General features: G+C 33.8%; 2 protein-coding genes, 2 long non-coding RNA genes and 2 other non-coding genes across 6 annotated transcripts; 1 reads left to right on the forward strand and 5 right to left on the reverse strand.

The window, feature by feature from the left end:
- Positions 1–6899: 6899 nt before the first annotated feature.
- LOC108464479 (actin-binding protein) lies at positions 6900–9131 on the reverse strand. The gene is made up of 2 exons (XM_017764800.2): positions 8486–9131; positions 6900–7598 (listed from the first exon to the last, which is right to left on the reverse strand). The coding sequence occupies exons 1-2, from the start codon at positions 8720–8722 to the stop codon at positions 7329–7331; spliced, it is 507 nt and encodes a 168-aa protein (XP_017620289.1). The 5' UTR covers positions 8723–9131; the 3' UTR covers positions 6900–7328.
- A 9936-nt stretch (positions 9132–19067) lies between these two features.
- On the forward strand, positions 19068–21655 carry LOC108464437 (protein BOLA2). The gene is made up of 3 exons (XM_017764742.2): positions 19068–19253; positions 21108–21130; positions 21219–21655. Exons 1-3 carry the CDS (start codon positions 19191–19193, stop codon positions 21412–21414), a joined length of 282 nt encoding a protein of 93 aa, XP_017620231.1. The 5' UTR covers positions 19068–19190; the 3' UTR covers positions 21415–21655.
- A 1624-nt stretch (positions 21656–23279) lies between these two features.
- LOC128289632 (U5 spliceosomal RNA) lies at positions 23280–23396 on the reverse strand. The gene has a single exon (XR_008279276.1). It is a non-coding gene; the product is annotated as a U5 spliceosomal RNA (small nuclear RNA).
- Positions 23397–24621: 1225 nt separating this feature from the next.
- Positions 24622–24738, reverse strand: LOC128289643 (U5 spliceosomal RNA). The gene has a single exon (XR_008279287.1). It is a non-coding gene; the product is annotated as a U5 spliceosomal RNA (small nuclear RNA).
- A 9430-nt stretch (positions 24739–34168) lies between these two features.
- Positions 34169–35102, reverse strand: LOC128283142 (uncharacterized). Its single transcript, XR_008273488.1, has 2 exons — positions 34954–35102; positions 34169–34505 (listed from the first exon to the last, which is right to left on the reverse strand). It is a non-coding gene; the product is annotated as an uncharacterized LOC128283142 (long non-coding RNA).
- A 13733-nt stretch (positions 35103–48835) lies between these two features.
- LOC108466803 (uncharacterized) lies at positions 48836–50171 on the reverse strand. The gene is made up of 4 exons (XR_001868702.2): positions 49947–50171; positions 49765–49845; positions 49498–49680; positions 48836–49281 (listed from the first exon to the last, which is right to left on the reverse strand). It is a non-coding gene; the product is annotated as an uncharacterized LOC108466803 (long non-coding RNA).
- Between the last annotated feature and the right edge of the window lie 21918 nt (positions 50172–72089).

Raw genomic sequence — 72089 nt, forward strand, 5'->3', positions numbered from 1 at the left:
GGATTTATGAGAACCATAACAAAATACTTAATATTTGTATATTTGATTTTTATATGCTGAATGAAAATAATAAATGTGTTAATTTCATTTCTACATCTCTCAATATTTTTAATTTAATTTTATTTAGTCATTTTTTCATAATTCCGTTTCGGGTTAAGCTCCTATACTTTAATCTTGACATAATTTTGCTCTCTTATTTTTACAATGTCATTACTGATTCCAAATAACTATTCTAATTAAAATAATTACATGTAGCTTTTCTTAATTCATCAATTTAAAATAATATAAATTATTAAAAATTAATAAAATAACTTAATATGACATGCGCATATGGCTATATAAACTAGTGTCTAATATGACATTGATGTAAATTTCTTCTATTCTTTTAAACATAAGAATTAAAGTAAAATAATAAAAAGCAAAACCAGATAATTAAAGAAAATAAATCCTTTAAATAATGTTATAAAATAAAAAATTGAAAAAATAATAAAAAGAAAATCATATTTCGAGGATTTTGTCTTCCAAATGTAAGGTTTGTATCTCACGTTTAGCATTTTTTTATTAATCATATGTTGAATTATTTGTTTTAAATTTATTTAATTTTTCACATATTTATATTATACATGTGGATTTGAGGATTTAAAAAATATAAATTATGTGTCAAATTTTTATTAGTTAGTTTAATAATTCACTAATGGTGTTAACACAAGTACCCATAATAAATCACATATTGATATTTTAAGTATCACATTGGATATTTTATGAAAGTAAAATGAGGATGAAAACTATTATTAATGATGTTATATAATAAAATACGATATAAAATGTTATTATATCTATTTATTAATTAACTAATTATTGTATAAATTGTAAAGGCCCAAATTCACTCGGCCCAATAAACAAAACAGAAAAGAATAGTAATACTAATAACAACAAAATCAAGTCCATAATACAAGTCCAACCGAGGCCTAAATATATTACCCAGTCTAACAAAACCCTAAAAGGCTAATCAACCCAAGCCCAAAAAGCTAACAAGAACCCTAGCAGCCTCAGCGCCGCTCCCTTGCCACGTCAGCAACGTGCTGCCCAAGGCATTGTCTCCTCCTTTCACCAAAATGGCAAGGCACAGCTCCCCAGAGTCGTTGACTTTGCCACAAATGCCTGCAAAGAAGAAGACAGAGAGCAGAAAGTAGAAATGGCAGAGAAAAAAATGAAAAAAGCAATAAGAATATAATATTTTGTAATATGTGGCTATAAAAGCCATAACAATATCATGTATTTTTTACAGGAAAGATTGAAACAGAAATCGGATAAAAAAATTAAGCGAAAAAAAAAGCTAATTTATTCTGTTTTATTTTTTAGATTCGAAGTAATAAATAAAAATAAAATCTTTTTACCTGTCGCTTTGTTTCGCACCACCGTTGGGGTCTCCTCTGATCACAAAAGCCACCGAACCTATTAGGGTTTCATTTGGGCTTCAATAAATGGGGATACAAAAAGACGCGCGATTAAAAAGAGGGAAAGCAAAAAAAAAATTCATTCTTTTTTTTAAGGCATTGTCTTTAGATCAGGGTTCTAGGGTTGAAAAGGGCTAAAAAAAGAGCTTGTTTTGGACTTCGGCCACTGAAGGCAATGGTCCCCGTCGTTGATGACCGGTAGTCACGGTGGAGCACAGGCGGCTCGATGGCCGGATCGAGGGAGAGTCGAGAGAGAAAAAAAGGGGCAAACTTTTTTTTTTTAGAAACTGAAACAAATGAATTTTTAAACATTTTTTTACTTATATAGCCCTATAAAACGGCGTTGTTTTGGGCTTAATTTTCAAACTCCAAAACAACGTCGTTTTAACGCAACCCGGAACCAGACCCAAACACTAGCAAGATCCGCGTGTTTTTTTTTAAAGGGTCTAATTGTTGCTTTGACCCTTCCGTTTTTTGCTATTTTTCAATTTCGTCCTATAGCTTGGTATTTTTGTCCTTTTATTTTGTTCTTTTTTTGCAATTTAGTCCCTCGACCACTATAGACCCATTTAGGGAATGACACGTGTCCTAGGGCTTGGAATAATTACTGATTTGGTCCCTGTTTACTTTCGCGTTTTTATTTTAGGCCGTTATTTATTTGTTTGTTTAGTTTTATATAATTTACACTTTCAATTTCATTTTAATTTCAATTCAACCCTTCGTTTATTTTATTCTACCCTTTATGAACTCTTTTTTATTTTTTAAATTTTATTTATTTCCTCCCTTTTTAAATATTTAAAAGCTATGTTATTTATATTCCCTTTTCTATGTATAATTGGTGATAAAGCGGTTTTCGCTATTATTACTAAATTGATGTTGCATTATTATTATTCGCTAGCATGACAATTTTATTTTATCTTTTATTTGTTTTTGCTCTTTATTCATTCATTTATTTATTTATCATTCTAATATAATTTTATTTTACTCATCACTATTTTGTTAATTACCATGCTATCATGTTAAAATATATTTATTCATTTTTACACTATGCCTAAATAAGTCAACTGTATATCATTTTTTTAAAAATTATCTTCGTTTTATCTAATGTATAGAAAATACTTAAAACCAAGGCAATGTTCATTGTTTTGGAATCTGAGGAGTTATGCTCCTAACTTATGGAGTATGGCATCTTCCTAAAACCGAAATAATCGAACATCCTATTTAAAATAACGAAAAGAAAGATTTAGGTAGCGATCAAATAGTGATTATTCTGGTTTTTGTGAATTCGAAGTATCGTGTCCTAACTCACGGGGCATGGTCTTTCTTCTCGATCAATTTGAAATAAGGCATTTTCCATTTAATTTAATTTAGTTAAGTCATATCTTAATAACATCATGCAAAGAGGGATCGTATTTTAAATTTTGTTCGAACTTTCAATTTTCGACATCAAAACATTAAGTAACCGACTAGATACTAATTTTGAGCGTTACGAGAGTGCTAATCCTTCCTCATACGTAACCGACTCCCGAACCCACATTCTTGGATTTTGTAGGCTAAAAATTATCGTTTTAGTAAAATCTAATCTTTTATAAAGATGGTTAAATTTTGAGGTGACCTGATTACACCTAATAAAAAGGATTGGTGGCGACTCCATCTTCGTTTCTTTTAAAAAAATAAAAGTTGATCTCAAAAAAAGTTTCGACATAAATTATTTGTTATATTAATCAAATAATTAAATATAAAACAATGAAAGTAAATTGAGATGATTAATGAAAATAAATAATTTAAATGCTGATATAAATAAATAAATAAATTTTAGAAAAAATGATAGAAAGCAAAATGGTAATTTCAGTTGTCATTTTTTGGTGTATTTAACAAGTGTTGAATGAAAATTGTTTGTCAAAGTGGTGTAGCAAAGAATGCATCGAGTTAACAGTTATTGTCGGATGAAGAGAAGGAGAAGAGGGGTATGAAAATGCCTCATTTTCGACCTCTTCTTGATATTAGTAGGGAACCTCCTACTTCTTCCTTTTGATTTTGTCATTTCTCATGGCTAAATTGGCTAATTTTTTACATGAATTCTTTGTTACATTACCATGATCCTAAAAATTAAAGTTTTTAGGCATCAATAAAATCTTATTACATCATCAAACTTTAAAGACATGAAATTATTATTGTACATACATTCATAGAGAAATTATTTTATGGATCATTCCCACTACAAAATTCATTGTCCCTTTCCAATTCTTTAATAACATTTCAACAAATATTTTCATGTCATTGATAAATAATTTTTAGTAATTTTTACCCTAAATCCAAAACCTAAAATCAAACCCCAAACCCTTAAACACTGAACCCAAACTCATAACTCCGAACCCTTAAACTTTAAACTCAAACCCTTAAACCTTTGAACCCTAAACCCGAATCTTGAACCCCGAACCCTAAACTTTAAATCCCAAACCCAAGCCCTGAACCTTGAGGTTCAGGGTTTAAGGTTTAAGATTTAACGTTCAGGATTTGAGTTCAAAGTTCGGGGGTAAAATAATTACAAAAGTTATGTGTCAATGACATGAAAAAAAATTGCACAAAAATTACTAATTTTTTTTTAAATATTGGTTGCACAAAAATAAAAAATATTAACTTATGCGAAAAAACAAAATGATTAAAATTTGTAAAAGAAGAAAAGATATTTGTTTAAAATTTTAAAAATTAATTATTTTAAGTAATTTAATTAAAGTTAAATTAAGTTGGAAAAGAATTAGATATAGATGAGTGTATAACAATATTTTATTATCTTTAAAATTTAATGACGTGACACTATTTTATTGATACCTAAAACTATACTTTTTAGAATCATCCTAATATAATTTATTTCCTTAATTTAATGGTTACGGTTTGTATTAATTACATGGATAATGTAAATTCACATAATTAATATATTAATATTTTTAAAAATATATAAGTATTACGTTACTATTATTATATGTATTAATATAGGTATAAAAATGTTATAATTTTAATTCTCATTTTACTATTAAAATTGAAGATATTAATGTAATTATGACAAAATCTCATGACGATACTTTTTAAAAAGGTAAACAATTATCATAAAATGTATAAAATCTCAATCAACTTTTAACTTTGATTTTCTAAATATGGGTAATTTACACATAAACAATTTAATCTTTTAATTGTCTAAAAATAGGAAAATTTAAGACTTGAGATCACTATATGGTAAGTAACAAAATCATAATCTTCAATTTATATTCAGAATTATAATCGAGAATTAATTTCTCCACTATAAAATCTTAAAAGAATACCATGAAGTTTCTTTCTAAACAAAATATAATCTCAAGAAACCATTGAAGAGAGGTAAAGTTCTTGTGCTTCTTTTTCTAATTAAGAAATCGTTTGATAGCTACTCATATAACCCATTTGCCTTTATTCTTCTTCTTTTCTTTTGTATATTATAGTGCTTTTAATGGTTAATTTCAATATTTTTCTTTGTTATATGTGGAGAGAAATGAGAGTTGTCTAAATATTTAATACGAGATTGGTGTCAACTAAACTTTTTTTAATTAAAAATGCGCTTTTATTTATTTATTTATTGATTTGATGTTGTATTTCTTTTTGGTTTTCAGAGAATTTTAGAAATGGGTCGTGGAAAATTGATCATTAAGTTCATTATGAAAGACAAAGTGCGTATTTTAACATACGAAAAGCGCAAAAAGGGACTAATAAAAAAGGCCCAAGAATTCTCGATTCTTTGCGGTGTTGAAACGTGTGTAATTCTTTATGCACCCAAATCGGAAGAAACCCCTGCGGAGCTCGAGATTTGGCCCCCGGACCATGCTAAAGTGATGCATGCATGTCATCGACAAATACAAAGGGAAGCCATTGTACGTACGCAAAAGGAAATGCTTTAACGTTCTTGATTTCTGTGCAATACGTCGGAAGAAGCTCGATGACGAGATTTGCAAACTCCGAAAAGCTAATACAGAGGCCAAGTTTTCCGTATGGGATGATAATATCAATAGCTTCTCGGTCAATCAACTTTCGGCCCTTCTCTCTAGGTTGGACTCCCAACTTAGAAACCGCACGGAAGATGATAAAGGGAAAGCATCAATCTTCAATCGCAGATTCAACTGAAAACCAGCTGAACCAACCAAGCCTTGATCTTTATAATCAAGCTCAACTCTCCTTGTTTCAAAGGGCCTTGGACATGGAAATCACAAAGCAGCAACAACCCATGTTTACTTTGAGTTCTTCTTGTCAACCTTTTAGCTCCAATGAGCCTCTTCAATGGCAGTCTGTCAATATGAATCCTATTGATACCTCAACGGCAATGGTGTCCACAAATGGTACTTTAGACTTCACTGAAGCGGATGGAGAGTGTAGTAGCAGGACAATTTATAGGTCACTATCACCACAAACATGTTATGACCCAACAACTTCAATGGTGGACAATGTAGTGTTGAGTAACTCTTGGGGAGTCCCAGTTTGCTTTTATGGTCAGTTAATGCCGCCAATGACACCATTTGCGTCGCCTACGATGTCGAGCTTTCCTTCTCAGGCTGGTGAGTTTTATCGTAACGTCGGTGATCGAGTTAGATCAATCAATAAGAAATAGGAGTTTTAGAAAAGGTTTACTTATAAATGGAATTGGATTATGGTTTAGTTTGTTGCTTGATTTACAGTTTACACTTTAATTTTATTTAGTTATTTTTTAAAATTTTATATTTTTCCATTCTTTGATTCGTTGAGCATATAAATCTTTACGAGGACGCTAAATCAAAAAGATTTTATATGAGGACACAATCAAATATGAATTTATATATGGACACTAAATTGAATATAGATTAAATGTGATATCTTATGATTATGCAGTTTCATTTATTAATAAATAAACAGGAATGTTTGAATGAGAGATTTGGGGATGAAAGATTCCTTTATATAATTTACTTACTTAAATAGAATAATGATAACTGAGATTTCAGCATCTCAATTTTTATTTATATTCTTATTTCAACTTAATCCTAATTAAAAATACTAATATTTTGAAGCTTTACATTTTAAAATGCTTTTTTCCAATTTTATTTTTAGTTTATTATCCACATAAAAATTTATGTACTTTGACCTATTAAACTTGTTTTTCCATCATGTTGAAGCTTTTACAGAAATTAATAATTTAATCTTTTTTCTTTAATTTCATAAAAAATAATTTTCATATTTTGTGAAAATTGAAAAATTAGTTAAATTATTAATAAATATATAAATTTAAATATTCGATTTACACTAAATTATTGCATACAAATTATTAAATTTACTCATAGGGTAAGGTACCAATATTTTTTTCTCAGCTTTGAAATAATTGTAAGAAGAAGAAAAAAGGGACAAAACAGAATCCAACAGCTTGGCCCTTCCTCGGTACCCTCCAAACTCTTTCTTTGTAAAATAACAGCACATAATTTCTTATTTTCTAGTAACCAGAACAAGCAATGGCAAAGAAAAATTCTACAAAGAAATGAACACCCACATTCTCATACAAACAATTACAAGCCAACTTGTGGAAGCCAAACATCAAAACTCTTAAAACAGGGTTCTGCTGCATGAACTGAATCATTGAACATATTTTCAATCTAAGGATCCCATATGAACAAGTAGGATAACGATATCCAAGAACAAATTCTTAGAAAAGATAATAAATGTTTCAAGAACAACAAAATACAAGTTCACCCAAAAGATGTCCATAAACCAAGTGAATTACTTGGTTCTATGACAAACATATACAGCAGCTTTCCCTCCTAGTAGTAGGATTTTTCATTTCTTCCAATTATATCACACACCTAATTCAACATTACTGCTCATACTTCAGTTTGCTAGCATCTCATCTTTCTTTTCGCCAGCTGACGTTTCTTTGCTTTGTGTCTCCGGTACATTCACAACTGCTGCTGCTGCTGCTGTTGTTGCTGCTGCGTCGGGCAATGCTTGAGCTGATTCTATGTTCCCGGGAGGAACAGACACAGGCTCCAACGACTCTTGTTTAGCTGTTTCCGGAGATTCTTGTAGCGCTGGCTCCGGTGTTTCATTTTTCGTTGGCTCTGATGGTGTGGTTTCACTCTCAGTTGTCCCCTTTTCTTTCTGCAAAACAGTTAAGCTAATAAAAAAAAACCTCCCACACTTGCTTAAGTCTATCAAACAAATATCATTGGAGTATATGTATCAAGGAGCCTTTTGTAGTGGATGAACGAACCATTGGGGAAAGTTTGAGTCCACGGTGCAACATTATTGATAAAACAAACAAACATACGAATGCAGATTGATGAAGCTTTACAGATAAGGATGTCTAGAAAAGTGTTCCACATACATTCCAAAATGTTTGAAATCATAAAGCACCTTATAACATCATCAATGAGTTTAAGTTGCAGAAGATTATTAAAATGAACAGAACAAACCGGTACGGAAAGTACTCGAAGGGCCAGTTTGTTCGCCTAAATCCACTAGTTTGATGCATTATATGGTGCCCACCCTCAAATTATATATCTTGGATCAGAACCACAATATATTTATCACCAGTAGTTTATGTACTATTGAGGAAATTTCCTTTTTATACATCTACATATATGTTATAATCTCATGCTTTGTAGCTTGATAGACAATACCAACCATATGAGGAATTATTCAATCTACTTTTTGAATCTTTGCTTTGCTTTCACTTTCTTACCAACCAAACAGTACAAAAACCAGTTATAATTCAAAGAAAAAAAAAGTGAAGACAAAGATGCCGTTCAACAACCAGCATAATGACAAGACAGATATATGACCGTATTCAAATGAATGATTCCATCATCCCTGCTTTAACGGAAATCACATCAACCACTAAAACAAAAGATCTAGAACACCATTCATCAAATTTAGTAATAAACACAGTTCCATTCACATCTAAAACGAATACAATTTAAACCCTTTCTTCAATTTACAGTACACATGCATTATGCAGTACCAGTTATAGGATTAGAAACAGATACCTCTTGGAACAAGTTACTAAGAGATCGTCTCTTGTTTGATTGATCATCAATGGCATCATCATCGATAACATCTTTATCCTTAGCAACCTCATCAGCTTCCACCTTCTTTTCACCATCAGCAGCAACAGCAAGAGCAGCCTCCTTTGGTTCGGGAACCGCCTCTTTCGACGGTGCTGGAGCAGGGATCTCCGGTTCGTCACCCTTCAAAACCTTGGGCTTGGTAGCACAACCACCCATGGTTGCTCAGCTTTCAATATTGTTTAGATCAACTGTTTTAGGTAAGATTGAACAAAAAGAGAAGATATAGGAGATTTATAGGGGAAAAGGAAAAAAACTTGGGTTTTTTTTTTTTTTTTTTTTTAAAAGGCTTAATTGGCTTCGGACAAATGTTCTACTCTGCGTTAAAACAAGAGAAATCCCAAGAGACAAAAAATAAGACAAAACGACAACTAAAAAACATATTGAAACATTTTATTAACGGTCCCCCAAAAAATTAATAAATTGTTTCCATTGTTATTATAATAATTATTATAATTATGCATAATAATCATAATAATAACAGTTGTCTCAAGCTGTACAGCTTTTCATAACCCTAATTTGTTGAAATCTCAAAAGAAAAAAAAAAAAAAAACCATTGAGTTTGGGTGAAGTAATTGATGAACATGAGTTGGCTGTGATTTTATTTTCCTGGATTTGGAAAGCGTATTTTTTAAATTAATCATCTATGAATGGGTGGTAAAAAGAACAGAGCAGGGGACCATGGTATGCATGGAAATGGGTTGTAAAAAGCTTCAGGTGGGGCCTTATATTTTCTGTCAAGTATTTTTACATGTTTATGTTATTGCATGTATTATGTATATATGTTGGAGATAGGTTCCCCTGTTTTACAAACTTATTTAACACATCGCAATATTTTATTCCATCAAGACAAGACCATAATCGTGATTCCATTAATGGGAGGTCACATTACTATTAATATTAAAAGGAAATGAAAGAAGCAGAGAGGGAGGCAGAATCTGAAGAGAGTTTGCAGGGCGGAATATGCTGAAATTAGGTCCCTTAAATTATTCAAAGGATTATTTTTATTATTATTATTATTATTAAAATATTCAAAGGATATTAATTGTAGAGAATTAGGTAATAACTAAAAACGAAGATGTGGTGTGCCTATAATCGCATCGTGTTGCCCATTAGACTTCCACTTCCCCATATAATCTATAATATATTTTTTATCATTATATCTGTTTTCCATCAAAACCCTAAATCACATCTTTCAGAAGGAAGAGTTTGTTGTAATGAAGAGAAAAGGGTTTGACCCATGTTGGAGGTTTGGAGCTATGCCTCAAAGTTGTATAACGTAATTTTTAGACATGGCAAGCACTAAAAGAAAGATTAATTATACTGATTTTGCGTCGGATTTTAAATTAATTTCTGAATTTTAGAAATTTTAATTGAATTGTAAAAGTATAAATATCATATTTATTACATTAATTTATCAGTTTAGATGTTATTATACTATTTAAAATGTTTGAATATCTATTGTGATGATAATCTAAGTTTGATATATTAAAAACTTTTTAAAATTATATACATGTGTTTAAATATATTTCATATAATATCCGAGTTAAAATTTAAACTAATAAATGATACAGATATTTTGAGAATATAAAATCATAATTTATAACTATTTGTGCAATTAACCACTCAATAAGCTCCACTGCGAAATTGCAATGCAATGCAAGCACCGATTTTCATTTCCAATAGCTGATTGTAGCACACATTTTGTTGTTTACGTAAAAGCTCCAGAATTGGACCACTGGATTGTTAAAACAGACAGCTTGCCTTGCAGACAATTGAACTACTCTTTGCCCCCCAATTGGACCAATTAATGCCTACTAAAACACCTTTTTATTTAAAACACTTAAAATGCTACTTTTCTAATATTTTTGAGTGAAGTTAAGAATGTTACTCCTAATGATAAGGGAGAACCTCAAGGTGTTCTTGTCTAAAGAATTATACCATGGGTTGCTATTTGCAAAATGGAAAATAACTAAAAGGAACAATTATAACCTATCTAACTTATTTTGGATCGAAATAAGGATTGTCGAGAGATCGAATTTGATATTAATATAAGTTTTACTTTAAAAATTTAAGTATAAATCTTTTATCATTTTATCAGTTATTCAATCAATTTAATAATTTTTAAAATGGATACAAAGAGGTTAAAATTTCTTCAAAGTTGTTTTATAGGTATGTCTAGGTTTGAAAGAAAATTAAGAAGGAAATAAAATAAAATTAACTATCACTATTTAACCATAATTTTGTTCTAAATGCTTCATTTTTCCTCTTACCAGCCGGCGAAGCATTTGATTTAATTTATTTTTGGCTTAACATTTATATGTTTTATAAAATGGTGTTAATTGTAATTTTAAAATTTTTTAGCCATTAATTCTTTTTTAAATTCTTTTTTAATGATTTGATAAAAGATCTTTATTAAAAAGTTAATTTGAATGATGTAGAATTTTGTATGTGGAATATTTTTAATGAAATGTAATTTATTACTTAAATAACCCAATAAAATAATTATATATGAAAAATAATAAAAAATTAATTAATGAAGCTAAAAAATAACTCTTAATTTTAAAAAATAAACATAATTATCTAAAACAATTGTGAGGTTTAAAAATATAACTAATAAATCAAATCGAAAATACTCAATGTAAGGTCTAAAATACTATGCAAGAAAAACTCAAAGCCCAGTGGTGGAGCCATGTTGAGGCCCAATGGGGAGTTTAAAATTTTCAATTTAGTCATTTGTAAATTTACACTATGGCCCTCCCAAAAATATAAGTAGGCTCCCCAAGGTTTAGGATTTTTACAATTTTTCCCTTTGTATATATATTATAGCTCTCCTAAAAATATAAGTAGGCCCTTTCAATATTTTTATAGGATTAAAAATAATATTAAAAATATATTCTTGATAAAACAAAGAGAAAATCTTCTTGAAGAAACTAAATTACTCATGATGACTAATGATATTTTGTTAAAAATAAATTAATATTTATTTAATAGTTTACTTAACATAATAATATTTTATAAGTAATATAATAATATATATATATATATATAAAGAAAAGAAAAGATGAAGAGACTTTTATCATCTTTCTTCTTCATATTGGTGCTTAACAAGATAAGAAGGAAAAAATTTCTTTATTATTTTTCTCCAAATTTAAAGTATAAGGTATGTTTTTCTTCTAACTTTTCATAAATTTTGAATATTTGAAACTTGTTTTACATGTATGTACCAATAATTTTTTTATCAAGTATATTAAAAGTTGCCATTAAATGATATTGATGGAACTTGGAAGCTTATAAAATTAAGTGAAATGTGTATGTTTTTTGATGGAAAATGATTATGAGACGAATTCTACCTTGTTAGAAGTGTAAAAATGAAACAAAAATAGTTAGATAATGTTATAATAAGTTTCTGCCAAAGTGAAAGGGAGGAAGAAAACTTTGGTTACTTTGTTTATAATTATGTCAAATGATAACTTGTGAAGTAGTGAGCATTCTTGTGAAAACAGAATAAAAAATAGTTAATCAAGTCAAATGATAGCTATTTCGTCTTAATTGTTGGAATACTTCTTCTTTTGAATATATTTTTATATGTTTAAATCGATTATCATGTTGGAATATTGCTTCTTTTGAACTGATTGTTTATATGTTTAAATTGACTGTTACATAGCACTTCTAATTTTAGCTTGGCCCCCCTAAGATTAATATCTTGGTCTGCCACTGCATACATCAAGATTAAACTCAAAAGGTTTGTAATGGCATCCATGCCATACATTAAATTGAGTACTATTGTTCATGCATCATACATCATACATTTTTTTTGCACTATACGTGCCGCACATTAAACTAAGTACTATTGTTTATGCATCAACATGCCATACATAAACACCTCTAATTGATGTACCCAACAAGTTGGGTGTATCTTTAATCAATGATGTGACCATCTTTTTCGTCTATAACTTTGATCAAAGCAAAACCAAGCTGCGAATTTGGTTGGACACGAAACGACCAAATCTGAACCATCGCGTTTGGCTTGAGACTGCTCCTGTTGTTCTTCAACACCTTACTATAATCTTCATTTATGATGTAATGCCCCAAAACCCAGCCTAGAAGTTTAGAATGAATTCTGGAGGTAAAATTGATCATGGAAGTGATTGTAGGTAAATTTTTACAAAACAAGTTATCACGTCGAACCGAAAACATTTAGTCATTTAAAATTCAGTCAGTAAAATTACACTTAAGTTTAATATATAACCAAAATAAAATGTACGACTGAAACTTTAAAACGGACCTTGTACCACAGTTTTATAAAACCCTACAAATTGAAACGGTAAATCAAAACTGGAAAGATAACTGATATTTTCAACCAAGACTATCTGAGACCTCCGCATACCGAGTCCAGCTATCGAAACCGAGCGTACCTACAAGGGAAAACACTGAGGGGGTGAGATACACGAGCTTAGTGTGAGTTTAAAACAAAACTTGAAATAAAATTACAAAACGCACTTCCAAAGTGCAATCGACTTACAAACACTTACAGAGTTAAAAAGCAAACTTGGAACCAATGTCCCAATAGCATTTAACAATTCAAGCACAACAAGTCACACACAGTCAGACAGAATACAGTCAGATAATCTTGCACCCAGAATATTCAAATAGATGCGTATGAAATGTAGTCAAGCAATAAAACTTATCCATCCAGCCAACACACCTTTCCGTCCCCCGATCACACCCCATAGGAGCTAATTAAGCTCATCTAACCAAAACACATCACATAGGACCTCGAAAGGCCCGTCCAACCCTACACACCATGTATATGGATTAAGCCACTTAGATATTAATACACGTGAGGGTCAAGGCGTATATGCAAGATCTGATGCAATGCGGTAGTCTGTTGTCAGACACCATGTTGCAATTTAAACTGCCAGATCAGATAATGGTACGCAGCAAAGCTGATGTATGTGTTGTACTGTACGGTAAACCGCTGTACAAATAAGCTTGCAATTAAACTGCCAGATCAGAATAGAAACAGTCTTTCTTCTCTTCACAATCAAACCCAAAGTACTTAATGCAAGTGCATGTATGCATTCATACCCATCGAAATAATAAACACATCAACAGACAATCAGACAGAAGTAGATATGCACACACACCCAACATATTAGATTCAGAATCAAACATCTCATACCGTAGTCACAGATAACACATGAGCCGAAGCCCAAACTAGAATTCTTAGCCACTCTGACTAAAGATCCGCCAAGGCCGAAACACACAGACACATTCTTAAGTCAATAACTCACACAAAACCCTAATAAGTGACTTAGAGCCACACGCCCGTGTGTTCGAGCCATGTGGACATGCTTAGGCCGTGTGGGGGTCAAAACGCCCATGGTCACTTTGTTTCAAATTATGTCAAATGATAGCTTGTGAAGTAATGAGCATTCCTGTGAAAACAGAATAAAAAATAGTTAACCGAGTCAAATTATAGCTATTTCATCTTAATTGTTGGAATATTGCTTCTTTTGAATACATATTTTTATATGTTTAAATCGATTGTCATGTTGGAATACTGATTCTTTTGAATCGATTGTTTATATGTTTAAATTGACTGTGCACTTTTAATTTTAGCTTGACCCTCCAAGATTAATATCCTAGCTCCGCCACTACCAAAGCCAATCCCAGGAAACAATGAAGCTTCATAGGATCTTTTTGTCCAGGACATTTATTTTGTTTAAGTTAAGAGTTATTATTTTTTAATTTCATGTATGATTTATTTTATTATTCTTCACATGTAATTATCTTATTGGGTTATTTAAGTAATAAATTACATCTCATCAAAAAGATTTCACATCATCCCCGTTAATTTTTTTTAACGGTACTTTCATCAAATTTGTTAACAAAAGCGACTTGAAAATAAAAACAACAAAAATGGATGACTAAAAAGGCTAAAAATATAATTAGAACCATTTTGATAAAATATATAAACGTTAGTAACTAAATTTATCATTAAATATTTATTTTTAATCATATCTATTATCAAATGAAAACATTACTTTTAAACATCCCTTATAATTTAACCTTTGCAATAAATTTTATTTATTTATTTATTTATTACTTCAAGAATTATGTGCACTTTTATACTTCAGCTCGGATGCATTTTTCTATAATTGAAGTGAGAGTATTCTTAAATTTTGTGAGTACACATATTGTTTTTCTCTTGCAATTTTAAGTATATGACATCTGTATAAATTTAAAAAAATCATTTTACTTTTTTAAGAATCAAAATAAAATTTTACCACAAAAAGGAATCAAAATGATTTTTAAATATAAAAATATTAAAATTTGAAGAATATGAAGGATGAAGACAATCTAATAAAGGACGAGGCATTCAAGGTTACAACATACAACACTTCAAAAATGGGTTTAAATAAAATTTAATATTCATTTTTATATGAGTTGGGCTTTGAGTAAAAAAATTACCTGAGATGGTCTGGCCCAAATATTGTGTTATAAAAGAAATTATATTAATTATATATATTAAATAATAATTATATGTATTTATATTTATATTAAATCACTAGTTTAATAATAATCAAATTCATTACTTCAAATCTAAAAAAATAAAAAATTACCTAACTAAATAACTCAACCCAAGATATAAAATTTTAAAATTATATGTAATACAATAAAATATTTATTATATTTATTTGTGTTTTTAATATAATAAAACATTTATTACATTTATAGTAGTGTTTTCTATTATAAATATTTTTAATTATATTTTTAATGTGTTAGAAAACTTTTATTTTAACGTTTTAGTGTATTTGGTGCATTATATTTTTTTAAAATTTATTTTAAATAAAATTAATTTAAAAAATCGAATATGGGCAACCGAATTGGGCTCAAGTTTATCTTTCTTAAATTGAACTAGGCTTGGACAAAAGTAAAATCATTTTTTAGGCTAAACCAAACTTGAACTTAAAAAATTAATCTAAATACTTTGCATGAACTCGATTAAACCCATTCACTAATTACCATTGTAAGAGCCCAATTTTGTCCGGGCCCAATAATAAAACAATAGCAAAAATAACAATCCATTTACAAGGTCTGAGAGCCCAAAAAATTATTACAAGCCCAAATACAAATAGAGGCCCAATGGCCCAAAATCCTAATCTTTCAGCAAAAACCCTAGTTGCCCAAGCCCCTGTCAGCGTAAGCTTCTAAGCATGTCGATGGACGCAATACCAAACCTTCCCCTTGCACCAAAAGCAAGAAGAAGAACCTCGTTGAATTTCACTGCCCCTGCAAGAAACACAAAAAAGGAAAAGAAGCAGAAACAAGCAATCGAAAAAAACATATATTGTAATATTATTTCGGTTATAAAAATCGATCTTTGTAACACGCAAGAGATCAAATAAAAAAAAGAACAAAGTTTTAAAAAGGTAGTTTTTTTTATTTTTTATTTTTTTCTATTTTTGAAGCAAATATATATATAAAAAGAAGGAAACACATTTTTTACATGTTTTGTCGTGCCTTCGTCATGAGGGTCCTCTTCACCGACTTAAGAGGGTCTAAATCCCTTGGGATTTGTCGAAGGCCCTGTAGAAAAAGGGAGAAACCGAAAGGTTTCTCTACTTTGGGTCAGATTTTGGCTGAGATTTTTCAGGTTTTAAACCCTATATTCGCATTTTACGCGTTTAAAGGATAAAAAAACCCTTTTTTTTTCCAACCATCGGAGGCAGTGGTCGCCGTCGCCGATGACCTGTGGCCATGGCAGAGCACCGACGGCCTTATGGCCGGACTTACAGAGAGCCAAGAGAGAAAAAAAAAAAAGGGGAAGAAGAGATTTTTTTTTTGAAAACAAGGCGAAATGATTTTTTTTTTTAATTTTGACTTGTATAAGCATATCAAAACGACGTCATTTTGGTCTGGCTTCAAAAACCCCAAAACGACATCGTTTTGGAACTCAACCTGAAAATCGACCCGTTTCCCTCAGGATTCGCGTGTTTTTTAGGGGAAGGGATATTTGTAGATTTGGTTGTTCCGCATTTTTTCATCTTTTTAATTTAGTCTTGTTCATTTTTATTTGTTTTAATTTTTGCCCCATAATTTAAATTCCTATGCAATTTAGTTCCCTAACCCACTGTGAACCTTGTGGGAAGTGACACGTGTCAATAAGATGGGGATAATTTCCATTTGACCCCCTGAAGTTTTCTATCTTATTTTAATTTAATCATTTATATTATGTTTCCTTGTAATTTAGGCGCTAAATTTTGTTATATTTTAAATTTAGTCATTTACTTCCCTTTTCTTATTTATTTTGCAATTTATGCTTTAAGTTCTATTTAAATTTCAATTTAATCATTCATTTATTTAATTCTACCTTTTTATTTACTATTTTTATTATTTTATCCCTAAAATTTTATTATGGTTTCAATTTAATCTTTTCATTTAGTCTTTTTTATTTAATTTTCAACATTTTTAAATCCTTATTTATATTTTATCCTTTAATTTACATAACTTGCATTTTTATCCTTAAGTTTCTTAATCATCTCATTTTAGTTATTTTTGTGATTTTTTTATGTTGATGTTATTATTAAATGATTATTTTTGCTAATTAATATTTTATTTTGTCATCATTAATACAACACAACCATGATCATAGCATTATCATACTTTTTTATTATTTCACCATTTTTGGTTATTACTAATGTTCCACTTATTATTTTACCATTGTTACCATTATTAAATAGTATTATTAATTGGCTAAAATTATTTCGACTACCATATGTTATTATTTTGTTATCATTTTGTGACCACGTAAGTCATTCTATACTATTTTGTCATTTCCATATTATGCAACATGTTTAAATATTTGTTTATTTTTGTACCAACACTTGAATAAATCAATCGCATATTGCATTAAATGTCATATCCTTTTTTTTTTCTGATGCATAAAAAAGGAAAATTTTAAAACCAAGGCAACGTTCTTAATTTAGAGATTCGAGAAGTTGTGACATAACTTACAGGGTTTGATTTTCTCTTTGAACCTAAATAACCAAACATATTTTTTAAAACTAAAAACACATGAGATTTAAATAGTAATTAAATAATGAGCAATCTAATTTTCGAGGATTCAAGATGTCGTACCCTAACTTACGGGATATGACATTTTTGTTTTGGTTACCTTGAGATAAAAAGGCCTTTTACATAAGTTTTAATTTAGTTAAGTGATTTTAATTAAAAAAGAACATTAAGCAAAGAGGGACTGTGTTTTAATTTCTCTTCGAATTTTCAACTTTTGACACTAAAATATCAAGTAATTAATTTGGTACCAATTTTTTAGCGTTATGAGGGTGCTAATCTTTTCTTGTACAAAATCGATTCCTGAACCCATTTCCTAGATTTTTGTAGACCAAAAATGATTTTAATAAATCTAATATTTTATTAAAATAACAAAGCCTTGAGGTGATCCGATCACACTTAATTAAAAAAAAAATTAGTAGTGACTCCATTTTCGTTTTTAAAATAAAAGTCAATTTCAAAAAGTTTCAACAACCATTGTTGAAATATGTAAAATTCGCTCATAAATTGTAAAAGTTATAACATAATAATGATTAAATTTATATTGGAAAATAGATATAGGAGAGCCAAATCCATATATGTTGTTGCTAGGTGCTGCTTTAGTGGATGTTTGATTCCAACTGTACACTGAAATTCTGAATTTAAATTTAATAAAATTTGATTTGATTTAGAAAAAAGAATATATATATATATATATATATATATATATATATATATATGCTCAGTTATTCTATTTAAAAATCCTAAACCTATAAAATGAATGAATAAATTAAACGGAGTTCCTTACGAATAAATTGAAATTTTGATTAAATCAACTTCATTGGTTTGGTTCAATTCAATTTCACAGATTAATTTATTGAATGGATATTTTATTTGTATGAATATGGTAATAATAGTAGATTTAAGTTTTTTAATCTTTGAATTTAACATTTATTCTTACATTAAGGCTTAAAATAGGTAATAGTTTAAACCTTTTTCTTTTGTTTAAGTTAGTCCTTAAATTTGACAATTATTCCTATATTAGGGTTTAAACTTTAAAGTTTTCAAGGAAATATCAAAGATTAATTTGGATTAAAAAAAACCCAAACCCCAATGTGGAACAATGAAAAAAAATTTGAAGTCCCAATGCGAGAATAATTGCTAAATTTATGGGCTAAATTAAAAAGAAAAAAAAAAGAAAAATTTCCAAATTGAACCCTTGAATTTTAATTTTGAAACAATGTTAACTAAAATCCTTTTGTAAAAAGAGAGAGAGAGAGAGAGAGAGAGAGAGAAATAACCAAGGAAACTAACATTCAGGTTTAATTTTCTTGAAAATGACCTAAATAACTTTAACCAAGTTCATAATGGGCTGTGGCCGAAAAATAATGATGGGCTTATAGTAACGGATAGGACTTGCATAGCAAATGGCATATAAGTCCATGATGTTTGACTCCACCAAAATCGAATCTTTCTTTTAAATTTATTCTTCAATTGAATTTATATTGTGGTAAAGGAATCTTGGAAACAAAACGAGGAAGAAGAAACAGAGCAAAAGAAAGAGACGATGGGAGTGACGAAGGAACAAGTTGAGTCTTCATTGACTTCAAAATTGAAGCCTTCTCATCTGGTAACCCTCCTTTCATTTCTTCCTTATATTTCATTCACCTTTATATCTATAATTTATTCCTATCTAAGTTGTAAATTTCTAGAAAAAAAATCTAAAGCTGGTTGTTGGTTTTAATTTTTTTATCCTCCCTAATCATGTTTCCACAAATAAGTAAATCCATAAATATGCTTTTTGCTTGTTGCTTTTCTGCTTTCAAAGGAGCAATTTTTATGAAAAATTAAAGATTAAAAATCTGTTTTTTTTTTTTTTTGGGGGGGGGATTTGCATGATGTTACTTAGAATGTAGAACAATTATATTTTAGTCAAATATCAATTTAAGTGAAAATAAGTTGTGCTACATTCACGGGGATATCGGGTACAACTTCAATTTTTGTGGAATCATTGTGGAAACTCTTATTATGAATTGATGATTAGTTCAGAGCCATGCTGTTTTTGATGAATTTTACTGAGATACTTTTTTCACTCTTTAAATGTTTTATTCGTTCACTTAAGAGTGAAGTTGGTTGAATGAGAAAGAAGTATGTATTTCAAGCTATTGAGGTGGAAAGATTTCTCAATTTCCATCCTTTTGGAATGATTGGGGCACATTTAAGTTTTTAACTTAGATGCTATGTGTAGTTTGAGCACAAGGGAACTCAAGCCATAATTTGCAGATTTTCCGGGTCACAAGCTCATTCTTCATATGCATCCATTGTTTTACCTTCCTATGTTTGTACAGAAAGATATTGTGTCGAAAATTGTTTCAGAATTATTCTTAATTTTACAGCTTGTTGGATCCAGGTTTTAAGTGATTTCGAGAAGAGTACCCTACCATATTGGCTTTGGTTCACTTGAGAAGAGAAAGTTAAATTAATTTTCCTTTTTGTTTGGAGAAAGCTTGACAGTGTCATTTTGTTAAACTGGGTCTCAATATTCAAGGTTCATGTTTACATATGCTGATAGACATTAGTGAGGAGTATGATTCCTTTCCAGTTTCTTGTCGATATATCTCTTAAGTACGATTGTCTGAGTTTTTTTGGGAAATAAACTTTTCTTGTTGCCTCGTATGACTAGGAAGGACTGTAAGATCACTAATTTGCAATTCTTTCATTGGCTGTGCTTGCATTGCTTGAATATGGTAGTGGTACTTCGTTTATTTGAAAGCATTCAATAAGAAGCAGAACTAAATGTGCTGCAAGCTTTTTGAAATTCTATATCCTTTTGGCTAGGTTCCAATTTCCAAACGATCATGATCAAGATCAACTTGAAGATGTTTATTGTTTATTTTCCAAATAGGTTTAAGCACCAATGGGCTTTTTTGCTGTAAAAAACGGTGTTTTCTAGTCATCACCCCATTTTTTGTTGTACAGTCCTCTTTGAAGTGTCATCATCATCTTCTTCTTTCGTGATTTATGAGGGATGTCTTCCATAAGCTCATATTTCCTTATTTCCGCTGGGGTAGAATGTAGTGGCATATACCCAAATGATTTTGAACCCATAACATAGTCCTTCATCCTATTCATATGGCTGAAATGAGGATGCGGCATGAAGGTTGTTGGTATCTAATGACAATAGTAGCCTTTTTACCTATTAATATAGGTGAAGTACAAGGTTACAAGTTCAAAACATGATTCTTTGTCTGGTGGGGTCCCTTTGGCTCTGTTGTTCGTAGTTCCTTGATAAATTTCATGATCAGCTTTGTGTATTGCTACAATAATTGGGAGCGAGTCCTGACTTTAATTTTTAGAAAATTTGCTTTCATATGCATTGTGTTTATTATTTGGACTCGCGAAACCCTTAAGATTTACTTCCCATTTTGATGTTTATCTAATACTATATTATCACAAAACTAATTTTTATATTTGTGTGTTTCAGGAAGTAATCGATACATCTGGAGGGTGAGATTTATTCTGAACATTTTTCTATTTAAATTACTATTACATCCTCATTTTTGGGGAAATTTACAAGGAGGTTTGAATGTATCAGGTGCGGTGCAAGTTTTGTTATTGAGATTGTATCAGAGCAATTTGAAGGGAAGAGACTCCTGGAAAGGCACCGAATTGTGAATGCTGCTCTCGAGGAGGAGATGAAGCAAATCCATGCCCTGTCTATAAAGAAAGCTCTGACCCCGGAGCAGTGGAAACAACAGCAAGAGGCTGAAAAATCTAAACCAGATGCTTAGAGAGACACTCAAAACTATAATTTAGACATTTGAATAAGAGAGTTCATGAGAACTCAGCTGGAATACTAAGCCATCATTTCACCTTTAGCATACATTTTAGAACCATACTTCGTAATTACTGATTACTTCCCCACGGGGGCGTTTGGGATGCATGCAAAACTACAGATTTTCACATGATAAAAAAAGATAGAAAACCAATGATCATATATTCAGTTCAATGATGAAGGCATATTGATGTTAATATATGTAGCAAAAAAAGAAAATGCATAACTCCGCATTTTGAAGTTAGGTTACTTCTGTAGTGCCATATTGACAGATATATCATTTTTGCTCTGTTACTGTTATATACCAATATATTATATGCTTATATGTAAATGTAGATTTAAGTTTTAATACTCAAATTTCTCAATCCCTAAATAAATGGCATAAATATGATAAAATATTTTAATCAGTCAAAGGTTACCAAGTGGGAATTGAAATCATGGTAAACCGATCTGAAGCATCCACTCGTTTTAATTTTTATCCACGACTTGTGGAGTATTCAACGTTCCATCCCCGAAGTAAAGAAAAAATTCTGCTCTCATAGTTGGCATTTATTTATTCATTGCATAACTTCATATCAACATGATTCAGGATAACTCTTAAAGTTTTCACTACATATTTTTTTTAAAATTTTTAATCAATTACCTATAAAAAGTTGAAGAGTCTAGAAATTATTCAGTGATGTGTTTTGAAATTGAAAAAGAGAGCTATGAATCCGGTATGAATGCCTTAAAACGGATGCCATTCCCAAATAGAACGGCAGTTAAGGGCAGCTTCATTCTAACAAATCTACTTCATGATTGAGACGGGAAACCTGAAAGTCACAAATAAAGAGAGCAAATCCAAACTAGCAAACAAGGAATTCAATGGAAAGCAACTAGTTGCAAATAATGGTTTGTTTCTTGGTAATTCTTTTAAAAACTCTGGAAGTAGGTTTATCAGCATAAACAAGCATTTGCTGAAACTACAAGGTCATTTAGTGACTGAATGGACCAATCCATTGGCTTTGGACTATAACAAGTAAACAGGTCTCAATCAGGTTTTTTCTTATATTCCATTAGAATTTAAGAAACCCTGTTTCTGCCACTTTAACTACACCATCCATCACAAAAAACTTTGGCAAATTAGAAATGGGTAGCGCAAACGCAGGCCCTAACTGCCACAAATTATGACGTAGGCTCTCCCACTTGGGGAAACCTTATGCAGGTGCACCAGTGCAATGAAAGCCACCAACCTAGGCCTTGAAAGTTCTCCTAGGTAACTTTGACAGCATGTAAGTCAGCCTGCTCAACGTCCATATGTTTTACGGATCCTATCACAATTCTACAATATTAACCTCCATAACGCTTAAGGAGAAGAAATACAAGTAGAATATCACCTCTTGAATCTCGTAATACCCCACCATTCCCTGCATTTCCAAACATATCAACTAAAGGTACATTCACAATAAACTTAACAAAAATCAACATAGAGGATGCCACCTAGAAACTGAATCCCCTATCCTATGCATGAGACCTACCTTGCATGTTTTGGATTATGAACTAAAATTCAATCCATCCAAGCTAAACTTGAGCCGAAGAAAGTATGAAAACTTGCAGAGTGGTCTCAACCATATGATATACCCAATGACAGAAGATTTAGGGTTACCAACCTCAAAAATCTAATATTGAAGCTATGTTGAAGATGCTAAAAATGTTTACCCTAAAAGGAACTAATATAAAGTGATTGTATTCCACAATTTGGTCATTACATCACTGATTGAGTTTCATCACTGAATTGACAGACAAGTAGTACAAAACATTTGGAACTAGAATTTACATGGGGGCATTCAACAAGAAATACCCTTCCAAAAATTGGCGTATGCCGCTTAAAGTGGCGAGCACACGGTATTCTTTAGTAAAAGGCGAAAGAATAGTTCGCTCTGTGCTCACCACACGGCTCCGTAAGTTTAATGCCCTGCTGCAAGTTGCTTTATAAGCATAAGGTGAAGCTGCTACCTGCTTTCCCAGAGCTATGTGGGACTTCACTTTATGGTAATTTAATTTGAAGTCTTCACTCTTTTTAAGTTTTATCCATTTGTATTGTAGATTTGCTATTAAACCAAGCTTTTAAGTTTATCATCCTCAAAGTAAGAATAAACTCTGCTCTCATACTTAGCACCACGTGATTCATGATGTTAGATATTGGAACTCTAAACAGAGTTGAGAATAGAGATTATTCAATGATTTCTTTTGAAACTGAATAATAGAGCTAAGAACCTGTAACTGAAACCATTTCTGCAAGCTAGAGGGAAATTTAGCAGTAACTATTTCTTTACTCTAAAACAGAAGGTGTCCCCAAATAGAATGACTAATGGGGATTAATTTCAAACTGTTTGGGACAAAATGGTGGAAAACTAGATTGGAAGCAATGTCTAGAGTAGCTTGATTGTAACAAAATAACTTCATAGGTTGAGGAAGTAGGTTTATCATAGATAACAACCATTGCTAAAACCACAAGGTCAGTGAGTGGAAGCACCAATCAATGGCCATTAGTTTTAGACTTCCTAGTTTTATATCAAGTAAACAGCCAGATTTCACTGTTCAGGCTTTATCTTACATTTCATTGAAGAGGGATCCATTGCTGCTATTTTGTCATGCCCATCTCATTGATGAGCACTCTCAGCCTCTTAAGCAAACTAGTCATACAGTGATATAAAAGCTCAAATCAGAATTTGAGAAGAATTCAGTGTCACTTAGAAAGGTCTGGCTGCCACCTCTCTTGATATTGAAGCACTGGTGAAATTTCAATCTTGGGCTCAAAGAGAACAAAGCTGGGATTGAGAGATTTCACTACTACGGTTTTTGGCTACATTTCTTCGCTAATTTGAAGAAGAAACTAGTAAGATATCCATAATCTATTCATATTACTGAACTAGAACACTGTCGTAATCGAAAGCAAAGCAGTCAACTGTTAATTGGAAGCTGATAGTTTAAGCTTTATTCCAAGAATCCATCCAAACAAGTTATCCAATCAATTTCCAGCACTTTCCTTTGACGTTGTTTCGACAAAACTTACACAGAACTAAAGGTGAAAATGCTAAATCTTTAATACAAAGAATTCCCAACATAGGTTATTCCTGCAGAATAGGGAAGTGTAAAAAAGCTTAGAACTTATATTAAATGGGGCATCCAACAAGGAACGCCCATCCAAAAATTGGCGTATACCGCTTAAAATGACGAGCACACGGTATTTTTTAGTAAAAGGCGAAAGAATAATTCGCTCTGTGGTCATCACACGGCTCCGTGGGTTGAAAACGTTGTTACAAGTTGCCTTATAAACATAAGGTGAAGCTGCTACTTGCTTTTCCATGCCAATGTGGGACTTGACTTTATGGTAGTTTGGTTCGAGTCGCGCTCCTTTTTTGTCCACTCAAATGTTGAATTACTGTTAACCCAAGCTTTTAATTTCTTGGAGGGTTAGAACTTATCAACCCAAAGTAATATGACTAAATGCTGCTCTCAGATTTAGCACGACGTGGTTCATGATATTAGATATTGGAAGTCTCAAATTTCTCTCTTCATTTTTATTTGTTTATGATTATTCAATGATTTCTTTTGACATTGAAGATAGATTAAGAATCTCGATAGAATGCTTTCAAGTAAAATTTTTTGTAGGCTAGAGGAATTAGCAGTAACCATCTGTTGAAAATAAGCCTACCATACTGTTGTGATAATTTTTGTTGAAGAGCGTGCAGCTTGTAAACATGCTGTAGCTGGTATGCTTGTTGCAATAGCAAGTTTTTTATTTAGGTACATTGTAATTAAACTTAGTTGAAAATAAACAAGCTGATGACAATTTGATATGTTTAGATAGTGAATGATGTGTTTAGTTGGTTTGTTTAGTGTACGGGTAATGTTTCACAACTTACTATGCTGAGAAGTTGTGTTTGGTAGAGAAAATTGTCTATAAAAAGCATGTATTGTTTTATTTAGGGTAATGAAAAATCAATGAAAGTCAACTTTTCATTCATTGCTGCATGTTTGTGAGCAAGTAAAATATTTTTTGCATCTTGCTCCTTTGTTCTAAGTCCTGTTTTCTTCTTTCGCTGTTGTAAAACACCAAAACCATCTCTTTACTTTAAATCTATTGTTGTCCCCAAATAAAATGACAAATGGCAATCAATACCAATCGGTTTGGGATAACAATACTGTCGAAACCTATTTTGAGAATCGACTTTTTATTTTTAAAAAACGAAAATAAGAGTCGCCAACAATCTTTTTTTTATGAGATGTAATCGGATCACCTCGTAATTTGATCGTTCTAATAAAATGTTTGATTTACTAAAATAATGATTTTTGGTCTACAAAACTCAAAAAAAAAAAAGGTTCGGGAGTCGGTTACGGATGAGGAAGGATTAGTACCCTCGTAACGTCCAAAATTGGTACCTAGCTGATTACTCAGTGTCGAGAATTGAAAGTTGGAAGAGAATTTAAAAACATGATCCCACTTTGCAATAATGTTATTTTTAATTAAAATCACTTGAATAATTCAAAACGTGTGTAAAAAACCCTCTTATCTCAAAGTAACAGAAAGGCCATATCCCATAAGTTAGGATACGACAACTCAAATCCTCGAAAATAAGCTTACTCTTTATTTAATTGCTATTTAAATCTCATGTGTTTTAATTTTAAAAGGGATGTCTGGTTATCTAGGTTCAAGGAGAAAGTCAAACCCTTAAGTTAGGGCACGATTTCTTCAATCTCCAAATACGGGACATTGCCTTAATTTTAAATTTTCCTTCATTAAATAATAACGAACATAACATTTAAAATCATGTGTATTTATCTTATATGGGGTATAGTATAAAATGACCAATTACATTTAAACATAATGCATGATGTAGTGATGATGAAATAATATAAAATGGCTACATGAGTAGAATATTTGATTGATATATAATAAATAAATAAGGAATGCTATGATAATACTAATGTAATTGTAGTAATAATAATCGAATCATAATAATAAAAAACTAAATAAGGTAACATAAAATAAAAATAAAAATAAAATAAAAATGAAAATGCAGATTAAAAAGATAAACAAATGTGACATGAAAATATAAAAATAATAAAATAACAAGAAAGAAAACTAATGACAATAATTAAAATGCAAAAATAAAAGAGTAATCAATCTAGTTTTTAAGGATAAAAAAAGTAATAAATAAATAAATAAACAACTTGTAAAGAAGGTGAAATTAAATAAACAGAGGATTTAATTGAAATCTAAATGAAATTAGGGGCATAAATTGTAAATAATAAAAAATAGACTAATAAGGATTAATGTGTAATGCGCTAAAAAGGACAGGGACCGAGTAGGAAAATATCTCTTGTCCTTATGCTCATCATTCCTCAGAAGGACCAAAATAAAACAAAAATGAAATTATATGGTAAAATTTTTAAACATATAAAAATAGATAGGACTGGATTGAAAACTAAATAAAAGGCGGAAGAGTCGGGACTCAAATAACCCATTTGTCACAAAAACACGTGGATCCTATCCACTTTCGGGTTAGGTGATCGGGTTGAAGGCCAAAATGGCGTCGTTTTAAGGTTATTGAAACTAGCCCTAAACGATGTCGTTTAACATCGCCTATAAGAGCAAATTTAAAAAAAAAATCATTGTTTAGTTTTTTTTTTAAAAAAAACTTGAGAGCTCTGTTTTTTTCTCTCGGTGGTTTCTGAGTCCAGCCTTTGAGCCACCGTGGACCACCGTGGCCACCAGTCATCGACGGCGGCGGCCGTCGCCACCTGTAGCCTCAAAAAACCCCTTTTAGCCCCTTTTTTTCTTTTTTTCTTTTTTTAAAAAAATCTTGAGAACTTTATCTAAAGGCTAATGCCAAAAAAAAAAAATAGAAGAAAGTTTCAACCTTGCGTGTTTGTCGAAACCTTGGTAGATCCCTAATGCGTTCTGAGGTGTTCGAGACCAGGGGAGAAAGTCCCTGACGACAACAGAAGCCAGAACGGTAGGTAAGAAAACCTTTTTTTTTTATATCCTTATTATGTCTTTTTAAACGAAAAATAAAAAATATAAAGAACTACCTTTTTTCGAAATCTTGTTTTTTTTTTTTTGTATTTGATTGCCTCTTCGTGTGTAAAAACAATACATCTAGACTTAGGCTTTTATAGCCAATTTCATATTTTTCTTTTGCTTTTGTTTCTGCCATTTACTGTTTGCTACTGTTCTTTCTGTTATTTCTTGCGTATGGTTCCTGTCCTTTTCCTTTCTTTTTTTTACAGATGGCGTGGAGGTCAACGGTGACGGAAAGGTGATCCCTTTGCTACTTTGGTGAAACACAGCAGAAAGGGTGCGTCGGGCCTCAGAAGCGTGCATGCGAAAGGGGGAGGTGCGGCGCAGAGATTTTAGGGTTTTTGATTTTATTGAAAAGAGGTTTAGGTTGTTGGGCTTTAGACTTTGGATTAGGTTTTTCTGTTTGGGTTGTTTGGGTAGTGTATTGGGCCTGGCATGTAATTGGACTTTAATTTTAATTTTTATTCTTGGTTTCTGTTTAGGGCTCGGACAAAATTGGGCCCTTACAGCTGCCCCTCTTTGCTCGTTGTCATGCAACGGGAATGGAGCAAAGACTTTAAGAAGGACCAATTTTGTCTGGTCTTGCCAAATCTCGACTTCTTTGGTGCTTATTTTCTTTAAGTAACCTTGTTCTAACCCACTGCAACTTCAGGGAGATAAGACTTGTAACTTCGATCTGCTCCACTGAAAATTCAGGGAGATAAGACTTGTAACTTCGATCTGCTCCACTGCAACTTCAGGGAGATAAGACTTGTAACTTCGATCTGCTCCACTGCAACTTCAGGGAAATAAGATTCGTAGTTTCAACCCGCTCCACTATAACTTCAGGGAAATAAGATTTGTAGCTTCAACCCAGTCCACTGTAACTTTAGGGAGATAAGGTTCACTTTAATCTGCTCCACTGTAACTTCAGGGAAATAGGATTTGTGTATTGTAGCTTTAATTTGTTCTATTGTAACTTCAGGGAAATAAGATTTGCTATCTTCAATCTGCTCCGTTGCAACTTTAGGGAGATAAGATTTGTTTTAATCTGCTCTACTGCAACTTCAAGGAGATAAGATTTACTACGGTGACTTCAATCCATCCTACTACAACTTTAGGGGTATAGGATTTGTGGTTTCACTGATCTGTTACACCGTTCTTTGAGGAACGTGACCTGTAGAATCTATTTTATTGGCCTTTTTATGCCAAGCGATTAGGATGTTATGATCAAAATGAATCAAATGCTCCTAACTAGATGTGTATGAATGTTATTTACATGAATACAGAATGTCATTTTTCGAGAATGATCCCTCTTTTAACGCTTAGGTTGACATTGCTCGTAGTTCATCAAGGTTCTATCACTGACATATTACCCTGCCTTCTTATTTAGCTGGTATCTTTAATAGAAAACCCGAACAAATAATCATAATTTAGACTATTCTTTCTCGAATATCCAACTCTTAAATTTGGTTAGTTCTGACTAGTGGTCCTATAACAGCCCATTTTCGGTGAGATCCGAACAGTAGTTTCGGGACCACAAATCCGAGCAAAAAATTTAAAATTTTATTTTATTTTATTTTATGGTTGGTATCAGGATAGAAAGGTCACATGAAAATTTCGATACGAAAATTTTATCGATTGTGTGGTTAATTAGGTAAATGACTAAATTGTATAAAATGCAAAAGTTTTGTTCTAGTAGCTATAGGTATCAAATAGCTATGGAATGCAAAACTTAAGGTCCTTAAATGGTAATTAGACCATTGAAGGATAGTCAGTAGATATTTTAATGACTCATCCATGGAAAAATTAGAAATAGCTAGGGACTAAATTAGGAATCACTAAAATTAAAAGATGACAAATAATAAAAAAGAATTATCATCTGTTCTATTCATCTTGATCCCAAAAATTACTATGGAAACCTTAGGAGAGAGGATGAAAACTTTTCAAGCTCAATAAGGTATGAAATCAAGTCCCCTTTTTAATGATTTTTATATTTTTAGAATCGGGATAACCTAATCTCTCTATTTAGGGGATTAATTTGGAAAGTTATCAAGGTATAAAATTTGGGTCATGGATGAATATGCTTAAAATTAGAAATTTATGGTAGAAAATGAAAGTTTGTTCATAGATAAACAACTTTTACAAAGCAATTTTTGATGAAAACTTGATTTAGGGACTAAAATGAAAAAATGGTAAAATTTATGGAAAATTCTAAAATTTGTGAAATGTATGTGCTGTAGATGTAATAATGAATTTCGGTTAGGTTTGGAAAGAGGGTTAAATTTCATGAATTTCATTTTCTAAGCCTAGGGACAAAATTAAAATTTTTGAAAAGAATAGGGGCAAAATGGTAATTTTGCTTAGGAAATAATAGAACGCAAATGTGATTGAAATGTGATAGATTAATAGTTAAATTTATCTATATAGATCCGAAAAGACCAACCACAGAACTAGATCGAGGAAAGCAAAATGTTTCGGATTAGTAGAAACTAAAAAACGAACCATTTTCAAGGTAAGTTCATGTAACTTAAAAAAATGTATATTAATATGTTTTAATTGAATTGTATGATTTTTCTGTTATGTATGAGATGATATACATACATATTGATATAGTTTTAAGTTGTGTAATATGGACAAATTATTGAGTCCCGATCAAATATTGATTTTTGATGGGTTGAAAATAATAGTACATATGTTGCGAATAGAATTTAGCCCGGACGGGTAATTCTAATGTAAGCCCTCTTGAGTTAGGTTATAAATTGGATTTAGCCTGGACGGGTAATCTATATTAAGCTCTTTAGAGCATATGCTATGGATAGGATTTAGCTTGGACTGGTAATCCTACGGTAAAATGTACGACTCAAGGGTGTGCCTTTTTATTATGTACCCGAAGGATACTTTTGCATATGTGTATATTACTTGAACACCCATCGAGATTTCAATAGTTTGACGGTAAAGACTCTTAAAGAAGTGGAAAGGTGAAATTAATGGAACCTTGTAAAGTGATGAGCTCATCAATGTTTATTTGATATTCATATGAAATTATGTGACTAACTTGTTTGAATAAGTGCATGTTGCTAGGTAACTTACCCAAAATTTGTGGAATATATATGTATGTGTGCTTGTGTTAATAAATAAGACTGGTAAGTTTATTTTCTGTTATACAACTTACTAAGCATAAAATGCTTACTCCATTTATTTTTCCCTATTTTATAGTGCTCAAAGCTCACAAAGGTTGGAAGTCGGTCGGAGCTGTCATCACACTATCCATTATCTCATTTTGGTATAACTAGAAATCTCTTTTTAGTATGATGGCATGTATAAGCTTAGTTGGTCAATGATGGCTTGTAGTGGTTGTTTTGTAACCTAGCCATTGGAATGGTTAGAAATGTTCATTTTGATACACTTGTAATGTCATGCTATGCTATTTTCACATATATTAGGTAAATGTTTAAGTGTCTCCATCAAATGGATTAGTCCATGGTAAAATTATAAACATGTATGCATGTAGTGGTATGCCTTGTAAATGATGAAATTCACTTGAGATGGATGTTTGAAATGGTTGGATTGTATTTGGTGTGTTTTAGTGTAGGAACATGGTAAATTTAGATGACAAATGAGGCTAGGAAATGACTTAATTTTGTCCATACTGGCAGGCACACAAGCGTACGTCTAGGCCGTGTGTGACACACCGCTTGCCCCATGGGAATGTGTTCCAGCCATGTGTCCCTTGCATCTTGAAAATGAGAAACAGAATGCTCAGAATTGGGCACACGGACGAGACACAAGCGTGTGTCTCAGCCGTGTGGTTGACATGGCCTTGGACATGGGTGTGTTACACGGTCGTGTGAAAACTGCACCTAATTTTGAAAATAAAAAATTACCACACGGCCTAGTACACGGGCGTGTGACTTGGCCGTGTGACTCCAATTTGTTCATGACTTGTAATTCAGAGAGTTACAAGGGCTAAGGACACGGGCGTGTGTAGTACACGGCTGACTATATGGGCGTGTCCCCAGATCACACGGGTTTGTGAGCCCTGTACCTAGGAAAATTTTTGAAAAGTCACAAAAAATTCTTAAAGCTTCCGATTAAGTCCCACTTGATTCTAATGCTCGTATGGGGCCTCTAGGTCCCAATCAAGGGACGTTAAGAATGACCTCGGTAATTAAATAGGAATTTCTCTTAGATAATTGTAAATGTTTCTGAATGTTTTGGTAATGTCCCAAAACCCTGTTCCGGTGACAGATACGGGTTAGGGGTATTACAGGTCCTGTTTTAGGTCCTTGTGCTATTTAGAAAACCTTTCAGAGCAATATGCATAAAACCTTTTTCTTGAAGATTATTAGTCCATTAATCGTTATTTCAATGTAAAAATGCTTGAAAAAAGATTGTAACAATGGAAAAGATCAAAATTTATTAGGAGCAAAGCTCGAAATGAATAGATTAATCAACATAACAAACGTTGCTAAAATACAAAATGAGTAAGATGAAATTAGGTGCCTCAGGTATCGTAGCATGAGCTTCTCTGCATTAACTTTTTGAGGACCCTTTTGAGCTTGATATGTGTTTAGGAAATCCAGAGTACTTTGTTGATGCCCTAAGATGTAACGTTCTTCTTTTTGAGAAGACTCGACCATCACATGTTCAATGTTCAATCCAAATTTGAGTTGTACTTTTTAGGGTTTTCAACTCAAAACCCTTTTGGTCTCAAAACGCCCTTTGCGAGTTTTTGCCTTGGCCTCTCCCTTTTTTTTTTAAGTGAAGTATTTCTTGACTGAATTTGAATTCACAGGGTTAGACAGGCTTTTTCCATCCATTTAGGTCAAAATCAGCGCTCCTCCAGAAAGAGTTTTCTTTACCACATAAAGTCCTTCCCAGTTTGGCATTTATTTTTCTCTAAAGTTCTTTTGTATCGGAAGAATCTTTTTCAATACCAAGTCCACTTCATGGAATTTTTTGGGGCAAACCTATTTGTCATAAGCTCGCATCATTCGTTTTGGGTACATCTGACCATGATGGATAGCTTTTAACCTTTTCTCTTCAATCAAGTTCAACTGATCATATCGAGATTGGATCCATTCTACTTCGTCCAACTTCAACTCTGACAAAACTCGGAGAGAAGGAATCTTAACTTCAATGGGCAAAACCGCCTCCATTTCATAAACTAAAGAGAATGACCTTGCCTCAATGGAGGTTCTTACAGACATTCGAAAAGCATAGAGGGCAAATGGTAACTTCTCATATCAGTCTTTATAAGTATATGTCATTTTCCCTACGTTCTTCTTAATGTTCTTATTGGTTGTCTCTACTACACCATTCATTTTTGGGCGATATGGTAACAAGTTGTGGTGTTTGATCTTGAACTGATTGTAAACTTCCACTATCATGCTGTTGTTCAAATTCAGTGCATTGTTAGATATAATCCTTTCTGGCATTCCAAACTGACATATGATCTCTTTCTTTAAGAATTTGCTGATTGCTGACTTTGTGACATTAGCGTAAGAAGTGGCATTTACCCACTTGGTGAAGTAATCAATGATTACGAAGATGAATCAATGCCCATTGGAACCTTTTGGCGAGATCGGCCCAATGACATCCATGCCTCACATAGAGAAAGGCCTTAGAGAAGTTATAACATTAAGAGGTGAAGAAGGCAAATGAATTTTGTATCCATAAATTTGGCACTTATGGCATCTCTTGGCATAACTAATACAATCCCCTTCCATAGTGGACCAATAATACCCGAATCTCATGATTTGCCCAGCCATTGTAAAACTATTGGCATGCATTTAACAAACGCTCTCACGGACTTCTTCCAAAATCTTCTTGGCTTCAACGATGTCCACATATCTTAGTAGTACCTGATTCTTTCTTCTTTTATATAGGATCTCCCTACATAAGACATAATAATTGGCCAATCTCCTTAGCGTCCTTTTATCATTCTCGGTTGCTAGATCGAAGTATTCACGGTTCTTCACATATCGCAGTGAATCATGGTACCAAAGGTGATCATCATTTTCTTTTTCCTCGATATTGTAACAATGGGCCGAAGCCTCATAAATACTCATTTGGATAGATTTTATATCCTCTTGGTTGTTTATTTTGATCATGGAAGCTAAAGTAACTAGGGCGTCAGCCATCTGATTTTCGTCTCATGGGAGGTAGTAGAAGGTAATGTCATCAAACTCATTAATTAACTCAAGAACCAACCTTCAATAATTGATCAATTTGGGGTCTCTCGTCTCCCATTCACCTTTGAGTTGTTAGATCACTAATGCAGAATCCCCATATACCTTCAGTACTTTGATCTTGCGTTCTATGGCTGCACGGATACCAACGATGTATGCTTCGTTTTCTGCCATATTGTTCGTGCCATCAAAATCCAATTTACTAGTAAAGGGATAATGATCTCCGTTTGGGGATATTAAGACTGCCCCAATTCCGTTACCTATAGCATTGGAAGCCCCATCAAAGTTTAGTTTCCACGGTTATTCTTCTTAAGCACCTTCTTCAGTAGTCGCAACATACATCAGATCTTCATTTGGGAAATCAAAATTCAAAGGCTCGTAATCTTCTAGAGCTTTACTGGCTATAAAATCTGCTATTGCACTTCATTTTATTGCTTTTTGGTTGTAGTCAACCAATTTTGCTCGGGCCCTTTTAAAATATTAAAATAAGTCAAATAAATAAGTCCAGTGTCCAGTTACAAATATTTGGCCCAAAAATAACTTAAACCCAAAATCCCTTAATATAAACTTAACCCAGTTACATAAAGTCTGACCCAATTGAACAGATACTCAAATTCCCAAATCCCCAAACCCAATAAAAATTAGCCCAAATAACCCATTACCCCAGGACCAATATATCCAAAAATAATGTTAGCAGCTAAAGAATGCTAGAATATTCTGGAATAAACCACAGGGTCAGCTTCAAACGAGAGACCCTCGCGCTCGGCCTCCATGTCACCCGGGGTCATCTCCTCCGTATGGTCGTCCCTGGAAAAGAACACACGAGAAGAAATGCTAACAGAATACAACAGATGACAGCAAATAAAATGTATTTTATTTTTTTACTTTTACTCTATAAATTTGGCTATAAAAGCTGATGATTGTACCTGCAAAGGGATTACGTTTTTTTTTACGCACAAGCAAAAGTACGCACGCATATTAAATACCAAAAAGCAAGAAAAATTACCAAGAGGTGATTTCCCAAACATTTTCTTCTTTCGTTTTTTAATTAGCATATAATTTTGGTATAGAAATACAAAGAGAAAGTACCTGAATCGACACCAATGAAAGCCTACATCTCATATATGGATATGGGCGAGGGTCGAACATCGTTGAATTCGCGTTCATTTTTTAAATTTTGTTCTATTTTTTTTAAAAAAAAAATAGTGGATTCAAACGTTTTGCGAAAGAAAAAGAAAAAGGGAAAGTATCTTACCACATTTTCATGGACGAGGCATGGATCTATTCATGGTGGTATACTATCGATTGCCAAACAAAATGGTGAATTTGGTAGATGTTAAGAACCCTAGCAGTTTTAATTTTGGGGCTGTGGTTCTTTGTTTGGAAGGTTGGCAGCCTTTGGGAAAAAAAGGGATGAAAAAAGGGGTTTTAAATTCTTTAAGGATCCGCGTACCAACCTGTTGGAATACCCGGACCCGCGCCTTGCCCTTTTAAGTGGTCAATTTGCGGGTTAGGTCCTTCCCTTCGCGCGGAGCTTTCAATCGCATCTTGTTTATTTATTTATTTTTTTAATTTGACCTTCTAATTTGTGCATTTTTTTACTTTGATCCGCGGTTCAGTGCAATATTATGGGTGCGGGATATTATCGATTTCGGTCCCTGCATGTTTGTGCGCATGGCACATTGATCCTTTTTTTTCAATTATTTCATTTGTAAATTGTTTCTCTTGTTTCAATTTTGTTTCAATTAAGTCTTATTTTTTATTTTACTGCACATACATTTTTTACATGCTTAATCATTGGTTGTGATATTTTGTGTTGTTTTGATAGCGAATTTTGTAATCTTTTCTATTTTTATTCTATTATTTTAGTAATTAGTGTATTATTTGTAATATAATTCATTTTAGTTTGTGTATGCTATTAGTTTCATGATATTTTGTAGTTTCTCTTGGATTCATCCATATATTTAAATGTTTATTAAGTATATTTAGTATTTATGTTTAATCTACATATGTTATTAAAGCGTTGTTGTTCTTATTATATATATAGCTTTCTAATAAATTTGTATTTAATTGTTTTTTAGTTTTAGTAAAGGTATAATATATAATAAAATTAAGTTAATTTTAAATTCATATTTTTTTATGTTATTTTAACATTCAACTATTTCTAAAATTTCTTCATATGTATATCTTATGGTAAAGTTAAGTTAATTTTAATTCATATTCTAACTCCAAGATTGTTTAAATATATAACTATTTCTAAAGGTGTCTTCACATGTGTATAGCCCATATTAAATTTATTATTACTATAGTACATGTTTTTATGTTCATATAACTTTATGTAAATATTTTTTATGTATATATTTTCTTTTCAAGTTATTTATGTGTATAATATATTTCTTTTTAAGGACCACATTTTAAATTGTACAATTTACTTATTGTATATATTTTCATATTTTATTATTCTCATGTATGTGTTATTTGTATGTACCATCAATCCAAATTAATTTGTTACATGTAAAATTATGTTATATATTATTTGCTTTAAATCTCTCTTTATAAATATAGTTTTAGGAATATACATCACCAAATTTATGTATTTTGTAAATATAGTTTTATTTTTTTATGTGTATGATTAGATTTTTTTTAAAAATTAGTTACATATATAATTTATATATTTACTTATTTTTTTTATACATTGTTAATTTCATGCTATCTTTTACAAATAATCAATTCCAAATGTATTTATATATACGTGTTTTATAAATTTGCTATGAACATTATATCTTATCATGTGTTTTATTTGTCTTTTATATTCTATATATTATTTAAGTTATCATGCACATTGTAAATCTCTAAATGAAATTGTGTTTAAAGTATTTTGCATATTATTCGATTCAAATGTTTTATTCTATGATATTATTTTAAATAAATCTCTAGTTTTTTATATATACAAGTTGGTCAACTTATAGTATATGTTAATTAATTAATCAATTTTAAAATGTCCTATAATATACTAAGTTCTAATTCCATTGCATTTTGTACATATTTTATGGATAGTTTTATATTATGTCATGTGAATTATTTTTGTATATCATTTTCATTGATTGTTCATCATCCATGATTAAGAATTTATCACCTTTTACTTAGAATAGCTATACATAATTGTGGATTTGTTAATTGTGACTCGTTGTGACTTATATTTCATGTTCATAAATTCTTCCCCATGCAAACGTTTTGATACAATTCATTAAGCATTACATTTTAAAATGGATAAACGCGTTTTGAGCAAATTTCCAATTTTCTTTATCATTCAAAAATTCTGAAATAAGGCAATATCCAATATTTGGGGAATTCGGAAAATTGTGCTCAATCGTGCTGGGTATGATTTTTCGGTGAACTAAATATTTGGATAACCTTTTTATAATTTTAGTGTACGAATTTTCAAAAGTCAAAAATCAATTGTATTTAAAGGTATAAAGGATCGTATCCAATCGTACTGGGTATGATACTGCGTATCTTTGAAACGAGAGATTTTTGACCACTAATTTGAACTATCCACGCATTTTAAAAAGAATCATACTTTGAAAAATCTTTTCTTTAAAGAAAAACCTTTTAATATAAGGACAGCATCAAATCAATTTGGTACCAATTTTTGGGCGTAATGAGGGTGCTAACCCTTCCTCATGCGTAACCGACTCCCGAACCCGTCGTTATTTTACATGAACCAAATTTATTTTTCATAGAATAAAATGTTTTAGTAGGTGACCCAATCACACCTAAATCAAGAGTTTGGTGGCGACTCCACATTTTTGTTTTCAAAAGTCGTCCCCATTGTTTTTTAAAATAAAAAAAGGTTTCGACATTGGTCTACATAGACTATATCAAATTCAGAAAACAGAATTTTCCAAAGGGCCACCCTTCCATTCAGAGCAGTTGACTCTATCATGTACTTTAGAGGATCCATTTTTTAGATGAGCCAAGTTGTGTGGTACAACATGCACTGTCTCAATCTTCGGGTTGTCCAAATTAAGGAGTAACACAACTTCTCAATTGGTGAGTATCTTTTCTCACATTCAATGAACTTCTTAGTAAGGTAGTATATCTTTCTTTCTTTCCTTCCTGACTCATCATGTTGGCCCAGCATGCATCCCATAGAATTCCCAAATACTGTCAAGTACAATATCAATGGCTTATCTAGACTAGGTGGCATCAGTACTGGAGCATTAGACAGGTAATGTTTGACTTGTCAAAAGTTTTCTGGCACTCCTCGTGCCATACACCTGGATTATTTTTCTTAAAGAGACGGAATATAGGGTCATATTTCTTAATTAGTTGTGAAATGAACCGGGTGATGTAACTTAATCTCCCTAAGAAACCTCGAACATCTTTTTGAATGCACGACGGAGGCAACTCCTGTATAGCCTTGACTTTATCTGGGTCGATCTCTATTCCATTTGTGTAGACAATGAAACCTAACAATTTTCCCGACCTAGAACCAAAGGTATATTTTGCTGGATTGAGCTTTAACTGGAATTTTCTCAACCTCAAAAATAATTTCCTCAGGACTTGTATATGCTCTTCTTCTATTCAGGACTTTGCGATCATATCATCAACATAAATTTTGATTTCCTTATGCATCATATCATGAAACAGGGTTACCATGGCTCTTTGTTACGTCGCTCCTGTATTTTTCAGTTTGAATGGCATCGCTTTGTAGTAAAATGTTCCCCACATGGTTACAAATGTCGTCTTTTCTGTATCTTCAGGATGCATCTTAATCTGGTTGTATCCGGAGAAACCATCCATGAAGAAGAATAGTGAGTAACCTGCTATATTGTCCACTAAGATGTCAGATTGAGGCAATGGGAAATTGTATTTTGGGCTGGCCTTGTTTAAATCCCTGTAGTCTACACAGATTCACACATTCCCATCTTTTTTAGGGATGGGGACAATATTGACTACCCATTCTGAGTATTTAACCACTTGTAGGAAACCAGCGTCGAATTGCTTCTTGACATCTTTTTTAATTTTCAGCTAAATGTCGGGCCTCATCTTTCGAAGTTTTTGTTAAACCGGCTTGTATTCTTCCTTTATAGGAAACCGATGTACTACTATATCAGTACTTAAACCAGACATGTCTTAATACAATCATGTGAAGACATATTTGAATTCTTGGAGTAACCCAATTGGGTCTCACCTTATCTCTGCAGTGATGCAAGCTCCGATATTTACCTCTTTCTTTTCTTGTTCGTCTCCTAAGCTCACAATTTCTACTGATTCTTTATGAGGTGGAATCTATTTTTCTTTTTGTTCTACCATCCTTAACAAATCAGGAGATAAGTTACAATCTCGATCATTTTCAAAGTCCTGAGGTTCCTCTAGACACATATCTTACTCAAAAGGAGATTCTAAGCTAGTAGCAGTGTCGCTCATATCATTTATATCTAGAGACATGTTATATGAACGAAGGAAGACCTAAAGAACAAATGAATCTAAGAATAATCATTTGTGTGATATGGGTATGAATTAAATAGAAAAAATAAAAGAATATTTGTCAAAATAAGACACAAAGATGCATTTTATTGAAATAAAAATAGTGGACTTATGCATTTTTCACAAAAGGATTCTTATTGCTCCCAGCCTTTGAGCAATAAGTGTGTTTTGAACATTAATATGAATTTGTTCTAAAAATTATAAAAATCTCTTTCGTAGTCTAATTGTTCAGAACACTTCCCGGTATGTTAAGGCAAATCTCTTCCCCAATTCCCTTCTTCGGATATGACATTGATGCTCAAATTTCCCAATATTTCTTCTGCAGTTTATTTTTTCAACATCTTCTGTTCAGGGTAAGTGGTTCCTCCTAACACGAATTTTTTGGATATATGGGGAAAGGTAATTGGTTTCCACTTGACCTCTCCACCATTCAGTCGTGCTCTTCTTCTTTCTTCTTTCTTCTCCAACTCCCTCTTCTTTTGTCTCGTATCTAGCTTGTATCTTAAGCCAAAATAGTCTCGTTTGTCCATCAGCATTGGTGCCTCGACTTTCCCTTGGAGGTACTTCCTGAGTCCTTTTCCAGTTAAGGCTCCTTTTCCAACCGTCAACTATAGGCCCATCTTCGTGGTTTTGGATATTCTTGGTATTAGGATCTTGTTTCCTTCGACAATGAAAGTTGCATTAACAAATTTCAGTGATCGAAAGGAACATTCTATTGCCTCATCTTCCGCTCTATGTATGGTGCGTCACTGGTTACGGATGTAATGATATCTTCTTCAGCGTTTATCATCACCAGTCGACCCTCTGTTACCAACTTCAGCTTTTGGTGTAGTGATGACAGTACTGCCCTAACTAAGTGAATCCAAGGCTTCCCCAAAAAGTAATTATAAGAGGGCTTGATATCTATCACCAAGAAGTTTACCTCATATGTGTTTGAACCAATTAAAAGAGGCATCTCAATCCTTCCCATCACCCTTCTTTCTATACCATCGAATGCTCTCATTATGTTTTGGCACGTCTTTATATGAGAGCTATCTACTAGCAATCTAGTCAGTGTGGATATAGGCAAGACGTTCAGTGCAAATCCATTGCGATTAACACCTTAGCAATGTATATCATTTGCAATAGGTGATGACATGTAGAGCCTTCATGGATCCCATGCCCCTTGGCAGTATTTCATCATCATTGAAAGAGATGAAATTGTCGGCACTTATATTATTAACCAGACGGTCTAACTTGTACATAGAGATATCATCACTAACATAAGTTTTATTCAACACCTTCATCAACGCGCTACGATGTGTCTTTGAGCTCAAGAGTAAGGCTAATACTGATATGCAAGCTGGTTGTTTGTGTAGCTATTCTACAATACTATAATCGCTATACTTTAAGAATTTCAGGAATTCTTTAGCCTCATTTTCAGTTACTGGCTCGTTAACTGGTGATTCAAATCTAGCCGTTTTTTCTTTCTTATGTTCAAAAGCCAGGGTTTTTCCTTGAACGGGCTCCGTTCTTGCATTTTCAAGGTCATAGCGCCCCCACTGCACGTGTAGAAACCCATATCCTGACCCTCTTCTAAAGTGCTAACCGAGTTTTTCTCTCCCAAGATTATTATGTTGCAGTCATAATTCTATAGAACCCTGTTGCTGTCATTGTAGAAAAAAGCCATGAGTTTTTGAATTATGACTCTCGGCGCAACTTGTGCTCCCACTTTATTGCATTTGGTCGTGAAATAATTACTATTGGGTGGTTGACCTTGTAGACTTTCTCCGTCAATTCTTCCTCTGAGGCACAAATGTCTCTTCCTTCTGAGCTTTTGACATCTTTAAAGAATTCCAACTCCTTGTTATCCATCAGGCTTTGCATCAAAGCTTTGAATTCAGTGTACTCTTGGATCTCATGACCTTCTTCAGCGTAGAACACACAGTAGCTCCCCACCCCTTTAGGTACCTTATCCAAATTTTAAACAATTAATCCTATGTTTATCATCTTTTGCCAAACCCATTTTAGTGGGGTTTTTACTTCTGTCACATTGGTTTTGGTCATCTTTCCTCCACTCTCAAGTATCACATTTACTCCTTGATCTGAATGACTGGGTAATAGATTTCCTGCCACATTAGGTCTTGACGGATCATCGAACCTTACGATCCTTATCTTGATGAACCTTTCAATCATGGCACTCGTATTGAGCATTCACATCATACCATTTTAGGAATAGAGGTTGCATGGTTTTAAGTAAAACGGGGAAACCACATGTGCATTAAACAAATTCTGATATAACTCCCTATATATCATCAGAATAGGTGTGAATTGGAATTTTTTCTATGTTTGGCCTTACATTAGATTCTTGCCTCGAAGGGCTTTGATGGCTAGTTGTTACTGTTCTTGGTTGGCCTATAGTAATCAATTTTGAATAACCTTTATTATACACATTCGAGTTATTCACTTCATTTTCTTTCTTTCCAGATGCTGATCTTTTGGCATTTTCCCCCGTGTCGATTTTCCCACTCCTTACTGCATTTTCAATCATCTCATCAGACATTACTATATCTGAAAAGCTATTGGTAGTGCTTCCCAACATATGGTTAATGAACGAGACTTTTAGAGTATTTATGAGAAGTATTGTCGTTGCTTTCTCTAGAAAAGGTGGTTGGACTTGCGTTGCCACCTTCCTCTATTTCCGAGCATACTGTCTGAAACTTTCATTTGGCTTCTTTTCCATGTTTTGCAGCGTAATACTGTCAGGTGTCATGTCAGTCACATGGCTATATTGTTTCATGAAAGCCTGTGCCAAGTCTTTCCATGAACTGATTTTAGCACGGCTTAGCTGGTTGTACCACTTTGCAGTTGACCCGATTAGACTACTTGGAAGCAGTAGATTAATAATTGGTCTTTATTGACATACATCCTTCGACAGAACATTGTGATATGGGTTTCAGGACAACTAGTCCCATTATATTTTTCGAATTCTAGAGTTTTGAATTTTGGTGGGAGTACTAGATTTGGGACTAACCTAAAATCTTTAACATCAACCCTGCAAAGATAGTCAGCATTCTCTATAGCTCTGAATTTCTCCTCCAACCACTTACACCATTCTTCTAGTTGTTTCAGTAATTCAACTCTTGCTCTATCCATTTTAGCCATGTTGTCCAAACCTTGAATGACGGGGTTGGTCGGATTATCCCCGGGATTAGAACCTGAATGTGTTAGGTAATTCACCAGTGCTGAAGTGCCTACCTGGTATTGTTGAGGTCTTATAGTAACGGGCACCTTTCGTGAATATGTATTAGGTTAGGCTTGGACGTTTATTGGCATAAAGCTTGGGGGTATGTAGGGTTATCATTATCATCCCCGAGTTAAGCACTGTACTTTTCCCTTTTTCAATTCCCCTGACCAACAATTGGGTTAACTGGCTTATCATGCTTCGTTGGGACTCTTGTATTTGATCCCTCATGTCTTGTTGTACTTTAGTTAATTATTTTTGTAGCTGCACTTGCAATTAATCTTGTATGTCCTTCTGGATTTGTTCTAATCTCTCTAATCTTTGATCCATTGCCTTGGTTTTACCGCAGGTACCATAACGATATTCAGTTGGCAGATTTTTGCTGGTTTCAAGGAAACTGTCATAATTTTGATTAATTAGGGTTTTTTATGAAATTTAATGCGTATGATGAAATGTAATGCCGATATATGAAATGAATGCAAAAAAAGGCATTGATTCTAATTCAATTTTATTAAAACAACTTTACTAGAAAACAAATCTCTTTACATAAAACATATATTTTACATATACGACCTTGCCCTAATACTCAAAGCCTTGACTTTCCTAAGAAGCCAAGCTAGTTCTCGGCCTCGATCTGATTCTGACTCATATCTCATGCTTAACATGTTGGCTTGAACCGCTAGGGTTTGAAAATGCTCGGCTACTTCCCGTACTTGAGTCACAGCTTCACCCATGATGTGATCTTTATCCCTAATATGACCTTGAGAGCGTTGGAATTGCTCTTTCCAGTGTTCATTGTCTGTTTCAAGAAGCTTGACTCAAAGTTCACAATTTTACAGTACGGTCTCGAGCTTTTCTATCTTTCCCTTCAACTCTTCAATCTTATTTAGGCTTCTTTTCAAACTCGATTGCAGAGTTGCGACTACAATATTGATAGAGTGACCTTTTTAATGTTACTACTCGAGCTCTTATCCCAACCTTTTCATTCTGCCTTTCTATCAAATTTCTTTTTAAAACATCTTCTCAAACCCGAGCATCTTGGAATTTCTTTTCCCACTGATCAGCTATAATCTTTTCTTCTTTGATCTTTTGTCACAATTGTTTCGATGTTTTACCCAACCTGGCAGTCCTTATTGATAACGCAACTTCTTATAATCTGTTTTTAGACTGTCCAAGTCTTTCTCAGCCTTGTTCTTTCATTTTTTCATTTTCTCGGCTTTTATCTTATAGACTTCGACGTCTAATCCTAGTTGCACCTACTCTTCTAGCTGTTCCATCTTTTTCCCCAACTCCGAACTCCTCATTTCAAAGTCTTGCTTTATGATTTCCAACTCAGATGGGATTACTTGTAAGTGCTTTTCTATTGGCTGAGTTTTTTCTTGACTTAACACAGGGACATTGTCATTGACTCTTTTACTCCACCACCAATCATATTTGGGGGTCGTCATGGGATTTGCGGAAAATCTTTTTATTCTGTGGGTTTGGTTCCAAGTGTTTGATATTTCACGAACTTTCTTCTTGTAATTATCACCCTTGTACGCAAACTCATACTGAGCCAACCTTTGTGTTGCTGGTATAAACTGCCTCGACCTATACTACCTCAATACAAGTAAAGAGGCATATCCAATAGCTCCCCATATCCCGAGTAGATGAGCCCAGTCAAAATCTCATCAGAAATCATCCAAGAGGCTCTCTATTCGACATCTTCACCTTGGAGCCTCTAGAGAATTGTCATCCACTTTTCCTCCGAAATGTTGTCTCGTCTTGGGTAGCCATTAATTCTTTCAACAGAGAGTAGTTCTCAGAGAATACTCGATATGAAACATTTTCTACCTTCTAAAAGTGGCTATAAAACCATGCTAAGAAGAGTTGCGTACATCCGATAAACCTTCCTTCACCGGCTCTTTGGTATGTACTTAAAGATCTAAAAGTTTCGGCCAAAATTATCGGGACGGGTGTGACCCTTTTGTCAAGTAGATCAAATAAATCTGAAATTGCCTCATCTATGTGCCCTAGTACTTTGGGAAAGATGACCAACTTGTAAATACTTAAGGAGAAGATGTCGACTCTATTCTTCGTATCTGAATGTGCCAAGATCAAATCCCGTACACTTTTCCTAAGGATGCATTTACTATCTCCTTTTTGTTTAATCCCGGCTGCGACATATTGCTCACTCATCCCCGTAATACTTATTAGCTTCTTTAAGAAAGTCGAAACATTGGCGGCTTTAGAATAAGCTTTGTTGGTTTGGATTCTCAGGCAACGGAGCAGAGTTGTGTACACTTCTATGGTGGGCACAAAATCTATCTTCCCAAAAATAAAATAGCTATAGGCGGGATTCCAATACTGGGCAAGAGCTCGGAATAAGTGATTATCTACTTTGACATCGAGTAAATAAGGCAAATCATCATAGTCTTGGTAGAATAACTATTTGGTTTCGTCATCCTATTGGTCCCATATTTCTTCCAACTCTTGAAGGTTATTTTGAGTCACACTGATGCAAGTGAAATCTCATAATTCTAATGCGTACCCTTGATCAGGCTGTCACTCCTATCTTGTTGTGTCTTCTCAGAACATATCTAAACGGCCACATTGTCTTCAACTTTATCAAGAAATCCTTTTTCCATGACAAGCTCTCTATTTAGCAACTGAACGTAAATCAACACCCTTTTTCTATGATGAAAATGCAATGCAATCACAACCAAACCAAAACAAAACAAGTTAGTACATTTCATACAAATCTAGAATTGAAAGCAAGAAATAATAAATAGAACACCTAATCGGGTGACCACCAGAGGTTCGATATGGTTCTGCCTAGGGTAGGCTCTTAAGGCTCATTATATGTGGTTCGGTTCTAAAGTAAGGGTACCTGGACAAACAGATTCCTCAGTTCTCACCCATTATAGGCTTATACGGACTGAGTTCGGTTCAGGGGAATGCATTTCTCTATGGCTATACGAAGATTTTCATAGGTATAAATGTATCCCGAAAGTGATCCACTATCCTATATAGAGGTGAAAAGCTTACGAAGGAATAGCTTCTCACTCCCACTTAAGAATGGCAAAATTGAACGATTATGCAATGCAATATGCGGAAACATACCAAGAGACTTCCAAACCAATAAAACAGATATACTAGATCGCTATATAACCCGAGAGATCAAAGACAAAACATGAAGGATGAAATGCAATGAAGGGATCGTAAATTTATCAATTTTCGATAAAATGACCAAAAGTAATAAACTGGTGGCTTGACTCTCTTATTTTATCCTTAGCGGAGTCACCAAGCTGTTGAAACCTATTTTGAGAATCGACTTTTTATTTAAAAAAAAAAGAAAATGGGAGTCGCCAACAATCTTTTTTTTATGAGATGTGATCGGATCACCTCGTAATTTAATTGTTCTAATAAAAGGTTTGATTACTAAAACAATAATTTTTGGTCTACAAACCTTAAAAAAAAAAAGGTTTTGGAGTCAGTTATGCACGAGGAAGGATTAGCACCCTCGTGATGCTCAAAACTGGTACCTAGTTGATTACTTAGTGCCAAGAATTGAAAGTTGGAAGAGAATTTAAAAACATGATCCCACTTTGGAATAATGTTATTTTTAATTAAAATCACTTGAATAATTCAAAAAGTGTGTAAAAGGCCCTTTTATCTCGAAGTAACCAAAATGGCATATCCCGTAAGTTAGGACACGACATCTCAAATCCTCCAAAATAAGCTTGTTATTTATTTAATTACTATTTAAATCTCATGTGTTTTAATTTTAAAAGAGATGCCCAGTTACTTAGGTTCAAGGAAAAAGTCGAACCCCGTAAGTTAGGACACGATTTCTCGAAGCTCCAAATACGAGATATTGCCTTAATTTCAAAATTTCCTTCATTAAATAATAATGAATGTAACATTTAAAATAATGTATATTTATCTTATTTGGGGTATAGTATAAAACGACCAATTACATTTAAACATAATGCATGATGTAGTGATAATGAAATAATATAAAATGGCTACATGAGTAGAATATTTGAATGATATATAATAAATAAATAAGGGAATGCTATGATAATACTAATGTAATTATAGTAATAATAATATTAATAATCAAATCATAATAATAAAAAATAAATAAGGTAACTTAAAGTAAAAATAAAAATGGAAAATGCATGATTAAAAAGATAAACAAATGTGACATGAAAATATCAAAAATAATAAAAGAAATAATAAAATAACAAGAATAAAAAAAATGACAATGATAAAAATGCTAAATAAAAGAGTAATCAATCTAGTTTTAAGGGTAAAAAAAAGTAATAAATAAATAAATGAATAAATAAATAAACAACTTGTAAAGAAGTTGAAATTAAATAAACAGAGGATTTAATTGAAATCTAAATGAAATTAGGGGCATAAATTGTAAATAATAGAAAATAGACTAATAAGGATTAATGTGTAATGCACTAAAAAGGACAGGGACCGAATAGGAAAATATCCCTTGTCCTTATGTGCACCGTTTCTCAAAAGGACCAAAATAAAACAAAAATGAAATTATATGGTAAAATTTTTAAATATATAAAAATAGATAGGACTGGATTGAAAAATAAATAAAAGGCAGAAGGGTTGGGACCACAAATAACCTATTTGTCGTGAAAACACGCGGATCCTAGCCATTTTCGGTTGGGCGATTGGGTTGAAGGCCAAAACTGTGCTGTTTTGGAGTTATTGAAGCCAACCCTAAATGACGTCGTTTAACATCGCCTATAAGAGCCAAATTTTTTTTTATAAAAAATCATTTTGTTCAATTTTTTAAAAAAAAAACTTGAGAGCTCTCTTCTTTTCTCTTAGTGGTTCCTGAGTTTGGCCTTTGAGCCGTCGTAGACCACCGTGGCCATCGGTCATTGACGACGACGATCGTCTCCTTCGATGGCCGAAAAAACCCCTTTTAGTCATTTTTTTTCCTCTTTTTTTAAAAACAAAATCTTGGGAACCTTATCTAAAGGCTAGTGCCAAAACTAAAAAAAATAAAAGAAAGTCTCAACCTTGCGTGTTCGTCGAACCCTCGGTAGATCCCTAATGTGTTTTCAGGTGTTCGAGACCAAAGGAGAAAGTCCCTGACGGTGACAGAAGGCAGAACGGTAGGTAAGAAAACCTTTTCCTTTGTATCCTTATTATGTCTTTTTAAACGAAAAATAAAAAATATAAAGAACTACCTTTTTTCGAAATCTTTTTTTTTTATTTCTTTTCTTTGTTTTTTGCATTTGATTGCCTTTTCGTGTGTAAAAACAATACATCTAGACTTCGACTTTTATAGCTAATTACATATTTTTCTTTTACTTTTATTTCTGCCATCTACTGTTTGCTACTGTTCTTTCTACTGTTTCTCCTTTTCCTTTCTTTTTTTTGCAGATGGCGTGGAGGTCAACGGCGACGGAGAGGCAAATCCCTTTGCTATTTTGGTGAAGCGGCGGCATAAAGGGTGCATTAGGCCTCGGGACAAGGTGCCTCGGGCGGTGTGCGTGTGAAAGGGGAGAGGTGCGGCACAAGGATTTTAGGGTTTTTTATTTTATTGAAAAGAGGTTTAGGTTGTTGGGTTTTTTGGGTTAGGGTTTTTTGCTTTAGACTGTTTGGGTAGTGTATTGGGCCTGGCATGTAATTGGACTTTAATTTTTATTTTTATTCTTGGTTTCTGTTTAGGGTGCTGACAAAATTGGGCCTTTACAAATACATCATGGAAAACAAGATTGATGCAATGTCTAGGGTAACTTGATTGTAACAAAACAACATAGTGAATGCAAACTTGAACATTTACAAATAAATAGAGCAAACCCAATCTAGACCACTAATAGATAGTAGCAAAAATGGAAGTTAATCGACTGCCACTATAGTAAAATAGGTTTTCAGCGACGTTTTTTTGGCCCTATAGCGGCGCTTATCAGGGCTACTAAAACATTTGTGACGTTTTTATAAGCGCCGCAAAAAAAGTTGCTAAATTTTGTGGCGTTTATGTGAAAAATGCCGTTATAGAAAATGATCTTTAGTGGCGCTTTTCCCACTAACGCTTTTCCCACTAACGCCGCTAAAGAACATGGCTTTTGGCGGCGCTTTTCTCACAAACATCGCTAAAGAACATGGCCTTTAGCAACGTTTTTCCCACAAACGTCTCTATAGAACATGACCTTTAGCGGCGCTTTTCCCACAAATGCCATTAAAAGACATGACCTTTAAAAAATTTATTTTAATTCAATAATATTTATTTTTATGATAAATATTACATTATGTTTTATTTTTAAAAATTGAACTTTAAACTATATACTTTTAAGGATAAATAAAAAGTATTATTTATTTCTATGAAAATTTTAACTTTAAAACTAAAATTAAAATTAATGAATTTAAATTTAAAATTTAAAATAATAAATTAATAACACAATTAAAATCTAAAAGCTAGTATCCAAGTTATCTTAAATATTAAAATAAAAGTAAAACTGAGCCGAGCGGGGAGCAGTAGCAATATATACACATATTCAATGATTGAAACACGCCCAAAAGAATTTAATCTAAATCTTTTCCTTTGAGCTTCCCTTTCAATCATTCTTTTTAAGTGGCGGTATTCTTGTCGGTTGCAGTAGTTCTCGATGCATATCCATGTCTGCAACTCCAGCATCACTTTGTGCTTAGCGTAATGGATCTCTGAGCGACTGACTTGAAACTCGTGTTTGCTTTTCCATTCACTTCGATAACAATTTTGCTTAGAGTTGTCGGGTGTGGCAAACCGGAAAGTCTCGAACGTTCATATCCATCTTATCGAAGGTGAGGTTCGCGATAGCTCCATCGATGGTGTTGGTCTCTGATTCAGTTGTTTCCTTTTTCCCAGACCTGAAAAAATATATCAAAATTATCTTCCGACCAAGAACATGCTTAAAATGTCTAAACAAGGACATAGCAGGTTGGAAAAAAAAATGGCTAAGAGTACCATGTTCATTAAACTCCAAAACTACATTAAATTTCATAATATATATTTGGTTATCATACTTGTATTAAAAGAAAACTACATTATTGAAAATGGAATACTGTATTAAATGGTTATCATACTCGTTTATTATTGTAGCAAAAAGTGATAAAACTTCAGACTCTCTGGCATCTGGCAAATTCCTAGCATAATCACCAAGAATTGGATCCATCATTGGGGGCACAAATTTTTCCCCAATTTTCGGTTGATCTTCTGCCTTGTCTAAAAATGTCTTAATGAGCTTAAGAGTCTCCCTCTGAACAGATCTGCCTCATAAAGCATAATAAATAAATGAGAGACTATGGGATGAAACAAACAAAGAAAAGGATGCCTGTAAAAATTGATCTCACCATAGAAGTTTCACATAGGATGTTTTTGAAGCAAAGGGTACACCTTCTGCAATACTACTTGATATAAGCTCACTGTACATTCTGTCAAATTTATTGCAGAACCATAAACTACTCATGTTAGCAAAAAGACAGTTTACAGAATTTCCATGCTCAATTTTGCAATTTGAACAAATGAAATTTACCTGTACACATTGAGCATGTCCAGGAATATTAAAGAAATCTGAGATAATAAATATGTTCCAAGAGAATTGGCCACACTAGTATTTGTCTGCAAGGTGAAGACTCATTCTAAGCCTCACAAAATCCCAATAAGCATTGAATTATAACCACAGGATGCATACATCACAGATATCAAGTCTGCAAGGAAAGAATAGCTCTAATCCACCACCTAAGAATCCAGATGCAAGGGCATAAATAATTAATTTATCATAGCAATTGAGAATCCTTCGATCCCCGCCACGTAAATGACAAGCTTTTGAGCGAACTACCTTTTTAATTTCTAGATCAGCAACTGTTTGTTGCAAGAGTAGATACAAGTTCAGAAATAAATGGTTCATTTTCGCCAACCTGAATTAATAAGATATAGTTCATCAATATAACAGGTTCCGACATGCGCTTAGAACTTGCACAGTACGAAACGTATGATTAAATATAAGACACTCTCGTACTTTTTTCCACATAAAATATCTGAAACTCACACCTGAATCCGATTAACATAAGAGATAAGCAACAGTGAAGTATGATATGGTCTGATTCAGGCATTTCTTTTGAAAAAGCAAAGTACAGTGATAAAACAGTTGTAACCAATATCAAGTGTTGGTATAACGACCAATATCAGGATTGCACTGCTATGCTCATGAAAGTATTTGTGATGATCGGTCCCCATAATTAGATCATTGGAGATCAACTATGTCCCATTGAGAAATAGGCACATTGAATGAATCAACATAGTTGTGAAAATCCTAACACGACATGCAATATTAAAATTTGCTTATTGTCCCACATGCTACATATGATAAAGAGGAAATTCCAAGAAAGAAAAAGTACTAAAACTTTATAATCCACAGCCACAAAGATGATAACCTAAGAATTTGAAATATTAAAATTTATATAGCCATATAAATATCTACCTGATATTGCCGGAGTGAGCACACCATCACCCATGACCATAGAAGCACCAAAGAGTACCACAACAAGAAGGGCTGTCCTTAACGTTTTATGCTTCTCCAAAAATTGCTTCAATGGAGAACCAGTGGCCACCTGCATTGAGGGCCGATATTTGTGTTCTAGACATAATTTAGTAGCAAAATCTAAACTCATAAAATATAAAACAATTTACACCAAAGAGAAAAAGGGGGGAAAACACCGATCTAAAAGATAAGCATCCAAAATCCACAAAGACCTAGAAATTAATTACATACATAGATCATCCAAAACTGAACAACTCATGTATCAGAAGAAAAATGCCAGAGCACAAGCTCAAATCCATCTTAAAAAAAGGGAAAAGAAAAAGACAGTTAAATAATCTTTAATATAACTGAAAGAGCATCCAGCCATTAGTTAGAGTTGATTACAAGTGTGATCATTATTAAACGTTCATGAAGAATGCATGAAGATCAATTAACAATAATAATGATAATAAGATGATAAACAACAATGAATAAGAAAAACAAAGAGAATAAAATGTTAAGAACTCAAAAATTCCACAGAAATAGAATGTAGAAAGGAAAGAAGAATAGAAGAGAGAACAGAGGAAGAGAAAAGTTCAAAATAATTTTCTTAGTGTTTTTCCGTAACCGTATTCCCTCATACAACCGATGATTAAAAGAGAAAATAACAGCAAAGAAAGAACGTGGCACGTGGCACTTAATGTTGTGTAGAATGCGCCGGATCACTAACTATGTGCATGTTTTTTACTGATTCAATTTAAAGATTGGAACTCACCATTTTCCTTAATGACTAACCGTTGCAATTAACCTTTATTTAACAGAATTTTAACTCTTCTCCTTTAACTAATATTTTAACCCATAACAAATACCGCCTCCCAGAAGAAAATCCTTGTCCTCAAGGATGGAAATGAGGAAATTTTGTTTGAAGCATGGTCAGAGACTCCTACGTAGCATTTTCCGGAAAAGAGTCGATCCACTCCACTAAAACCTCTGTAACAGCTTGATTTCCCCGTGACTATTCTTCTGTCCACAATCCTTACAGGTTCTTTCTGCATGCACCATGATCATCATGCAAAGAGAGATGAACTTGAGCTGGACTGGAGCCAACGTGTTTCTTCAGTTGCTACATGCGAAAAGTAGGGTGAATACGAGAGCCCGTAGGTAACTGTAAGGTGTAAGCCACCTCTCCAACTTTCTTGAGCACCGAAAAAGGCCCATAATACTTGGGAGATAACTTCTGATTAAACACCCTGCGCACTATTTGTTGTCGATAAGGCTGCAGTCATAAATACACTAGATGTCCAATGTTAAAACTCCTTTCTGAGCGATGTCTGTCAGCAAATTGTTTCATGCGAGATCTAGCCTTTTTTTTAAGTGGAAATGCAATAGCTTCCTAGTGCTCTCTCTAGCCTACAAACTCTTGTGTACCACTACCACCGATGAGGCACCTGCTAAGTAAGGCATATGTGTGGGTGGTGGTTGCCTATGCAATGCTTCATATGGAGTAAGCTGGATAGAGGAGTGAAAGGAGGAATTGTACCACCATTCAGCAAGGGGGAGCCACTGGAACCATTATGAAGGTGTTTCACCTGTCATACACCGCAGGTAATTCTTAAGACATCTATTTAAAACCTCCGTTTAGCCATCCGTTTGAGGGTGGTATGCTGTGGAAAACAAAAGTTTGATCCCTGCTTGTCGAAACGACTCTTGCCAGAAATTGCTAACAAAAATTCTGTCCCTGTCGGATATGATTGAATTAGGCATACCATGAAGCTTATTGTTTAAATATTCCTAGGTTACTTCTTTAGTTGTATATGGGTGAGATTGAGCCAAAAAATGTCCATACCTAGTCAAATGATCAACCACTACTAAAATGGAGTTTTTCCTGTTCGAATTTGGTAGGCCCTCAATAAAGTCTAAACTGATGATGGACCAGGCTCGGTTGGGAACAGGTAACGGATGTAAAAGTCTTGGAGAAGCCACTGTTTCACTTTTGCACCGTTGACAGACCAAGCATTCTCGAATACATTTTTTAACATCAGTAGTGAGACCCTTCCAGTATACTAGGCTAGCTATACGCTTCTTAGTGGCATGCATTCCCGAGTGTCCCCTCATCGCACTAGCATGAAAGTGTTGAAACAATCCTTGTCGTAGCTGCAAGTCTTTTCCAATAATAATTTTCCCTCTCTTAAGCAAGAAACGACCATCTCACGAATATTTATGGTTCTGAGTTCCAGGCTGCTGAACATCTTGTACGATTTTCTTGATATCAGCATCAGACTTATATGAATGTTGCATCTGAGCTAGTAGACTCGAGATGACAGAACTTGTAGACAAATTGAAAAGTTGACCTTAGTCCAACTGAGGTTGTCGAGACAATGCATCAGCTGCTCTGTTGTTGATCTCCTTCCTGTAGGAAACCTCAAAAGCGTAACCCAACATCTTAACCAAACAACGTTGCTGAAATGGAGTTATTGCCACTTGATCAGACAAAAAATGTAGACTCTAATGGTCCGTACGTATCTTGAAGTGTCTTCCCACCAGGTAAGCATGCCATTTCCGCACAGCTAACAGAACATGCAACATTTCTTTTTCATATATTGATAGGGCCTGGTGTCGAATCCCTAAAGCTTTGCTGAAGTATCCTACTGGTCTCCCTTGTTACTACAACATGGCTCCAATTCCAATCGCACAAGCATCAATATCCACTGTGAATTCGAGTTGAAAATTTGGTAGCACCAAGACAGGTGCTGTGCAAAGGGCATCTTTAAGTGATTGGAATGCAACAGTAGCCTGGTCAGGCTATTGCCAACTATTCTGCTTCAACAAATCTGTAAGAGGTTTTGCTAGCACTTCATAATGTCTAATAAACCTCCTATAATACCCGAAGAGGCCAAGGAAGCTTCTCAATTCTTTGACTGATTGAGGAATTGGCCATGATGAAACACATTCAACCTTCGATTTGTCCATAGAGACTGTTCCAACACATAAAACATGGCCTAAGTACTTGATTTGAGTAGTGCCAAAACAACATTTAGTCTTCTTGGCAAACAATTGTTGGTCCTTCAAAAGAAACAGAACCTTTCTCAAATGCTACAGATGTTCGGTCCAAGAGCTCGAGTACACAATATATCATCAAAAAATACAAGCACGCACTTCCTCAATAATGGCTTGAAGGTCAAGTTCATAAGGGCTTGAAAACTAGAAGGGGCATTAGTGAGGCTAAAAGGCATTACGAGGAATTCGTAGTGCCCTTCATGTGTTCTGAAGGCTGTTTTATGTATGTCGAATTCCCTCATTCGAATTTGATAGTACCCTGTGTAACAGCCCGTTTTTAGAGTTAATCGGAACAGTGGTTTCGGTGCCACCAAATCCGACGAGTAGGTTTGTAAATATTATATTTAATATTTACAAGTTAATTGTGATTTTAAAAATGTTTTTGATATTGTGATTTTTGTTTTATAAGCGATTTATTAAGTTCAAGTGGTATGACCCTGAGGTCAAGTGCGTTTAGAAAATGAGATATCGGGACATCGTTTCTATAAACCGAGTCATAAATATTTTTATAAATATTTATGGAGTGGTAATAGGATGGTATTAAAGTTTCATTGAAAAATTTTATCGTTTCGATAGTTAATTAAGCAAAAAGGACTAAATCGCGTAAAACGCAAAAGTTGCATGCTATTAGAAAAAGGTGTTTTCGGCCGTTCATCTTCATGTATGTAAGTCTGTTTCGTCCCGATTTTTAATAATTTTTACGTTTTTGATATCGTTGCTTCGTAATCTAGCTTGCCCGTACCTCCGATTTCAAAATTGTTAAAGTATTTGGATGATGCCATTATTGAATGTTTTAGTATCTTGATGTTTAATGATAGAAAATAAATCTTTGATGCTAGATTAATGAGTTTTGTTAAGTAAATTTTAGTAAAAATGTCAATTTTGGACTAAATTGTGAAATATGATAAATTGTGTGGTAAAAGTGTGAATAAATAAAATGTGTGGGCTGCTAGGGACATTGGTGATATTCGGCTATAGTAGGATTATACTCAATTTCATGAATTTGCATTTTTATGATATAGGGACTAAATTGTAAAGAAGTTGAAATATCAGGGGCAAAAATATAATTTTGCCATAAAGTGATTTATGGGCTGTTTTGATATGATGAACATTTGGCTAAGCTTAATTATGGTTAAAAATGGTAAATTTGCATGTTTTGAGCTCAGGGACTATATTGAATAAAAGTAAAACTTTAGAGGCAATTTTGTAAAAATGTCAAAAATGACCAAATTGCATGAAATGAAGTGTTTTACTGTCTAGATTAATGCATTGAATAAAATTATTAATTTAGATCAAGATTGGATGGAAAATTAAGGAAAATGGGAAAATTACCAAAATACCCCTAAACTTTGGTATCTCTACAACTTAGCCAAGTAAATTTGTATGCTAATAAACATACTTTAATTGTGTTATAAATGCTTATTTATTATTGAATTGAATTGAATGCTGGATGGTCATGATTACGAGCCGAAATCGATAGAGTTACGACGTTCGAAAGCCCCGTACGAACCTTAGGAATAATATAGGATACAAATGTCATGACATTAGTTTATTGAGATGTGATTACATGTAAGACCCTGTGTGGGACAGTGGCATTGTATTGCGATTACGTTTAAGACCATGTGTGGGGCATCGACATTGTTAATCGATTTCATGTAAGACCTTGTGTGGGATAGTGGCATCGATATATGATAACATGTAAGACCATATCTAGGATATGGCATTGTACGAGCTATATATGATTACCGTGTATCCTTAATGATTCCGAAAGGTTCAACGGGCAAAGTCAAGTCGAGAAAGAAAGTGTAAGTCTTTAAGCAATTAAATATCATTTATATTGAATGTAACTTGGTTTAATATGCTGTTTTGGAATCTGTAGATTCATAAAAGAGCTAGTCGAATGTGTTTAAAAATAGAAATACTGTATTTGAGTTTAATTTGACTAAGTTATATCATTGAAAGTTCGAATGGTCGATATGGAATATCTGAAGTTTTTGTTATATGAATTGTGTACGAAACAGATTTATATTTCGATATTCGGGCTTTAAACCTAGCAAGCATTGTGCTAGTGAATGTAATCGGGCTTTATGCCTAGCCGGCTTATTGCCGTTAAATATAAAATCAGACTTTAAGTCTAGCAGGCCTTGAGCCTGTATATAATTCAGGCTTATGCCAAGTAGGCTTTATGCTGGTGAAATATTAAAAGTTTATGCTTAGAAGAATTCATGCTGATGTGGTATTTGAATTCATTAAACTAGCTAAATGGCCAGGTATGAATAAACTTATTATCTATTTAATATAACGTAAGTAAGTAACATGACGATTTATGACAAATAATGTGTGATGCAAATGAAGTATATATATGTGATTATGGAATATGTATTCGGTTTTATGATCAAATGATATGAATATTTTAGAATTTGGTTTGTGAATATGTGTATACAAGACCAAGCCATATGGATATTTCGTGTACGTGATGTTATAATACGATTTTTGAACTTGCGTATATGATTGTCGAGTTATATGAAGTTGAAAACTTATGAATGAGGACATGAATAATTTGAAATTAGTTCATGGATTGATGCATTAATTGTTAAAGATTTATCTAATTGGAAACTGTTATATGAAGTTATGATCATTTTAGACTCATATACAAACTTACTAAGCTGTGAAGCTTACTTTGTGTTATTTTCTATGTTTTGTAGTGTTTCGGATGTTTGCTCGGGTTGGAAGTCAACGGAGATCGTATCACACTATCCGATTATTGAATTACGGTATTTTTACACTTTGAGGCTTGGTTTATGGCATGTATAGGCTAGTGTTAAGATGGTATATTTAGTTGTGATTTTAGCCATGTGATTTGGCTTATAAAGGTTGGTGTGTATTGGCTATTTAAGTTGGCCTAAAGTATGTGTTTGATAAATGACATATGTGATGTTTATAATGCTTTTGTGTTAGCATATTTTAATATGAAGTATAGATAATGAATTGATATGTTTGAGAAGCATGATTTAGGTGATGAAAGATTGAGAATAATACATAAGGAAGATATATAAAATTTTTGATAATGATATGTTGCTTTGGATATGTTTAAGATTGAGTTTTGAGTAGTGATTTGGTTTGTGATATAATGTTTTGATTTGTATATGAATTTGCCATGTTGTAATTGCCTATGTATGTATTGAAATGGCATGAAGTGTGGTATTTAGGTATGCTTGTGGAGGGTGAGTAATGTGGCTTTAACCAAGCCTATTTTCATTCAACACAGCTGAGCACAAGGGCGTGTGATTTTACCTTGTGTGTCATATAGCCTTGGTACACGGCCGTGTGTCCCCTAGGTAACTTCTCGAATTAAGTCAGTATACCTTACAGACTTGACACGGCCTAGACACACGGGTGTGTCTTGTGGCTGTGTAAGGCACACGAATTGGCACATAGGTGTGTGGCCGGTCGTGTGACCCAAGTTAGTATGTATGCCCTGTTTCCACACAGCCTGGGACACGGGCATGTCAGTTGGCCGTATGAGTGACATGGCCAGGGTACATGGGCGTGTGACCCCTGCAGAGATGAAAATTTTTTAAGTTTCCAAAAGGTTTCAAATGTTATTGGTTTAGTCCCGAACCTCTTTCAAGTATGTTTTAAGGCTGTGATGAGCCTAGTAAGGGAAAATATGATTGTGAATGATAAAGGTTTTAAATTGTATGTTTCGAATGTGTTTAAATGTTATGACGTAAGTCCGGTAATGCCTCAAACTCTGTTCCGATTTCGGATACGGGTAAGGGGTGTTACATTTAGCGGTATCAGAGCTACGATTTAGTCTATTCTAGAACTAACGTAGCATATGTGAGTCTAGCTATACATGCCATATAGAACCTGAGATAGTGTGATATCTCCCGACTCTGATGAAAAATTATTTTGACTAGACAGATGTGCTTTCCAACCGAGCTAATTTCGATAGTGCAGAAAGTGGTACTCAAATGTTTGAGTGAAAATGTGTTGGAGATGAGTTGAAACTTATAAAGGTATGAATCAGAATGCATGATGTTCTACTATTGATAAATGTTGTAATTATATGAGTATATGAGTTGTGATGTTGGATATATGATTGTCTGGTGAATATTTTGATTTGGAATTAATGATTTGATTTATCGTATGAGCTATGTGTTAATTATGAAAGTGATCATAAGTAAATGATTGCTAGATGTTTTGAGAATGTGGAATTAGTAATGAACTGGTCATTCAAAATAGTATGTGTGATATGTATGTTTACGTGAGAGTTAAACTTTTTTTTTTTTTACAACCCTCACCCCTCATCGGTAAAGTATTGTAATGAAATCCGTATTATATGGATTAAATAAGCTTACAAGTGTGGAATTACAAAGTTTCGTGATTGAAGGATTAGTACTGTGATCAGATAAGAGAATGAGCCCACAAGTGAAGGTAGTAACAGAAAAGATATTGAATTGTGTTTAAGGCCATTCGTAATATACCAATTCACTATTAAAGAAGAAGTTGAATTTGAAGAGATGAAAGTATTTAGGTATGATGTCTAAAGAACGTATTAACTGGAAGTTCTTCTGAATTGATTTCTGTTAGTAATGGGATAATGTGAAATCAGTGATGACAGAATTAGACAGTGGAATAATGTTTAAATTGAAATGATAGTTGAGTGCAGTGGTTATAGTCGGGCAGTTACTATGGTTTCTTCTGGCCATTCTATGTGTACATTTATCCTCAGAGGTATGTGTAATTGTATATTTTGAGATGAAATTTTTTTTATCGTATGAGAACGTTATTTAAATACTGATATACTAAAACATTGCTGGGCTGTGTGGGTTATGATCAGCATTATTCTATTTTTCTCTGGTATTTTATTACATTATGTCGATAGAAGGTCGACGGTAAAATTTGTATGATGTTGGTATTCTGTTTCTATTGGTTATTATTCTGTTGAATGTACATGAAGATTATATTGCTTCTGTTATCGTGGATTCTAGTGCATACAAGTAATGCTTTATTTTAGATTTCCTCTGAGACATTATCGAGATATTTACCATCTGATATGGGTGCTTTCTTAAAAAGCTCAGTATAGTATTATTATATTTGGGATTACACTATCTCAATTTTCTTATGATTCTATGTGATTGTCTGCAAAGGATATTCTTTTAACAGAGATGACCATTGTAATGACCAATTTTGGCCCTGCCCATGCAAACACAAAACAAAACAAAAAATAAACCAAAAAACAATAAGTATAAAACCCAAATAAAAATTTAATGTCCTATTACAGTCCAAATCATTACAATATTCCACAGCCCAATACCCAATCCTAATTACATAATCTGACTCAATGCCCCATAGCCCAAATACAAGGGCCCAATAACTGGAACAGGCCCAAACGGCCCGAAAATTGAGCCAAATTTCAACAAACCCTAGCCCTAGCAGTAGATGCACCGCAACCATTCAGCCTCCACCGCCCCGGTACGCTCCAGCATTCCAGCAACCATGCCAAGCCTCCGTACGCCAGCTCGGCCCTCGTACACACGCCACGCACCTGTACCTGTGAAAGGAAACAAAAAAAACAGCAGTGAGAATGGCAGCCAATAGGAAATTGATTGTATTTTTTTTTCTTTTCTTTTGATTACTTTTCCGCTATAAAAGCCAAGCTTTTAGTCTTTGTAAAGGTTACGAACGCATATTTCATGAATACACAATAGGCAATACAAAAAAGCAACCAATTTCGGAAGGTGATTTTTCCGATCTAAATCTCCGGGCTTTCTTTTTGTTGGTTATTCTCTTGCTTTGTATTTTTTTATTTTTTTTTATTTTATTTCGAAAGCAATAAAAGAAAAAGGGAAGACGAAGCCTTACCTTGCGAAAGTGCCAGGGGTTCCATCGACTTTGTTGAAATCGGAGTTTAGAAGGGATCCCACAGCCGAAATAGTCGTTCGTTGAAGCCCGAGGCTGTTCATCTCTGCTGATAGACGCAGATCGATACTTAAGGGGGAGTGCTAGGGTCAGGCAAAAGGGAAGTAAAATGGGGGCTAAGGTTCGGCTAACTGATTCAGTTTCAGCCCTTTTAAAGGACCAAATACGACGCCGTTTCGAACCTGTTCCAGTGGCTCAAAAACGACGTCGTTTGGTAAGAGACCCGACCCGATCTGGTTTGCTGCCCCGATGACCCGCGTGTTTTTGCTTTGAGGGTTTATTTTCAATGTCAGTCCTCCCCGTTTTGCCCCGTTTTCAAATTAGTTAATATTCACATTTTTTTCTTTTTAAATTTTACCCATAATTTGCGGGCATTTGTATTTTAGTCCGCGCTTGTGCGCAGCGTTTTAGGGCCTGGATTAATTCCAGTTTGAGTCCCTAGGCATTTGTGTGCTTCGCACTTTGGTCCCCTTTTTGATTACTTTATTTATAAATTAGTCCTTTCATCTTAATTGTATTTTAATTAGATCCCCTTTTTTATTTTAATAGTTCATTCCTTTATAATTTGTCCTTTTTTTTATTTTATAAAATATTTTAATAATTTTATTTCATTTTAAAACCACTATTGTAATGTTTTTTTTATTTTTTTATATACGCTATTATACATATTTATATACATACTTTATAGTAAAATTATTTTATTCTATGTATATTATTAATTCTATATTATTTTACGATATAGTTTCTTTTAAATTTATTCTCGTCTTTTATTATATAATCTTACATAACATATCTTTTAATTTATTATTATATATATTTTATCGTTATCTAATTTGATCTATATATTATTAGACCCATGTATTTTAATGTATATTTTTGCTATGATAATGTGTTTTGTATATACGTTCCATATAAATTATTTTTATACTTACCTATAATAATATATATTTGATTTACATACATTATTAAACCTATACATATTATCATTTTTATATGAATTTACATGTACTCACTTTTAAATTTATATATATATATATATATATATTAATACACTTATTACTTTAATAATTTTTTTTATTTTAAAACACCTTTGACTTTGTGATTTATCAAGTATTTTCTTTATGTATATATGAAATAATTTTGGAAACTTCATTTTTTTAATTATAAAATTATTATTTTTTAGTATATCTTTACATTATATGGTTTTGGTGTTTGTATAGTCCATTATTCTAAATGTTTTGATATAAGGACATGTATAATTTTTAGACTAACTCAAATTTTATATATATCTTATTATTAATCTCATTTTTTTCTCAATAGATTTACATGTGCATACGTTTTATAAATCCATTTTTGTATTATGTCTTGTCATATATCCTTGTTATTCTTTCGTACCATATATATGTTATTTGAATTATCATAAACTTTGTCAACTTTTAAAGGAATTTGTGTTTAAAGTATTTTATATGTGATTTGATTTAAACTTTCACTTTATGATGTCTATTTCAAGAAAAATTATATATCTATCCTTAGTCTTTTATATGCAAATTTGTCAACCAACATTTTATGTGTCCATTTATTTGTCATTACTTTAAAATAGTTTTATACCATATTATTTCTTCGATTTGCATTTTGTTTTGTGTATTTAGTAGTAGTCATATTACATTATGTCATGCATGTTATCGTTGCATTATTTATCTGTTCATTGTTTTATATTGCCATGCTAATTATTCTCCATGCATGATTGAGATTTAGCTATATTTCCAAGCTAGTTGTACTTAGTTGTAAAGGTTTGTTAGTTGGCTAAATAAATTGTTACCTCCACTCTTCCATTGTCGTAGTTTATGCGTACACATATTCTCCTGTATCATCGTTTTCCACTTGATTTTTGAAATGTGATTTTATAAAATCAAAATTTTATGATTAAATTCGGCTCATTTCAAAATGCATTAATACGTTTTAAGCTAGTTTTATAATTATTTATTTAAAAATTCTTTAAAACGAAAGCGAGATTTGATATTTGGCAATTCGTGGAATCGTGCCCTAACGTGCTAGGTTGCAATTTCGCGTTTGCTCAAAATAATCAAATATCCCTTCAAAATTTCACTCAGGTCTTCTAAAAATCCTTTAAAAATACTCGGTGTTTGACAATTCGGGAATCATGCCCTATCGTGCTGGGTTGTGATTTCTCGTTTGTTCAAAACAATCGAATATTCCTTTAGGTTTTCACTCATGTTTTTAAGAAAATCGTCTAAAACAAAGGCGATGTTCGGTGTTTGGCAATTCGGGGAATAGTGCCCTATCGTGCTGGGTTGCAATCTCCCGTTTGTTCAAAATAATTGAATATCTCTTCAGAATTTCAATCGTATTTTCTAAGGTGAGGTAATGGTCAACGTTTGAAAATTCGAGAAATCGTACCCTACTGTGCTGGGTTTCGGTTTTCCGTCGAACTAAATAGTTGAGCATCTTTTTGTGATTTTCGAATTATAAATTTTCGGACGTCGAAACAAGAAGATTTTTGGCAACCAACTCGGGTTATTCAAATATTATTAAAAAAGAACCACATTTCAAAAAAATTTTTAATTTTAGACATGAGGACAATATTTAATCGATTTGGTACCAATTTTGGGCGTAGAAAGGGTGCTAATCCTTTCTTATACGTAACTGACTCCCGAGCCCGTTTTCTCGAAAGTTCGTAGACCAAAATCGTTGTTTTAGTAAACCAAAATGTTTTATTAAAATAATCGAATTCTTAGGTGACCCGATCACACCAAAACAAAAGATCGGTGGCGACTCCATATTTCTGTTTTTCAAAATTCGATTCCCCCGTTTTCATTAAATTTAAAATTTTCAAAAAGGGATGGTTTCGACAGCTTGGCGACTCCATATTTTCGTTTTTCAAAAAGTTGATTCCCTGTTTTTCTTTAAATTTAAAAGATGGTTTCGACAGCTTGGCGACTCCACTGGGGATCGAATCGAGAGAGTCAAACCATAAAAAATTGATTGTTTGTTGTCCTTTTGTCAAAATCAAAAATTTGTTTTAAAAATCATGTGTCTTCCCAATGCATTTGTTTGTATGGTTGTTATGGTTCGGGCTTCTAGAATAATACTGCATTTCATTGCATGACCACTGTGGTCACACCTTCTAAGTGAGAGTAAGAAACTACGCTTTCGTGAGGTTTTCACCTCCGCATGGGCTAGTGGATTGCTTCCGGGGTACATCCATACCTATGATTTCGTGAGATTTTCATCTCCGCATGGTCATAAGGAAATGTATCCCCCTGAACCGAACTCGATCTATATGAGCCTATAATGGGTGAGGATTGAGGAATCTGCTAGTTTAGGTACCTTATCTCTAGAACCGAACCACATATAGTGAACCGGAGGAGCTATCCTTGGGTGGAGTTGTGTCAAGCCTTAGTGTAACACCCCGTACCCGAGACCGTTGCCGGAGTCAGACACGAGGGGTTCGCAGACTTAAATCACTTATTTGCACAGTCCATTTTAAATTTCTAGACGAGCTGGCTAACTGCGTCACTGTCACCTTAAAAATCATATCTCGAGTTCCAAAACTCAAAAACCAGTTCCGTAAATTTTTCCTGAAACTACACTCATATGTTCATCTAAAAATTTTTTTCTAGAATTTTTGGTCAAGCCAATTAGTACATTTTATTAGCTAAAGTCTACCCTGTTTCAGGGTTCGACTACACTGACCTTTGCGCATTACGACTTGGATATCTCCCTGTACAGGGCTTCAATACTGATGCAGTTTGTTTCTATAGAAACTAGACTCGAAAAGGAATCTATAAATATATGGCATGACTTATAATTCTCTCTGGTTAATTTGTAATGAATTTCCAAAGTCGGAACAGGGAATCCAGAAACCGTTCTGGCCCTGTTTCACGAAAACTTAAATATCTCTTAACATACGACTCATATGATCGTTTCGTTTCTTCCATATGAAAATAGATTCATCAAGGTTCGATTAAATAATTTATTCACTATTTAATTCAATTCCTAATATTTTTAGTGATTTTTTAAATCCACACCACTGCTGCTGTCAGCATCTGTTTTTAAGGTAAACTTTACCTATTTCATGGTTTTCCATGAATCAACTAGAGGTTGTCATACATAGCACCAAAATGATCATGATTAACCATTCCAATGGCTAATCGTTACCAAACATTTCCATACCTATCAACGAACAACATACAAAATGATTATAATGTTATGATCAAAGTATATTTAAGCCATTTTCGCATGGCTATCCAAATTTATACAAGACCCAAGGGTACATGACCAACAACAAAAAGGGTAGTCCTATACATGCCATTTCAAAGTTCAACCAAAAGTGTACCAAAAGGGGTTTTGATAGTGTGGGAGACTTCGACTTCAATAATCCCGAGTCCGATAGCTGACGAACCAAAATCTATAAAATAGAGATTCAAAGAACGGAGTAAGCATTTAATGCTTAGTAAGTTTTGAGCAATGGAATTAGGCTCAACTGAAGTATAGCATTCATATAACTAAACAGATAATTTCATATACACATATATTCTCAAAAATCAGTCCTACTTCACATTTCCAACCCTTATATTCATACATAAGGGATCAACTTAACCAAAACCTAAGCTCCTTAATCGATCGAATAATACTATTTAAGAGGAATCAATTAATCCAATGCATGTACAACACATACCTCGTTGTTGAGTTTTTACGAGCGTATTAATTGAAATTATTACAGCAGATCGCTCATTCCCAAATCACGTACCTTCAGAATTTAACCGGATATAGCTACTCGCTCAAATGCCTTCGGGACATAGCCCGGTTAGAGTAACTCGCACAATTGCCTTCGAAACTTAGCCCGGATTTAGTAACTCGCACAAATGCCTTCGGGACTTAGCCCGAATTTAGTAACTCGCACAAATGCCTTCGGGACTTAGCCTGGATTTAGTAACTCGCACAAATGCCTTCGGGACTTGCCCGGAACTAGTCACTAGCGCAGATGCCTTTGGGACTTAGCCCGGTTATCATCCAAATATTCATACACATATCAATAAATCATGACACATCTATATTTCATTTTCATAATTGGAGTTCAAACACACGTCACGTATTAAGCAATCCCATTTTCGGCTCACTAGCCACATACAAACAGCATGGTTTAATTTTCTTTATGACACTATCTCTATGCACATACGGCTACCCGTCATACGTATAGACTAATTAACTCAACATATGATTCAAGTAGAATCATCATATCACCGCATATTTGTTATGCTCATACACCATGACTTAATCAAATCGGTAACTAAGTCTCGTTACTCGAAAACTTACCTCGGATGTTGTCGAATGATTTCGATGGCTATTCGACCACTTTTTGCTTCCCTTTATCGGATTTAGTTCCCCTTTGCTCTTGAGCTTAATTTAACAAATAAATTGATTTAATCATTTGAGCATCGAAAAGAGGAACTCAAGGTACTTAGCCCATATATATACATTAGACATTAAAGTCACATACATGTGAAATCATGCATCAACTCAACATATTAACCCACACTCCCTTTTAGCCGATTGTCTAAACCAAGATAAAGGCATCAATATGCTTGCCTCTAACCGAATACATGCAACACTAATCTTCTCATGTGGCCGAGTATGCATGTATATGTTGAGGCCAATTATATACTTAATACCACCCATAAATGGCATACCAATACATCATGTGCAAACATATATATATATATATATATATGTGCAAGAGCCGAATCATAAGGTCGATTATAACCATTTCATAGATTTTCATCATATACCCGAATGCACAAATACATTATAATAATTTCCAACTCAAATCATGTTACAAATTTATACTTCACAAGGATAAATCATTAACCAAATATAAACATATATCCGAATTCACATGTATATTTTATTTTTACATGAAGCATAGCCAATCATTTTAACCATGAGTAACATAACAAGCATAAATCATACTTATGGATATACCATGGCCGATTGCTTCATGAAGTTGCTAAGACCTACCTTTTTCAAATTCTCACACACACTCTATCATCTTCATACCTCACCAACACAACATCAAACATCCACCAAGAAGGCAACACCCATGGCCGAGTATCATCTCCCTCACATAGCAAAGATTTAAACCATGGGCTAGTTAGAACTCAAGCTAACAACTAAAACATGCATGAATCTCATGGCACAACATCAAACTTACCTTAACCTAGATACAAGTATGGCCGAACCTCTTCCTAATCCTCTTCCAAGCCGAACATGAAGCAAGAGCTCCTTCCTTCTTCCTTAGAACTTTCGGCCAAAAGAAATGAAAAAGGATGGACACTTTTTTTTCTTTGTTTTCATCATATTCCCTTTCATTATTTTATTACCATGCTCCTTATTTTATTTTTCCTAACATACATCACTAACATAACATGTTGGTGACATGTTTCCACCCATAGCATGGCCGGCCACTATGATTTAATTTGGCTAATTTGACATGCAAGGACAAGCACTTTCCCACATATATTAATAGGCCACTTTAACACTTGCCTAGCATATTTCTAAATTGTCTCACATAAGTCCCTACTAATAAATTTCACATACACTGACCAAATTAAAGTATGGAACTATCACACAAGCATTTACGCACATCATAAACACAGAATATAACCTTTAATTATTTATAAGACTCGGTTTCGTGGTCCCGAAACCACTTTCCGACTAGGGTCAATTTAGGGCTATCACACTTAGTATTTACCCGTATATGCATTGTAATTATTGTTTATGTGCTTGCATTTTATCACTATTATTTGATACTAACCTGTGTTTTGTTTTGATTGTGTTTTGCATGACATTGCATACTAAAGGAGGTGTTGATTCGTATTCAATTACTAAGTTAGAAAGTTTGACATGGAGAATGAATATCTTAGTAAAGTTTAGGATAATGCCGCCGTTCATGCATGGTCAGAAAGGTTACAATCGGAGAAAGGAGATAGCTTGTCAAAAGGGTATATATCAGAGTTGCAGGATTTCACTCACGTCAATGTAGCACAGAATGAGCTGCAAGAGTTGAGAGACATTTGGGCTAGTTGGGATGAAGCGATCAAGCAGTTGTTTTATCAAAGCTACGGTGATATATCTTACATGTTAGACATTAGAGTGGATAAACATCTGTTCTAAGGTATAGTGCAGTTTTGGAATTCTACTTATAAATGTTTCAGTTTTGGAGAAGTAGATTTGGTACTTACCATGGAGAAATACACTACTCTGCTCAGATGTCCAAAAATTCAGGTCCGAAAGACTTATTCCCGGGTTTTTAGTGGTGAGACTTTCGTGAAGAAATTGATGAGTATTTTCGGGATGAGCGAGCCTTGGGTCACTGCTCGGATTCAACAAAAAGGAGATAGTAAATGTATCCCTTAGGAGAATTTGCGAGATTTGATCTTGACGCATCCAGATGAAAGAAAGAGGGTCGACATCTTCACCTTAAGCATCTACGAGTTGGTAATTTTTTCTAAGGCTTTGAGGCACTTGGACGAGGCAATCATTGACTTATTTGATCGCCTTGAGAAGGGAATTACACCGGTACCAGCGATATTGGTTGAGACGTTCAGGTCTTTGAGCTCATGTCGGAAGACAGGCAAGGGACGGTTTATTGGATGTGCTCAATTATTGATAGTATGGTTTCATGGACACTTTTGGAAGGTAGACAAGGTTTCTTATTGGGTCTTTTTCGAAGGTTATTCCCCGCTAAGAGAGGAGGCAGCTATACAAAGGAGAGAGGATATCTCGGAGGAGAAGTGGATGGAAATCCTCCAAAACCTTAAGGAGTTGAGACGTTCAGGTCTTTGAGCTCATGTCGGAAGACAGGCGAGGGACGGTTTATTGGATGTGCTCAATTATTGATGGTATGGTTTCATGGACACTTTTGGAAGGTAGACAAGGTTTCTTATTGGGTCTTTTTCGAAGGTTATTCCCCGCTAAGAGAGGAGACAGCTATACAAAGGAGAGAGGATATCTCGGAGGAGAAATGGATGGAAATCCTCCAAAACCTTAAGGAGTTGAGACGTTCAGGTCTTTGAGCTCATGTCAGAAGACAGGCGAGGGACGGTTTATTGGATGTGCTCAATTATTGATGGTATGGTTTCATGGACACTTTTGGAAGGTAGACAAGGTTTCTTATTGGGTCTTTTTCGAAGGTTATTCCCCGCTAAGAGAGGAGACAGCTATACAAAGGAGAGAGGATATCTCGGAGGAGAAGTGGATGGAAATCCTCCAAAACCTCAAGGAGGGGGATATAGAGTGGAGAGCTTATTAGATGGTACCTGATGAGATCATGTATCGATGCAGTAACTTTGATTGGGTGCCATTGTTAGGAATTTGGGGAGCCACCGGGTATACTCTATTGCTAGCCTTGAGACAATCTAAATCGAGGCAGTTTGTACCCACGACCTATGGACTTGCTCAGAGAGAATTCTCTTTTAAAGGTGCTCACTATAAGAAGAAAGTTCGGGAGCTATCGGATGCTTGGAAGCAAACTTGTTGGATGAAGAGGTTGGCAGTCGGTTCCATGGAAACGCTCGAGTATGACGGATGGTTTAAAAAGAGGGTTAATGATAACATTCCTAGGCCAAGCTTGGAGAATGCTCGACCTATGGGGGAACAATTACAAGTTGCCCCGTCAGAATTGGAAATTATAAGGCAAGATTTCGAGAAGAAGAGTTCGGAGCTTGGGAAGAAGATCCGTCAGAGGCTGAAAAGTGGAGAAAGGGGAAAACCAAGGCCGAAGAAGATCTAGACAGCTTGAAGACTGACTATAAGAAACTGCGCCTATCTATGAGGACTGCGAGGTTAGGTAAGACTTCCGAACAATAGAGCCATGAAATTCGAGAAGAAAAGACCAATGCCAACCGATGGGAAAGAAAATTCCGAGAAGCTCAGACACGAAATGAAGATCTAGAGAGGAGTCTGTTGGAAAGCAGAAATGAGCGAGGTGAATTAAGGGCTAGAGTGGCAGAACTTGAGAAGTCTCTGCATCAGTACCGAAACCGCAACACTGCAATGGAATTGAGGGCAAGCTTGAGCAAGATAGAAGAAATGAAAGGAAAAATAGAAGAGTTAGAGGCGTCGCTGCAAAACTGTGAGATGCAGATTCAGTTTATCGAAGCAAACGAAGATCGTTGGAAAGAGCAGCTTCACCATGCGCAAGACCAAGTCAGAAATAGAGATTACCTTATGGGGGAAGCCATAACCTAGATTCGGGAGGTAGCTGACTACTTGCAAGCTTTAGCGGTACAGGCGGACACACTGAGTGTGAAATATGAGTTGGAGCCGGATCGCAGACAGGAGCTGGCCTCGTTGCTTAGAAAAATTAAGACTTTGAGAGTTAGAGCGAAATTTTATTTGTAACTCAACTTTATGTAAAATAATTTATTTTCTAGTGAAGTTTTCTAAATGCAATTGAATCAAAATTGATGCCTCCTTTGCGTTCATGCATTTACATTACATCATATCATTATGCATTAAAGGCCATAAGAGGTTTTTAATTAATTAATTAAAAATTATTTCAGTAACCTGGAAACCAACGAAAACCAACCAACCAAGCACCCCTACGGTACAAGAAAAAAGTCAATGGATAAAAGACTCGAGAAATTGGAGCAAATGCAAAAGGACATGCAGGAACAAATGCAGTCTCAGATGCAAGAGCAGCTAGCCAAGATTCAGCGAGAGATGAAGGAACAAATGATGGAATTCCAGAGAGAAATGATGAGTCAGTTATCCCAATCGCTGTTGGGAGGAACGGATAAAGGAAAGGGCCCCATGGACAATGTTGAGGAAACTAATGAAGATCCTCAATACCCCCTGGCTTCACTCCGACACATGTACCGATGAAGCCCGAGATTAACGTACAAAAACCATCTGTCACCATCATGCCCCATCAAGTTCAGGCCGGAGCTTCAATACCGATGAACTTTTAAACCAGCTCAGGCTCTAACTTTGTCAACAACTCGAACTATCCTCCCATTCACGATTTGGATGAAGTTGCTGAAGAAGAAAACACGAGGATAGATTCGCAAAAACAATTAGAAGAACGGTGTAGATGGCTCGAGGAGAAATTTAGAGCCATGGAAAGCGTGGATCATCATCAAGGGATTGATGCCAAGGACCTGAGTTTGGTCCCAAATTTGGTCCTTCCCCCTAAATTCAAAATGCTTGAATTTGAGAAATACAATGGGATGAGCTATCCTGAAGCCCACATCACTATTTTTTACAGGTGAATGACAGGATACTTTAACAATGACTAGCTATTAATCCACTATTTTCAAGACAGTCTGGTCGGGGCGGCATCTAAGTGGTGTAACCAATTAAGCCGCTTTAAAATTAACTTGTAGAAGGACCTGGCTCAGGCCTTTATGAAGTAATATAATCATGTGACAGACATAACCCCCGATAGAATCACTCTCCAGAACATGGAGAAGAAGTCAAATGAAAGTTTCAGATAGTATGCACAAAGGTGGAGAGAAGTGGCCATACAAGTTTAGCTGCAGCTTCTAGAAAAAGAAACAATGATGCTCTTTATCAATACCTTGAAGGCCCCTTTTATCACTCACATGTTGGGAAGCGCCACCAAGAGCTTCTCTGACATAGTTATGACGGAGCAAATGATCGAAAATGCTGTGAGGAGCGGTAAGATAGAATCAGGAGAGAGTGCCAGGAAGTCGGCCCCGAGGAAAAGAGATAATGAAGTGAACAACACGAGTACATTCAACAAGGGTCAATCCAAGTCATTCACCGTAAATCAACCCAAGACGGTGACCACCAATCAATAAAATTCTGTAAGACAAGAATCCAACGCAAGGTAGAACACAGAAAGGCCACAATTCACCCCTATACCTATGACGTATAGGGAGCTCTACCAGAACCTGTTCAACGCTCATGTAGTGTCTCATTTTTACCTGAAGTCATTGCAGCCCCCGTATGCCAAATGGTATCACACATTTCAAAAACATTTTTAATTTTAGACATGAGGACAATATTTAATTGATTTGGTACCAATTTTGGGCGTAGTGAGGGTGCTAATCCTTCTTCATATGTAATCGACTCCCGAGCCCGTTTTCTCGAAAGTTTGTAGACCAAAATCGTTGTTTTAGTAAACCAAAATATTTTATTAAAATAACTGAATTCTTAAGTGACCCGATCACACCAAAACAAAAGATCGGTGGCGACTCCATATTTCTGTTTTTCAAAAGTCGATTCCCCCGTTTTCATTAAATTTAAAATTTTCAAAAAGGGATGGTTTCGACAGCTTGGCGACTCCATCTTTTCATTTTTCAAAAAGTCGATTCCCTGTTTTTCTTTAAATTTGAAAGATGGTTTTGACAACCATATCTAATATGATTTAAAATTTCTGGTTTGATCTTGGGAGTACAGTGGTATATTTATTAGATTTATAGAGGTTGTGTTTCTGCATTGTTTGTTGAGGGAACCATTTTGTATTTTCTTTTGGGTTCCAAATGCAGTATAAACAGTTGGGGATTTTATCTATTTTTATGGTTCAGACATTGGTCTTATTATGGCATTATGATTTCTATATGATAGAAGTGGCTTCAGTATGGTTCAACGCTTAGATGATTAATGGATGTGATAGCTTTATTATATAATCCTTTCTAGTTTCTTTAAAGAGGGTTGACATCGACAAAAGTGTAAACGGTGAAAGATCAAGTCAAATTTGTATATCAGTTATTATTCCCAGGTAATCTTGATAAATGTCCATGGGTTGAAATTGAAATGTTATGTCACATTTGAATTATGGTGTTTTTAAAGATCTTTGATTAGTATCTTGAAGAAATTGCAATAAAATGTATATTTGAGTTTCCTGACAACAAGAAAAAAGGTTTTCTTTGAAAAGTTATTGATCAATAGCCAAAATCGATTCAGTTGTTTAGCCTGATGGGATTATTTGCTTGAAGGGTTAATTGAGAATATGTGTTTAATTTATCCCTGAGTCTGGAAAATAAGTTTTGTAAGTTCACGGGTAAATAGATGGATAGTCTAAATGAAGAATTCATATTCTAGAAGATGTGATACAATATTATATCTATTAGAACAATTCAAATTGAGAAAGTTATCGTGATTGGGAAGTCTGAATGATATGAT

Source organism: Gossypium arboreum, chromosome 2 (genome assembly GCF_025698485.1).
Source record: "Gossypium arboreum isolate Shixiya-1 chromosome 2, ASM2569848v2, whole genome shotgun sequence".
Taxonomy (NCBI): Eukaryota; Viridiplantae; Streptophyta; class Magnoliopsida; order Malvales; family Malvaceae; genus Gossypium; species Gossypium arboreum.

Bases quoted from the DNA above. Each gene is read 5' to 3' on its own strand.
- LOC108464437 (XM_017764742.2), top strand. From the start codon at position 19,191: ATGGGAGTGACGAAGGAACAAGTTGAGTCTTCATTGACTTCAAAATTG. The intron at 19,254-21,107 runs GTAACCCTCCTT...TGTGTGTTTCAG, and splicing joins AATTGAAGCCTTCTCATCTG to GAAGTAATCGATACATCTGG. The intron at 21,131-21,218 runs GTGAGATTTATT...TGAATGTATCAG, and splicing joins GTAATCGATACATCTGGAGG to GTGCGGTGCAAGTTTTGTTA.
- LOC108464479 (XM_017764800.2), bottom strand. From the start codon at position 8,722: ATGGGTGGTTGTGCTACCAAGCCCAAGGTTTTGAAGGGTGACGAACCG. The intron at 7,599-8,485 runs GTATCTGTTTCT...ACTGTTTTGCAG, and splicing joins TTAGTAACTTGTTCCAAGAG to AAAGAAAAGGGGACAACTGA.